The sequence below is a fragment of the Lytechinus pictus genome, chromosome 10 (assembly GCF_037042905.1).
Source record: "Lytechinus pictus isolate F3 Inbred chromosome 10, Lp3.0, whole genome shotgun sequence".
Classification (NCBI taxonomy): Eukaryota; Metazoa; Echinodermata; class Echinoidea; order Temnopleuroida; family Toxopneustidae; genus Lytechinus; species Lytechinus pictus.
This window is the reverse complement of record NC_087254.1, coordinates 3,594,203-3,666,291: the sequence shown is the minus strand read 5'-3', so window position 1 is coordinate 3,666,291 and position 72,089 is coordinate 3,594,203. Positions and strand designations below refer to the sequence as shown.

At 36.8% G+C, this 72,089-nt stretch overlaps 4 protein-coding genes across 4 annotated transcripts in view; all 4 read right to left on the bottom strand.

Annotated features, from left to right (window-relative positions):
• The window catches only part of LOC129269621 (adhesion G-protein coupled receptor G7-like), a 17,882-nt gene extending 8,902 nt beyond the window's left edge, over window positions 1-8,980 (bottom strand). The window contains exons 1-8 of the mRNA XM_064106103.1: window positions 8,864-8,980; window positions 7,735-7,986; window positions 7,121-7,225; window positions 6,176-6,289; window positions 5,360-5,473; window positions 2,792-2,908; window positions 1,450-1,568; window positions 392-538 (exon numbers count right to left, since the gene is read on the bottom strand). Coding sequence (XP_063962173.1) covers window positions 392-538; window positions 1,450-1,568; window positions 2,792-2,908; window positions 5,360-5,473; window positions 6,176-6,289; window positions 7,121-7,225; window positions 7,735-7,986; window positions 8,864-8,969 — 1,074 coding nt within the window. The 5' untranslated portion in view covers window positions 8,970-8,980. The remainder of the gene's footprint in view (window positions 1-391; window positions 539-1,449; window positions 1,569-2,791; window positions 2,909-5,359; window positions 5,474-6,175; window positions 6,290-7,120; window positions 7,226-7,734; window positions 7,987-8,863) is intronic.
• A 10,297-nt stretch (window positions 8,981-19,277) lies between these two features.
• On the bottom strand, window positions 19,278-60,858 carry LOC129269620 (hyalin-like). Its single transcript, XM_064105817.1, has 32 exons — window positions 60,849-60,858; window positions 59,917-60,177; window positions 59,202-59,450; window positions 58,387-58,632; window positions 56,142-56,390; window positions 55,071-55,322; window positions 54,451-54,690; window positions 53,925-54,176; window positions 53,153-53,389; window positions 48,248-48,502; window positions 46,850-47,098; window positions 45,395-45,646; window positions 44,764-45,009; window positions 43,837-44,088; window positions 43,129-43,320; window positions 40,169-40,297; window positions 39,307-39,426; window positions 38,390-38,491; window positions 37,740-37,859; window positions 36,934-37,061; window positions 36,351-36,579; window positions 35,675-35,845; window positions 34,142-34,267; window positions 32,998-33,114; window positions 30,841-30,942; window positions 30,108-30,230; window positions 27,479-27,606; window positions 26,656-26,887; window positions 24,744-24,788; window positions 23,138-23,307; window positions 22,316-22,446; window positions 19,278-21,938 (listed from the first exon to the last, which is right to left on the bottom strand). The coding sequence occupies exons 1-32, from the start codon at window positions 60,856-60,858 to the stop codon at window positions 21,896-21,898; spliced, it is 5,658 nt and encodes a 1,885-aa protein (XP_063961887.1). The 3' UTR covers window positions 19,278-21,895.
• Window positions 60,859-68,136: 7,278 nt separating this feature from the next.
• On the bottom strand, window positions 68,137-69,938 carry LOC135155736 (hyalin-like). Its single transcript, XM_064105810.1, has 3 exons — window positions 69,713-69,938; window positions 68,870-69,115; window positions 68,137-68,441 (listed from the first exon to the last, which is right to left on the bottom strand). The coding sequence occupies exons 1-3, from the start codon at window positions 69,861-69,863 to the stop codon at window positions 68,137-68,139; spliced, it is 702 nt and encodes a 233-aa protein (XP_063961880.1). The 5' UTR covers window positions 69,864-69,938.
• Window positions 69,939-71,464: 1,526 nt separating this feature from the next.
• The window catches only part of LOC135155734 (hyalin-like), a 4,262-nt gene continuing 3,637 nt past the window's right edge, over window positions 71,465-72,089 (bottom strand). Inside the window, exon 6 of the mRNA XM_064105806.1 lies at window positions 71,465-71,733. Coding sequence (XP_063961876.1) covers window positions 71,465-71,733 — 269 coding nt within the window. The remainder of the gene's footprint in view (window positions 71,734-72,089) is intronic.

Here is a 72,089-nt window from a genome sequence, read left to right as displayed (position 1 = left end):
CCTCTACGTTCGTTGGTATGGGTGTATGTGTGTATTTTTTCCGTATCTGAGTGTGTCTATACAATTATGGTGACACAAATCCTGTGAAAATTAGTTCCGGAGACTCCCATTTTATGATATGGTCAGTTCCAGACAGAACATTGCATTTTTATCAATTGTTGCTCCTAGGGTAGTTCCGTATTTAAGACCAAGCTTTAGTTCCAGAGCCCCCTATTTTTGAGTTTGCTGTCAATGTTATAATTCGAGTAGCCCTCCGGGGAACCACGCTTCCCCAATCAAAATATCCCGATACCAACACTGGGTAAATCTTCTGTGCGAAGTAGTAAACCTCTCCACTAGGCAAGGGCTATCACTCTCTGAATATTTTATTCCTCTAAATATGAGCACTCACATTATAGTTACTCGAGTTCCACCAGGCAATACTCTCCATGATGTCAGCAACGAGATTAGCCTCAAGGGCTGTGAAGTCCTCTGAATGCATAGTGATGATGGCCACCCTGTAGGCACTCTCTTCGAGGTTGTCTTCTGTGATTCCTTCCTATTTACCGGTAATGGCAGGAAATGGCATGAGTTAATCATTGTGGCCATTGTCGAGACATTTTCCATTTCATCTTCATGAATAAAATACCCTGAGTCAAATATATGCTATGTTCAGGCATGGAGGGCATGGAGCTATTTGTAATAAATCCATGGCTCAGGACATTATTGCGCTGATCAGTCTTTGCTTAAAGGGGTGATGCAGGCTGAAAATATTTTATCTCAATAAATATAGTAAAATTCACAAAGCAAAATGCTGAAAATTTGAACTAAATCAGATATAAAATAAAGTTATTGAATTTTAAAGATTTGCATTATTCCGGCGAAACAGTTCTAGGAATGTCTTTATGAATATTCATTAGGTGTGCTGATGATGTCATATCCCTACTTGTTCTTTTGTATTTTATTATATGAAATTCGGTTTATTCAACAATTTTCTACCAGGAACTAAATAATTGGATTGACAACTGATTAAGTGCATTATATATTTATTGCCGCAACTTATTTCATCATAATGGAATCACATCATTTACACATGTTTGGAAAAAAATGAAACATGCATGATTTCATGTAATAACATAAGAAAAAGTAAAATGGGGATGTGACATCATCAGCCCACGTAATGAATATTAATGACGATGTGCATATACATGTATACTGTTTTCACAAAATATTGATAAACTTTAAAATTCGATAACTTCTTTATTTGTTATCCGATTTTTATGAAATTTTCAGCATTTTGCTCTGTGAATTTAATTCTATTTAGTCGAAAATGCACGATTCACACTTTTAAGGTAATCAAATTCAACAGTGTGACGACGATTTCACACTGTGTTCCAACTTTCTTTGCAACAGGGATAAACGATGGACTGATTTCAAATCCATGATTGCAACGATATTATGCGCACCTACCTCGAGTATTTCTTCTAAAAGTTCCAGTGCCCCACGGAATCCTCTGCAGTTTACTTCAATGGTCCAGGAGTAGCCGAACACCTCTTCGGTACAATAACCAGTTAGGATAGGCGCTCCAGCTTTAAACGAAGAGAGAGAGAAAAAAATCAATGAAATGTAAAGGCTCTGTCAACCTATACTTTGAAGAATGAATTTCATCAAATGTCATCAGAAAGACCATACGGTGTGATCGAGAAACCCATATATTGTATGCAAATATTTCCACACAACCTTGCTCCCAATTTTCCCTATTATTATTAAAGGACAGGTCCATCTCAACAAAAAGTTGGTTTAAATAAAGAGAAAAATCTAATAAGCAAAAGCACTGAAAAATTAATCAAAATCGAATGTAAAATAAGAAAGTTATGGCATTTTGAAGTTTCGCTTAATTTCACAAAACACATCATGGTCGGTATGCAAATGAAGAGACTGATGACGTCATCCACTCACTATTTTTTTGTGTGTATTTTATTGTATGAAATGTGATATTTTCTAATGTTCTCCTCATTGTCAAGTGAAACGAAGATTAATTCCTCCCTGACAAGTCATTATTGTCGAATCTCTAAAAAAACGAAATATTGTATAAATTCAAACAATAAAAAGAAATGAATATTGAGCGAGGGACATCATCGATGGTCTAATTTGCACGTCACTGAGTTGTGCATACAACCGTTTTGTTAAAAATAAGCGAAACCTTTATCTGTCACAACTTTCTTATTTTACATCCGATTTTGATGAAATTCTCAGCATAGAGCTACTTTTATTTTTTTCTATTTATTCAAATAAACATTTTTCTGGGGTGGATTTGACCTTTAAATAATAAATGCTGATTAAATGATTTATTTGATAACTTGTTAATTTACGTGCACAAACTTCTGTACTTTATGATACATTTCCACTAATCTGACAATGAATTTTATCTATGAATGTAAATATTCTTTATTTACCTAATCTAAATAAAAGTTATAACAATTTTTTTTTGGGGGGGATGTTCTTCTAGATTAGTAACGATTCACTAAGTGTTCATTTACTCCAGAATATGGTGACACTTATTAAATTTTATTTCAACATTGTTCGACGATAAACAGCCTACAGTGTAAAATCCATATTGATTAAATACCTATGAGTATTTTATGTCCATTTCATAAAAAGGATAAATCGGGAAAATAACATAAATATTACATACCATCATGAGAAATCGAAACTAATTTTATCACCGACCATTTTCTAAATCATGTCACTTGTCATTTATTTTATCAAACATGCATTATTCTCATTCCAATTCGTATATATCTTTATTTACCTTGTGTCGTATTAAACGGACATGCAGTACTTGAATTCATTACTGATCCAACAATTGATCTATCCAGAGTAGCCTCTCCGTAGACCGTGTCTTGAGATGTCATATTGCAAAATGCACCTGAATTATCGATAAAATCAACTTTTATTCTTAAACAGTCATCCTCCAGATAAATCACCGAATTACATTTTACTTGAATTAAATTCATCAGAGATCCCCAAATCGTCAGTATTGTGTCGATGATACACTGCGGAGAGGAGAATATAAATGGATATTACATCTTCTTCTTTATCTTTACGCTTTTGGTGATCTTAAAACATGGGTTATTCAAAAAGCGTATTTTATTATAAATTCTTACAAAAACGAATACTTTTCTTCAATGGCTTCGAGACAAAAATAACAATTCACTCGTTTTACCTTTACAATTGTATATTAGCTTCAACATCTTCTTAAACTTTCGGCACCGACGAAATTACCATTAGGCCGAAATTATTTATTTATTTATTTTTAAACTCTCGTCGGTTCCTCGTAAAAACTCAGCGGCACCATCAAGGTTTTACGTAGGATAACTGATGACACTTTATATTCATGTCAGGGCCCTGTCCACGGAGGATTAGTCTACTGTTACTGGGGGTGATGAGCATTGTCACAGCACCCCCAGTAACAATAGATAATCCTCCGTAGCCAAGTTCATGATTCATGTATACTAAAAGATAGCACTTGGGATATGAAATTACAATCCAAAACACAATACATCAAATTGGGATTGAACAAAAAAACATTCTAAGTACAAGTTTTAGTCGACATCCAGACACTGCTCAAATTATTACATAGCTCCTACATTTAAAGCCGTAAGACAACGTCACATCAAGGCAGAAGCAAAGCCAGATTGGTGTATCGCGGTAAGGTAGTGTCAATGAAGTTTTAGCCAGCGTATGTCGACGTACATATTTTAAGCCATTTTGCCATAAAATCATATCCCTTGGTGTCGGGGAAGAAATTTAAAACATCTAATTATACACATTTTTGTACATGTGCTGTAAATATTTCAACCCCGGTAACGATACATGGATGTACCTATGTTAGGGATATTCATTACATCCCAGTCAGGTGGGTGTCATATCTTATACAAGTGGTAGAAATATCAGTCTTTTATTAATTCAGTTTTGCAGATGCCGCACATTGAGGTCTCTTTTATTTTTTTATGCACTCATCTGTATTTGACATTTTTAGGAGTGCTTTCCTAGTTACGATAGGGTATATTAGGAGGTTGATTTTAGTTTATCAGGGAGAACCACCTTAAGCCAAGATAGGCCATAGATCTCCAGTTTAGGAAGGAAAAGTTATGTGAGGAATCCACGTCGGTGACGTGACTACAAGCCCAGCTGCCGGCCGGTTCTCCATCGGCATGATCTCGTCCGTAATCGTCAAAGTCTGATCTGAGGGGCATAGTCATCTGCGGAAGCCAAGGGACTGTCTGCCAAGGGCCAAGTAGAGGAAGCAAAGCTACTGCGGAGGCTAGGGGACCGACCACGAAGGGCCAAGTGGAGCAACGCCAGCTGTGGAGGCCAGGGACTGACTGCCAGAGGCCGAGTGGGGCGTGTCACACTCAGACAGACGATGGTTCTGCCTTATTTTGCCTAAGTTAAGTTATATTTATTTGTGATCATTTCAATATCCGTATATATCATATATGTTCAACCTTTGTGAAACAAACCCAAATCAAAGAAAAGATCGAATAAATGATTTAAACATTAAACTTTCATTGAGCCTTATACAGCTTGTTTATATATCCCTTATTTGGTATCTCGAGTAGCAATAAATATATATTTTTGTTAAAGTCACTTCACGTGACACTTGGTTAGAATTGCCCTTCTTATTTACAACAAACAAAAGGGATAATTATTTATAAATTTCATGCAAAATTGATATAATCTGAAAGAATGTCGATTCCTTCTAGAATGCGAAACGTTTACTCTTGTCAACGGACATGTAGTATCGTCAACATGGTCAAAGGCCACGTAATAGGTTGTTAACGACATTTTGGTCGACTTGATATGCCTGTCGGCTGTGCAGTATTAGAGTTTGTCGCATGAAGCGCCGAAAACAGACAAAATCCCCTTTATGCTCATACACAAAACTTGCTGTCTAATATCATGTGTTATTGCTCTGTCTAATGAAAAATGAACATATAATAATATAATCATAATATTGGATGGCTTTTATTCATGAGGTTCCAGCTACCAGAAATATTCCACTCGTTAGTGCAATTGCCCTCATCTCGATGCGTGCAATATTTCTTAATTCTTTGAATATTTGTATTTGCATTCGCATTTGTATTTCTATTCATTGGTTTTCAGTTCTCATAAAACAAAGTAACATCAACTGCAGTCCATGTCATGAATATCACAAAGCATGTCAGTCAAAAGACAAAAAATGAACTAAATATATAGAACTGGTTTTGTCGAAACTAAGTAAAAAAAATCAGATGGGAAAGACTTGCCCCCCCCCCCCGAAAAAAAGATGTTCGTTTTAATTATGTGTATGTATCTCTAAACTACAAAATCTTACCAATCTCACAATTTTGTCCTGTATAGAACACTGGGCATACGCAATAGTAACCAATTTGTGCATCTAAGCATGATCCAGAATTAAGGCAAGGTAGGCCGAGACACTCGTCTATATCTGGAAAATACAATCGTTATTACTGTAGTTAAATAGTTGCAGGACGTAGATACAATATCCAACATTTCAGGCAAGTACTATTAGACAAAGAACAATTTCAAGAATGGCGCTGAAATAAAAACTGGAAATAAAACAAAACAAAGGCAAAGTTATGCCATGCTTTAAGTTGCTTTCCAAAGTTTCACAAAACAATAATAGGAGCAATATTTAGAGGTGTTATATAAAATGAGGTAGCTGACGTTTCTTTCTTGCCTTATCACATGAAATTCCAAAGTTTTTACAGACTTTCTATTGAATAATATCTTCATTCCATCACAACAGTCTACAATGATCTAATATCAAGCGTTTCATGAGAACACTTATCACAAAATCCACTCTTATATCAGCCTCTTCTGATCATGTTTTTATCTTTATCCTGAATAAATATGTTACAATAAAATAAATACCTGAACCACTCTACAATGTCATGTCTGACAGCACTTCTAACCAAATTATTTTCTACCTAAACATATTTCAAGTGGTATTCATGTTTATGCTTGTAGTGTTAGAGTGTGTGTTCCCATATAACTACATTATAGAAATGAATAAAAACGTATTGGTCAACATGGTTGAATACTTTAACAGTAACATGTCTTTCCTTTAAAAGTTCTTTAGACTTCATCATTCCACCGATTTTATTTTTTTGAAATGAATATGACTTACTGGTGTCACAGTCTACTCCAGTGAAACCTGGTATACATTGACACTGGTAACCTCCAATGGTGTTAATACAGCTGGCGCCATTTTGACAAGGGGGCGAAATGCATTCATTGATATCTGCCAGAGTGAAAGATAAAGTGTGATAAGAAAATAATTTATAGTTTTGAGAAAAAAGGTGTCAATTATTTAGACAATATGAAAGTTCATTCTTGTGCGCGACCCCCCCCCCCCTCCACCCTCAAGCACACACACCCTCCACACACACCCACACGTTCACACACAAATCTCTAGACTGGCCAATTATGAAATAACTCATAATTTAGAGGGGAAAAAGCACTTGCCAGATTTATAAACTTTAATGTTGGTTATTCCCCTAAAAGTGCATTTCACTATTTGATTTTATTACTCGATTTTATTAATGCATGCACCCAAAAGCGTGTGGTGTGGGTTTTATTGGATAAACATACCGATTTTACATTTAATTCTACCGGATGCCCGCTTAAAATAGAATATCTGTTTATTGTTTGTCTCGTTTGCATAACACACCTTTTCAAGTATGAAATTAGCTGACAATTTCAGGATATAATCTTTGTTAGTAGCTTTCTAATATTCAATGACTAAATATGTACTGTATGTACTCATATTGATATTATGATTGAAATAAAAACATTACCTGAAAATTCCATATTTAAATTATAATGGTTAAAAGTGCTTTGAATGACTACTACACTTTTGTATACTATTGTAATGTTTTACAATACTCAGGTATAGTTCGCATTATTGCATGACCCTTTTCCATAAAGACACGCTTTGACTCAGATGGTCTAAGAGGGTTTTTTTTTTCATTTCTCTTTAAACTGATTAGAAGTTCCTATACAGCAGGTAACCCGTTCCACTTGAAAAAAAAACATTAGAAGTATACCAAACTAAAATGATGTGTCGCTTTACCTGTTTCACAGTATGGTCCAGTAAAACCAATCTCACATATACAGAGGAAGAACTCTCCCAAGCACGTCCCATACAGGCACGGATTTTGACCACACCGATCGGGTCCTGCAAAGTATCATATTGATGAAATATAAATGATTTTGTTTCTTTACCTCAACGAAAAAGTGCAGTGGCGTTCGAAGGAAAATCTTTTTAGGGGGCCAGCTATGGCAAATGGGGGGGGGGGGGGTTTTATATGTATAAATATTTTTTTTTAAGCTGCGAGAGAGCAAAATTTCTGATCTTTCAGTTAATACCCCAAAAAAATTGTTAGATTTTGAGATGACGTTCAAAAAGTAACATAATCTTTCACCATTATTTCTGTCCTTTTTTTTTCTCATTTCTCTTTATTTTTCTTGGTTGTGAAACTTTTTGGGGAGAGGCATAGCTCCAAGCCCCCCCCCCCCCCACCTGTACGCCAGTTATGGAATACATATTTTGTTCTTTATATGCGTATGATGTATGCACTTTTACAGATGATAACTTGATAAAGACGTGGAAGGGCGTGAACATTATGACAACATTGCTCCTACATTTCAATTTTGGCAATGTAAATTATACGGTAGAAACCATACCTGTAATTGCAGTGACATTGCCAACGTCTATTTCTTTTTGAGTGATCAATAGTGATCGCACTGTGATGTCATATCGAGATACAGGAGTTAGTCCAGTAAGAATGGTATAAGGGCTGGTTGAGAAAACTTGCCCCTCTGTTTGGTCTGGTCCAGTGTAAACTACCTGATAACTTACGCTACCAGGAAAGGGTGTCCAAGAGACGGATACCGAATAGGCCGTTACCGAATCAACAAGAACTGCATTTGGAATATCTGTAAACATATTGGAAATATACCTTTTTTAGCAGGAGAAGAAAATCATAGTTCACCATAAATTGAGATTTGGCAAGCTTAAACGTGTTTAAACCTATAGGCCCGCTCCTTTCCCTGTTTTAACGGTGATGACAATTATATCATTGATTATTTTCTAGAAAGTCTGTGGTGATTTAGTTGATTATTTAGTCATAGAGATGTGCGTCATAAGTTATCAACCCATTTTACGGATTGTAATCTGTTCCCATCTGTGGGGTAAGTTGAGCCACCAAAACTAAGTACCCCCCTATTCTCCGGACTCTCATGAACACATTCAGTTTCAGTTTTATTTTTTTTCATATCCAACAAACCAGTAGACACAATCCATCATAAATACAGTTATAACAATTGAAATGTAATACAGAAATATGTAACGCAATAAATATATATACATGTATATATGACGAATTTGATATCAAACAAATGAGTACGTCATGCTTCTTCATCACATTCCTTTATCATCAGTAGCTGAAAAATATTTAGTTGTCATTATTTGCCCCCAGGTCTTCATATTTTAGACAAATTTAAAATAATAACTTGACAAAAAAAAACCTTTTATATTTGTGCTATATAGTTAGTTCTCAATACAAAAGATTACACTTTTTTGTTCAGTTTAATTCACAAGTGATACTATTGCATTTCATCACATTTTATTGATGTAGACTTCTTTTATATATATCAGAACATTAATCCGCACTATATTCAAGCGTTTATCCTATTGAAACTCACAATTAGCATAACGTAAATATCGTATTGTAATTGTTTTGTTTTTTTGCTATAGAGACATCATCATAATTAATTTATAAAATGTAATATATATATGTGAATCAAATCTTACCTGTCAGGGCAAACACATTCCGGAAGAGAAATATGGAAATGAGAAGTACCGGTCCATTCATCTTTGAAGATAATCGGAATCTAAGTACTGCCTTGTTAACATACATAACATGCAATACTAGCCAGGACTTGGAGACAAATTTCAGACAAGTGCATAACATTATTCACTTGGAGTAACTGACCTTGGCGGTCAACTATTCTCTACATAAAACACTCACGAATGCCATTGTGTCACACCTCAATAATTATCAAACACGTTTTTTTTTTCTCTCTTTACAACGAAATATGAAATGCAAACAACGTGGAATGAACGTGTGACGTTCCAGAAGTTTTCATTCACAGGTATTTCATCCCTCGAGGTTCTTTTATTGTCAGTTTCAGACGGCCTTGTTATTAAACTGTTGTCTTTTCTTTAAAAAAGAATATGAAATGAAAACTTGTGGTGAATATGTGACATATACGCAGTTTTCTTTCAAAAGAGGGTTTTTCCCCCGATATTCTTTTATCATCGCCAGTTGCAAACGTCCTTGTGATCAAACTCAACCTCCAAACAATCAAACGCAATACGTATTTCAACCAATTAAATGCAGCAATTAGGGACTAGTGTTTGATTGTTTGACTTCCAATTAGACGCGTTTTTGTCTGCAACTAACCCCTACCCAGATATGACCTTCAGTTATTCTTTGGAACAAGTTGTTAAAAAAAACGTCGGCAATGAATTTGTTACAAAGCGTGAAAATAAGTTATAGAATAAATTCATATGGAGTTCATTGCCAAATTAGTTTTAGAGTTTTCTTCTCATGAAGAAGAAGAAGATGTCCTCTATCCCAAATCATTTAATAGGGAGTTTTCACAACCGCTACGTAGACGCTTTCTGGAACGCAGAGAATCTTTTGTCGAAGGCCCTTCGTGACAAGGCGGCCTTTGTCGAAAATCAGTGAATCAAAATAGCAGTGTCGTCCTGAACTCAGAGCAAACGACATATTTGCAAGTTTTCGTCAGCTCCGAATCTTATCTGCTGCCATTTTCGACAAAGCCCTCTAATCTGTTCATTGTGATCTAACGGCCATTTGCAATAGATTTATTATGTTGTAGAATCATTTTTCTCTTCAATTGGGAAAAATCGCTTTTGTCATTCACAAATGGTCTGATTAGCAGCTGCATGTTTGCATTCAAAATGTCAAGCTTTTGCCTTTCTTAGTTGCCGTTACATGTTTTTTTTATAGATGTTTGTAACTTTTCATTTGATTGATTGAAGATATCAATTACTTTTTTATAAGGATTTTCCATTCAAACAAAGAACTATCAGCTATCCGAGAAAAGCGTAAATAAAGGTTTAAAGAGTATTTTATGTAAAACTCTTTAAAAATATACCGAATGGTAACGGTGATTTTTTTTCTACAGTCGAACATACAAGTCGGGTAGATATGATCAAAATTATTGCATGACCGTCAAGTTGGGTATGACTGCGATTTTTTTTGCTGGAAGTTGTAGTATGGGGTGTCTACTTCAAGAATCCGACGGGTGCCACTTGGGCATCCTAGGGCATTTTTTATTGATGTCATAGGCCATGCCATTTTTCACATACCTCTTAAATATAAATTTCATATTTTAAGGAATAAACATGTCATGTTTGGTATCAAACATAAAAAATCAAATGTAAATGTATGGATCACTGGGCATTTAAATATCACATAAGTCAGTTAAAGGGCATTTAAAGTTATAATAGCTCAGATTGCCTTATAAATTGTAATATAATGTGGAACATAATTATCATGGTTTTAATACAAACAAGTTGAATATTATGTGAATTTATTGCCAAAGGTGATGCTGATGGTGTGCATATTAAGAATCCGAAAGGTGCTACTTTGGCATCTTGAGGAATTTTATTTTTGTGACGTCATAAACCACACCAGCTCTCTTACATTCCTCTTAAATATTTAGCTGCATAAACACATCGTGTTTGATATCGAATCAAATCAAATTCAAAATGAAATCCACATATATGAATCACTAGGCAGTTAGAACTTTTCCAGGGCAATTAAAGGTCACTTTAAGGTTATAAAAAGGTCAAACTGGGCCACAAAAGTAATTAATGCTACATATAAGTGGAATATCTCATTTTGTTCCAGACTGATTTCCCCCTCGTTAGTCTCAACTGCGTGTTCCGTTTTCCTTGTATTTAGAATGACACAATGTTATTTACAGACTATACACGATAAGTGGCAAATGCTTACCCTAGAGCATGGTGGCCCCGATTTAAATCCACATGGAACAAGTTCTGATAATTCCTTGGGAGTGGCTAATGTGCTATGAACAGGTACAGGCGTGCCCTCCTGCCTCCTAACTTATACTTCCCATCCATATATGGGAGGTGAGTTGCAGGAGAGTCATTATTATCAGTTGCTCTCCAGATAAAGCTCCTGAGGAAGAGCACCTTTGATAACCATGCTCTTTTGCTGACTTGTCAGTTGGGGGTAGGCTCATCATCTTTAAAGCATCTGTCTTCTTGCTAAATAATGTGAAGTAGTGCTTATTAATTTTAGAGAGACCATTTCATTTGTTATATTAGTTAAGAAAGGTGAATAGTATAGATATTACACCTTTAATTGATCCAGTCCACTTCTTCTGCGTCGGGTTCTATATATTGAGATCTTATTCGAGCATTAAATCTAAAGTGGAAAACTTTCCCTTGCCGAATTGACACAACATGGTATCACAACCTGATAGGGAATTATCTGTGCAAAGATAGCATTTTTCTCCAAACATAAAAAGGCTGGCTTTAATGTCAATTACTTTTCCATCAGTATGCAAAAGACTTGTATACCCCCGTATACCCAAAATGAGAACACTGGTAGAACAGAAATGTCAGTGACGTCAGAGAAAAATTATACATGCTTCTACTGCCACTACATCTTCAGAAGGAATCAGGGACAACTCGGACCACGGGACATCTCGGACCGTGGGCCGAGTTGTCCCACCCGTTTCGTGATTTTTTTTCCACAAACTTGCGTCTATTTTTCCGTCAATTCGAAATTTCTAGTAATGATTTTCTAGAGATATGGTCTGTTGGTAATGTTCTTCACTTTCTATTACTTTTTTTTCGCTGAAATTAAAAAAAAAGTGTAATTTTAGGCGTTTTTCGACAGCTCGCGATTCCCATAGGCGCGCGTGTATTAACTGTTTTGGTGCTCGGCTTTCAGCGAAAAAAAAAGTAATAGAAAGTGAAGAACATTACCAACAGACCATATCTCTAGAAAATCATTACAAGAAATTTCGAATTGACGGAAAAATAGACGCAAATTTGTGGGAAAAAAATATCGAAATGGGTGGGACAACTCGGCCCGCGGTCCGAGATGTCCCGTGGTCCGAGTTGTCCCGACCCCTTCAGAAGATATCTGATAGTACATGGAACAGGACATTGGGTCTACCCGTACTTGTTTATGACACAGTGGTTGTTCCCGAGGAATTAAAATAACTTCCTTGTCGATACAAGTCAGCATCACCCTGTTCTATAACTTTTAAGGATTAATGCAGTTGCTGGTCGGCCGTCGAAAATATATTTCATAGTTCATACTGCAAGTGTGAATCAAAGTAACACGGCTCTGGCAGAGGCATGTAGTGGAGATTGTTGGTGAAGGGGAATTCTATGAGCCTCTGGTCGAAGAGGTATGGTACAAAGTGAAGTTGTAAGAGGAATAAAACAGGACATGGTGTAAAATGTTAAATTGGTGTAGATTATTTGGAATCACATGAAATGATTTGATACAAAATGATATGTTAAACGTTTTGTTTTAAGTCCTGTTCAACTCGCGCGATCATAGACCTTTCATGCGTGTAAATGATCTAAAAGCCACCTTTACATGTGCTTCATTTTTTCTAACCTTTAAATGTACATTCCATTTTCCATAAGTTTTAATTTGATACCAAACATGATATGATTATTTTGTACACTATATAAGACATAATTAAGAGGTTGGCCAATGTGAAAAGGATGGTGTGGTTTATTGGTTTATAACGTCGGAAAATGACGTTACCTAAGGTTGCCAAAGTAGCTTTTGTCAGATTCTTAATCTGCACATCCTCAACAGAACTTTCAGCCAAAAATAGACCTACATAAATAATGCCCAACTTGTTTGTATTCCCAACATGATATATTCCACATTATATGTTGCATTACTTACATTTGTGACCCTATATGTGACCTTTTATGACCTTAAATTACCTTTTAATAGCCCTCGACACATTTTAATATTATGTGGATTTTATTTTGCATTATATTTCATGTGATTTCAAACATGATATGTTTATTCCACTAAATAGAAAAGTCATATTTAAGAGGAATATAACTGAAAGTTGGTGTGGTTTATGACGTCAGAAAAATAAAATTCTTCAAGATGCGAAGGTAGCATCCATCGGATTCTTACTATGCACACTCTCAAACTTAACCTTTTCAAAAAAATGCATATAATACTTGTTTGTATTACTTGGAGCATGTTATGTTCCGCATTATATGTCTTACTTACATTTGTAAGGCATTTGACCTTTTATGACCTTAAATGTCCTTAACTGACATATGCGTAATTTAAATGCCCAGTAATCCATATATTGGCATTTGATTTTTCCATTAGCTTTAATTTGATACCAAACATGACATGTTAATTCCGTAAAATATGAAAATCATATTTAAGAGGTATGTAAAAAAAGTGGGCGTGGCCTATGACGTCAATTATATATGCCCAAGGGTGCACAGGTGGCACTCGCCGGATTCTTTGAGTAGACACCCTATACTACAACTTCCAGCAACAAAATTGCAGTCATACCCAACTTGAGGGTTATGTTGGGTTTCTACTTGACTATACACCATTATGTAAAAAAGGAACGAAAAATGAAATTTTAAAAAGAGACTTCTCATAAAAAAAAAATGTAAATGTATCCTCTAAAAAACGAAATATCACGCTCTTTTTTCAGAAACACTCCACAATAGTACAATTCAAACACCTTCCAACTCACGCACACATATTTTCACGCACCCGCATATAATTGTATACCCTCACAGCCTCCCCCCCCCCACACACACACACACACATTCACTCTTGAAGCTTGACAATCGGGGACCCATTTATCATTAATATCCATTGCTTTCTCCGTCGTTCCTCTCTCACCATGCAGCGTATTTTCGCAATCATCATGCAGACGCTTTCTACAACGCCTTTCTACAATTCCTTTGAAAATGCAAGTCAAATCACATTGGACACTTGAGAGGTTTTTGTCGAAAGTTGGTGGACAGGCGACAGCAGATCTTCCGAAGATTCAGACTAGACGATAACTTGCAAACATGTCGTTTGTCTAGAGCGAAGAAAGACACTGCTGTTTTGATTCACCGATTTCCGACAAAGGCTGTTTTGTAATGAAGGGCTTTTACAAAAGATTCTCTTTGTTATAGAAAGTGTCGAGTTTTGATTGCGAAAATTCCTTTATTCTTTCATTTTAAATCGCAAGTTTCCTAACCTTCATTCAACGTATTTGTCTGAATTCCATCGCTCTTGACGACTTCTCGAAGTTTCACATTCTCGAAATGCGATGACTTTGCGACGTGTATCGCTTTCAGTATAACCTAATAATTTCAATTTTAAGTGCTATTGATGGCCTGAGCTCAGGCTATCTCCCGGAAGGTGCGTAATCAGTGGCGTAACAGGCGGGGGGGCAGGGGGGGCAAGCTGCCCCCCCTGGCGGAGCTCACCGGGAAAATTAAAAAAAACGGGAAAGAGAAAAAAAAGGGGGGAAGAAAGGGAAAGGGAAAGGAAAGAAAAAAGGGGAAAGGGAAAGGAAAAGGGAAAAGAAAACTAAGAAAAAACATAAAAAAGGGAAAACGGAAAGATAACGGGAAAAGGAAGGAAAGAAGAACAAGTGAGAAAGAACAAATCTCCCCGATATACAAATACATTAGCATGATTAGCAAGACAGGGAAATAAATTAAAGATGACAAAAAGGCAAACAAAAGCGGGAAACAAAGGCAGAATGGAATTAGCCAAAATATAAATTGGAAAATAAAGAATAGGGACAAGATAACGTACACTACCGGGCTGCCGAGGATTGAGATAACGAGCGGGAAGAAAAATGGATGGTATATAGCATAATGTCGTATGAAAGTCTATCGTAAACTTGCTAAATCTCCAAAGGCTCTGTCCAAGAGTCAAGACCCCGTGCAGTGGGGGCAGTGGCGTAACTACGGGGGGCATGGGGGGCACGTGCCCCTCCCCCAATCGGCTGGCCCAAAAAAAAACGGGAAAAGGAGAAAAAGAGGGAGGAAGGAAGAGAAACGTAGTGGGGAAAGAATAAATTCCTGTTCATTATAATGTTATATTTTGTTGTATTACATAAGAAGCATTTTTTCATAACTTTATGACACATTATTTGCTCAGGGCCTATGTATTAATTGTTCCTGGTGCTCGCACAGACTGATTAACGAGATATATAATGGTGTTGTACTAAAACCTCCCGTTTTCAAGTCAATATACTGTACACCAAATGTATTTCCTCGCAATTCGAGTTATTACTGTTTTATGTACTAATGACATTTGCTTCTTTTTCATGACTACTTAAAGTGATTGCCCTATTTTAAGGTCTTAATATAAATCATTTCCTGTCCGTGCTAACGTTCGCATTAGTTTATTGGTGAGGTGTCTGCTCTTCATTAATTCATAAAATCAGTCTTTAAAATGTCAATTTTTCTGATCTCAATATCAAAAATTTTCAGCTCGTGCTTCGCGCTCATCATTTGGTTAGTGAAACAGGTACGGTCTTCGTGAATTCCTGCAAACAGGCCTTGAAATGCACCTCTTCAGGTCTGAATTTCCTAAATTTTCAGCTCGCGCTTCGCGCTCGCATTATTTAATTAGTTAGATACATATCCGTTTAATGGCACTGCATGTCCTTAAAATGTCTCTATTAGGTCAGTATACCTGGCAACTGAGCGCGCTCCCTAAGTGACTCGAATTTTTTGCTGGTGCCCCCCAATGCCCTGACTCACGGTACGCCACTGAGTGGGGGCTCTTCACCTGTAACCTTTACTGGGTTCTATAACGGGCCCCTATATGGACCCTTCCTGCATTAAGCTTTACATTAAAGCACTGGCGTACCGGGGGGTGGTCCCACAGCCAAGGGGAAATAAAAGAAAATAAAGGAGGCAGCGAAATGAGATGAATGAAAAAAATATATATGACATGATGTGTGCTATAATGATGTAAAAATCTATCACATTAGAAATAGAATTTCATTTTAACAGGCCATTTCTTTTCTGGCTCGCTTCGCTCGCTGGCGACTTTTTACAAATTTTCCCACATTTGCTATGGCGTGCCCCTCACAATATTTGGATGATTACGATACACAACTGCATTGAATTTATGTTTTTTGTGTGAAAGCTATATAAATATACACGCAATTTGATTAAAATAAGTGGCCATCTGTGAGGTCTAAAATGGCTTTGATATCAAGAGGTTCCGGGGCTCTGCCCTGGACCCCACCCATAAAGCACTGTTATATGGATGAGTTTGGACCATGGCCCCCAAAAGTTCTACAATCAAACGAAAAAATGAGGAAAGAAAGGAAAGTGTATTATATTTTTCTGAATATCACGTTAAAATCTATCTTCATGTTAGATTCTCATGAAAAGGGGATTTGTTTTTTTATCTCGCTCGCTTCGCTCGCTCGGGACCTATATTAAGCTACTTCTTGCCACAAGCGCCATACTCGCCCCCTCGAGCATATAGAGCTTCGCCCTGATACTCACAATCATAACAAATATCTTGTTCACCTTGGCGTACTAAAAAAGAGAGAAAAAAGGAAAGGGAAGAGGGTGAAATATGATATCATCTTTTCAACATTATGTCAAAATCTATCACAAAATTTGATTTTTGCAATAAAAACGTCAACAATTTGCTCGCTCGCTTCGCTCGCTTTTATATATATCTATACATATTTGCCCGATACGCCATATCGCCCCCTCAAAATGTTTCCCTTATGACGCTATTGCCTGTTCCATGATATGACCGGGAAATTTTTGGCTCTTGCCCCCCCCCTGGCCATCGACCCCTGTTACGCCGCTGGGTGCGTTGTTTTTAGCACTACTACTACTTTAGAATCAAATGCGAGACTAAAGAAATACACGCCTCAGATCAATTGAATAAAGGTACAAGTTTCCATTAATTTGGGGGGATGTATTTTCTCACAAAAAAAAAAAAGAACATGATTCGGATGACAAGCTCCCCATGCAACAGCTTTAGGCGTTATTAATGGTAAACGTTTGTTCTTTAATACATAGAAGTATAATAGAACATAATGTGTTTTTAAATACACACAAAATACCATTCTTTTACAGGGTTGTAATTGCAACATTTTCTGCAAAGAGTTGTTGGGGTAAGAAACACCTTACTTTTAAAGGTCAAGTCCACCCCAGAAAATGTGGATTTGAATAGAGAAAAATCAAACTAGCATAATGCTGAAGAAAAAAAAATATGTAACCAAATACTATGGAATAATAGGATGCATATTACAAAATGGAAAATCTTTTTATAAGCCAGAGATAAAGAAACAAAGGTTTTGTTAGAGTGTCACATATGTTGGATGAGTATGGCAGACCATTAAGATGGAAAGATGCAAAAAATAAAGGCTTAACATTTGTTGAATACTTTTTGCTTCTTGACTGTTTTAAGTTTATGCCATCAAAATGGAAAGTATTTTTTCTATCTCAAAACTTTCATCCCATTGTCGACAACATTTCATTGATTCCAACTTTAACTATTGATGACATCACTAGAGAAGTAACGGGTGTACCAAAGTATATTTTTTACACATTTTTTATAAAGGAAAATAACCCATCAATTTCGAATATATTTACACGTTTAAAAGACACTTATGGGTTTCAACAAGAAGAAGTAAGAGAACTCTTAAAACTACCTCTACGTACTACTATAGATACGAGACTTCGAGCTTTACAGTTCAAGATTATTAATAATTTGATTCCTACCAAGGTTTGGTTATTCCGTATTAACAAGGTAACTGATACACTTTGCACATTTTGTAAAGTATCACCAGAAACTCTAGTGCATCTTTTTTATCTTGCCATGTCGTTAACCAATTTTGGAATAATGTTGGTACACTTTTTGCTTCACTAGATCTTCCTGATTTCCTCTCAGAAAGATATGTTCTTTTTGGTATCTGTAAGCCCCAAATTCCCAGAAATATATTTATATTGAACTTTCTGCTCCTGTCAGGTAAACAATATATTTTTAGATGTCGATGTGACGAAACAAAACCTACTCTCCCCCATTTTTGTAACTTTCTTTTATCATTTGAAACTGTTGAACATACCATAGCACAAAGGAAATGCAAATTAGAAAAACATGATGGCAAGTGGGCTATCATTCTGAATACTTTAAAGAGGCGATAAAGCAGAAGGCTGTTTTTGTTATGTTTATTTAATTTTGTTTATAGGCCAAGTGCCTGATTTTCTTTTTGTGTTGTAAACAAACATATATGTTTTCTTATTTTATACTATTTTGTATGTTAGACATGTTATTTTATATGCCAACGACATCTGAACTTTTATATGTGATCCATTATATCATGAATGTTTTGTTATGTAAATTTTGATGAAAAGGATCAATAAAGCATGAATTACAAAAAAAAATAATGCTGGAAATTTCATCAAAATCTGCTGTAACCTTTGAAAAGTTATGACTTTTCAAAGTTTCGCTTATTTTTCACAAAACAGTGATATGCACAGCTCAGTGACATGCAAATGAGACAGTCAATGATGTCCATCACTCACTATTTCTCTTGTTTTTTATTGTTCGAATTTCATTTTTTACAGATTTGACAACAGGGCTAACTTGACTGAACCATATAGTATTAAACAATGGTAACTCCACATGTTCAGGGAAGAATTAATAATTGTTTCACTTGACAATGAGGAGAAAATTAGAATATTTCATATTTCATGCAATGAAATACAAAAGAAAGAGTGGATGACGTCATCAGTCTCCTTATTTGCATACTAACCAGGATGTGCATATAACTATTTTGTGAAATTAAAGAAAGTTTAAAATGTCATAACTTTCTTATTTTACATCCGATTTTGATGAAATTTTCAGTGTTATGCTTGTTGGATTTTTCTCTTTTTATTAAAATAAACTTTTTGCTAGGCTGGACTTGTCCTTTACGTAAAACTGGACTTCCTTATTTGATTCTGAACAAAGTTGATTTAGATAAAAGCATACATTCCAGCCAAACTTAAAGTTCTATAAAACCACTATGATTTTGCCATGTCCCATAACCTGTCTCATAAATATTAAAGAGAATTTTACACACACACACACACAAACAACATAGTTCAATGCACGCACATTCCTGCCATTATGTGGTTGACCTTTATTTTTCAATATTGAATGTCATGAACTTACTTCGAACGTGACATCATTCATGCATGTACATTTGCTTCATTTTGATATTTAGTTCTATGTTGGTAAAGATAATTTACAATTAGCTGTATAATACATTTCATATAAAAGTAAACCGTTGCACTTCCGATGCATATTCTGTCTTGAAATCTGTTTCGATCATTACGAACTGTAGACATTATATGCCTAAATGTGGTACAATCTTATACATTTGTGCGTTTATACAAGAGAATCCATATATTCGAGTTTACTCCGGCGAATCTGCGGGAATGCGAATGTATTTCCTTATAAACAGAGCGTATGTCGGCAGATACGAGCCTGGGAAATTTTCCGTCCGCCAGCTATCCTTTCGAGGTAGAACGTGTATGTAGAATCACAAGAACTTCTCGAATCAGCCAACATGAGCTTTAATTAGATTCTCTGTATAAACATAAAGAAAAGGATCTTGCGCTTGTTGGATGATTCACGGGGTTGTGTGTAAACACACCCCAGAAACACACCCATTTTACATGCGATATAAAATCTGGTACAGACCTGAACTCATCTACAACAGGGCGCAGCGTGCAGACAAAAAGGGTTGTTGCCATGAGGCCGAGGAAAGCATTTGTCTACATGTAAATAATTTATCTTCACCCTAATCTTACAAAGCCTTGCTTTCGATTTTTAACATTCCCCATTGTTGACTTCTACCATATTGAAATGACTGCGGTGCACCGCGGTGTTTTCTAGAGTCTATATGGCGGGTTTTCGCGATTGCAAAAGGGTCGGATTCTAGAATATAGTAAATGCATAGAAAGTGCCCGTCAAATCATAATGAACAGTCTTGAGGCCTTTGTCAAAAATTTGTGAACCGGGACAGCAGATCGTCCTGAGAATCGGAGCTGACACAATATTGCAAATATGCCGTCTGTCCAGGTAAGATTTACGGACGATACTGCGTTCTTTTTCTTTTATTCACGGCGAAGACTGCTTTTTTGTCATGATTGGCTTTTGACAATAGATTCACTCGGTTCCATAATCGTCAGCGTAGTGGTTGCGAATACTCCCAAGTTCAGTTTACACTAAAGACCTGTACTGACCGCACAGAAACGTTGTTAGCGCTAACAGTGCACTAACTCATAAACAAAGGTACGAAACACACGGTCTAAAAGTTGGAACAGTGGTGGATCCATATAGGGGCGCATCCGGGAAGTGCCCCCCCCCCCCCCGTTTTTTAGAGTGACAAGAATATTTTTAGGGGAATCTCTCATGGCATGCGCAAGTGAGGACCTTTTTTTTGCTTGTCAAAGTTTTCCTGGAACAAAACGCTGGTTCATGTTGGTAGTGAAAACGCTTTATTTTTCAAATCAAAGGGGCCCAGCAACAAAATGACCTCGATCTGGTAGTGAAACCTTCGTTTGTTAGGTTTGTTTGTTTTGTTTTTTTGCTTGTAATTTTTTCCTGTACAAAAATGCCCCCCCCCCCCCGGCCCCTTTGGAAAATTATGGATCCGCCCTTGTATTGGATCCTAGGCCTGGTGGGCCCTCCCCGAGACAAAAGTATTCTTACACACATATTGCATCTGCTTTTAAACGCCGTAAGAAACATAATAGTCATATTAAGTTCACATTTATTGTTGCAGGCAAAATAACTTTTCTAACACAGCTTATGAAATCAGTACACATTTCAGTTTCATTCTGACAGAAAAAAAAAATGAAACTTCTTTTGTACATTGTTACACATTTGTCAAAAGTAAATTGAGGTTATCAATCCATAGATGGCCATTATATGATGTAAAATGTTATGTCAAATTTGTTGATTTTACTGATACTACGGAATATCTACAAACAGTGAATATATTTTTTTCCCATGCATAAAATATTTCTTAAATCATACATTTTCTTCCTTTGTTACCAAAATAATCTAGTGTTAGCCCCCCCCCCCCTCCATGTGTTATTTTGATCATTCTGGCGTGATAATTTATGGGGGTTCTCTCTTATTTATCAGGTTTATTGTCTAATTCGATTCTGTTTATTCTAGGCTAGGTTTATTGTTCTTATTTATGATCTGTACTGATCAAATAAATTTGATACTTTGTTCAAATATTTTGACCTCTTCGTACGTTTACTTCTATAAATGAACTTTTTTTTTACCATACGTACATATCTTTATCATGTATAAACCCATACAGCAATGTTTTTATATAACTACTCCTTACATTATTTGCATAATATGTAAACAAGAACGAACAGCAATATATTGTTTTATATCTTCGTAATCCTGAGAAAAATATTTGAAGACAAGTTAAATTTTGTATGAATGAATGTACATAATTTATTTTAATCAGGATTTTAAAATATCGATAAAGACTCGTCCTTAACTGTACCAACACTTGAAGAAAACTGAGTAAAATAATCTTATATGCATTTATAAATAATTAATTTCTTCGATGTCCAGACAGTTGATGAGAATGTGGTCTTGAATGTGTGCTATAAAAATTGGTATTATCATCTCTTCAATAGCCTATTCCCAAATGGCACTACTTGACATGCTTGAGCCATGATGAAGATTTCACGGTCATGGGTGTTCCACGTTTAAGCAGGGTGATAAAAGAAGGGGCCCTTTCTCCTGCGATGCCTGAAAGAGAAAATTCGATATCATTAGTGATGTCAATTTATATTTGATATTTATTCAGTTTCCCGTTCAAAAATACAATCAAAACAACAACACTATTTAAATATCACAAAGTACAAAATGTCATTCGTGATAATAATGTACATAAAAAAAGGCCCTTAGCACATTACATGTATATGTTGTTCAAATCGTCCTTGAGTAAAGAATATTTGCATTTTATGAATGGGAATCTAAATTCTGTGAATATTCGGTGAATAGTTTGTGAATTATTACAAAAAAAGACCTGTTCTGCTTAACCTTTTCAACAGGACAGTCTTGTGTTTCGTTATTTAATTCATATGACGTCTCAAACACGAGGACATGAAGAATATTTCACTTACTTGCGTTTTTCCTTCTGAGGTGTAGGAGGGGTATGTTCTTGAGGAGGGGAGGGTGGGGATGGTGCTTGCTCTACAGGCCCTGGACTTTGAAAGTACACATTAGGGATGGAAGCAGCTAGTCGGTATATCAACTGTTAAGAAATTATTGAAACAATGTACAGAGATAGCATTAGAAGGGTATAATTGTGATTATTTTGCAGACATATTTATGCAAGACGATAAGGCAATAGGGCAATAAGGGATATATACAGAGTACGATTCTTTGTAGCTTAATAGACCAATAATTTTGTACATAATCTGATTACCTCAGTGCCACTGAGCCACAACACCTCTTGATGAAATTTTGTATGGGTATAGGATGCTTGATTAAAGAGTAGACATTGGACGGCCTAATTTACACTTTCAAACGGTTGGGGTGACTTTGTAGAGAGGTCGTGGCTCTGTGGATAAGTCTCCGGACTTTAAACCACAAGGTCCGGGGGTTCAAATCCCGTCGAAGCTCTTGCGTCCTTAGGCAAGGCGTTTAACTACAATTGCCACTCTCCACCCAGGTGTAGTAAATGGGTACCCGGTAGGAAGAAATTCCTTGAATGTTCAAGCGTCCAATCAGGGTAGCCGTGATAAAGCTTGGGCAATCGTATGCAGCGCTTAGAAACATTATATTAAGTGCTGTGATGTTATGAGTGTGGAATTTGTTGTTTATCAACAAAAACACAACTTCAACACTAGACACCGTCTCTTTTCGGCTCATTTGTTGGCTTCAAAAGGGGGTGTCGATAGCGGAACCAAAAGTGCATTAGTATAGTTTTCGTCATTGCTTACGTCATCTGTTCCGTATTCTTCAGACTGGACCGCCCCTTTTCGTCTCAGTTGATTCAGTTGGCGGGTTCGTGTAAACATAAGACAGAAACCGATTGACAGGATGCATATGAGAAGCAGAACACCTCCAATGACACCCACGATCAAACCAATGTTTACCTCTCCGTCAGAAACTGAGAAAAGAAACAATAACTTTTGCTGACTTATTTTGAATGACTGATTGATTGATTGATTTGTTGGTTGATTGATTGAATGAATAAATGATTGATTGATCGATCGATTGATTGAATTAACAAATGATCAAGAATTTATTTCAGGCAACGATAGAATTACAAAAAAGTAAAACAAAATGCAAGACAAACAAATGAAATCAAAATATAAGCACACTTAAAGACCCTGACCGGTTTAAAAACAATCATATATCAAAATAAAGGTAATGATTTATACAATACAAATATACCAAAAATATTACATATATCTCCTTCCAATAGTTAAAAATATTAAATCAAAATCAAAGAAACTGCTCCTCCAAAGTACGCTTCGATTGAGCACCCCCACGTCGCCTGGAAATGATGACGTCACGTTGTGTCAGGAGGGTTGTGATTTCATAGGTTTGTGTACAAAAGCATTGGGTATTTTTTTCCATTTCCATGTTATGAATCCATTTTTTTTTTCGTTTTCAGATGAAAATGGCACTCAAAATTATTCACTGTTCAAATTGTTGTAAACCTACAACTATTCATTACTTTTTTGTGATTTCTTTGTTTGGCTCTTATTGGGCCTAAATTGCTATGTCAGGAAAAGTTGTTATACATAATCTAAATGCAGATAGAATTGAAATCTGCGCCAAATAAGCAGGAAATAAAATATGGCAAAAACTAGTTCAAAACTGTAGATTTCATACATTCAAGCTTTTGGGTAAAAATATATGTGATATCCCTCTGTGATAGAAGTGAAGAGAATGAAATGCGTTATCTGGAAAGCAAACAAATCACCCAATTTTTCTGTGTACAAATCTATGGAATCACGACGCTTCTTACACAACGTGACGTCACGGTCTCGAGGCAGGTGAAAAGTACAATACAGCCTATTTTCTAAGCGGGGTTCGAAGCCCGATAATTGGAATATTCTTAAGCAAAATACTCAGCTGGGAAGCGGTGAAAATGCATGAAGCATACCTTGCTGTATTTAGTAGCTTATAAGCTTTCGATTGGTATATAATTTATCAATTTCATTTTCGGGTCCGGTCTGGATCTTTAATGTCTATTTAACTTAAATCAAATTCTAAGATGCTGGGACCTCGACTTTTTTTACATTCCTCTCTTTTCATGCTATTAGGACAACAAAAAAGAATTTTAAAATATATGGTCATTCAGTCTTTGGTTTATTGAAATGCAACAATAATATTCAAATTTTACCCACATCGTTGAATCTTTACAAAAAAATCTCGACAGGCTTCGTCAGACCACATCCACTCTTTTATCAAGAAAATACATCTAAACATGGATGGAAGTCACACTGTAGCATGACTCTTAGCTCATGGCAAAAACTCTCTGATAAAGAGAGTGCATATCAAGTTTAGAATTATTAAATCAATCGAACACCTTACCGACTCCACCCGTTTGAACTGGCGAAACTGTGGTTGTAACAGCATCTGGCAAGGATATGAAGAATGGTAGTTTAAAAATTGTAGTTTAAAAATTGAAGTTTATCCAATTTCATTAATTTCAATAGATAGAGCTTTAGTGTATTTCACCATGGGACATTAAAAATACAACTGTTAATTCCATAAGCGTATCAAAGCACATGCTTCGAAACTTGCCTTTAATTTGAATGAAATTGTTATGAAACATTTCTCAATTAACCATTTTTTGTTAGTGTTTTAATTCCAGTAAACTAATTGAAATGTTCACAACTGGTACATATACATTATTAAAAAACATCCCAACAAAAAGTTGATTTTAGCACTGTACTGACAATTTCATCAAAATCTGACGGAAAATAACAAAGTTATCACCTTTTAGGTTTCACTTTACTTTAGAAACAGTTATGCACGTCCTGGTTGTTATGCAAATGAGAGGACTGATGACGTCATATAATCACTACTAGTATTTCTTTTGTATTTCCTTTAGATATGGATAGATTTTGCTTTATTGTCGTGTAAAAAAAAGTTTTAATCCTCACTGAACATGTGGCATAATCATTATTTTAGCATTTTGTGGTTCAATCAAGTTGGTCATTATTGTTAAATTTGTAAAAATTGAAATGTTTAATGCAAATAATAAAAAACAGAAAAAATAGTAAGAGACATCATCGGCTCTCTCATTTGCATTTCACGAAGTTGTGCATACATTTGAAAATAAGCTAAAAAGTTTAATTTATCTTAACATTCTTATTTTGCATCCGATTTTGTTAACGTGATGCCTGTTTGAGTTGTTTCTATTGATTCATATCAACATTTTTATAGGGTGGACTTGACCATTAAACCATGTAAAGGCTTCCTTGTAATTGACAGAACGGTCAAATATGTCCATACACGTCTTAAGGGTATTATTTAACTTTGTGAGCAATCGACTTAAAAAAATCTCAAACCAAGATGAAACAAGTACATGTATTAGAACTAAAAAAAAACCTGAAAACAACCATTATTGAGAATGAAAAGCTAAATATACAAGGCAAACACCGATTTTGTAGTAAGGCGTCTTAAAGACACTTAAATAGAACACATAACTGTATGGGATGAAATTAAGATGGTGTTTCCGGTCACTTTATATTTCAATTTTTGAAGCACTAAATAATGATTTTGTGACGCGATTTTTTCTGGGCTTCATTTTTGTGACATATCAAAGACACAGGTGACAAGTGTGACCTTCTAGCTCAGATTTTTAAAAAGTCAAATCAATGTTAGCCAATCACTTTAAGCGATCATAGCAGCCCGAAGAATTTCATAGGTAAAAAAACCCAACGATTAATTAGGTAATTATTCACTTCACCTGGGTCGAGCACAACACCTTGTTTTTCTTCTTAAAATAGTTTTATTTTTAAGTACATTAGGAAAGTGAGGTACATCATATACAATCTGGCTTTTTATTGGAGGGAGACCAGCACGGATATAAGGCAGGGAAACAATATTTCTTTAATCTTTTATTTTGAAAGGTGATAGAATTTGTTCTTTCAAAACTGCACCATATTCAAAAATTGACACCTTCAATCAGTAACTATGGGCCTTCGTGGTGGTATATTTTTTTAGGGTAAATGCCGGATCTCCTTCAACAAACAAAAATGCGTGAATTATACCGTTACAGAGAAACAGAAAGCTGATTACAATATCAAAGAAATTGTATCTTTAATTCACACATACGAAAATGGAAACTTAATGTCCCTTCGCATAATTAGTGTTCAATGATAAAATTTAGTCAAGGAAATAACGTTAACAAAATATCTTTTCCAAATATCACCAATAGCCATGGTAGGTCAACATTTAACTCATATAGGTTCATAAGTGACCTGCATGAACGTACCTCTTGTTGTGACTAAATCGCCCGGTATCTCAAGTCGGAAAGTGCCGTCACTGAGAGTGTTACCATTGTTTCGAAGGTAAGATATGATGGCATCTAAGATTGTGTTTTCATCACCGGTGAAGTCAACACTGACGGGTATCCTACAATCCACGCCCAGACTACCGGGGAAGAAACCCAGGACGCCTACGTTGATGATTCCTTGAACCCCTTGGGCAAGTAAGATCCGAGGAAGCTGTAAAGACAGAAAGATAATGTTAGCAATCAGCATTATCATGGTATCCAAATATATTATCGGTTTGATGATTACAATAATATTGATAATAGAAATTATAATAATAATAATAATAATACTTATGATAATAACAATAACACTAATACAAACTGATTATCAACGATAGTTTACACAATTCATACATTGTTCAGGGGGATGAGATATTGTGTCATCCCCATCACACACACACATATGCGTGCGCACACCCACACTCACACACTCAGCTCCGCAACGAAACAACACATACAAATCTTCACACACCCCCACAAATAGTAAGGCTTCATGTATCGGTCGAACAGTTAATGCGGATGAATGACGCGGATGATAATGATGATAATAATTAAAATGATATGATGATGGATAATCCCAGTGGACAAAAACATGATTCAATCAACCAAATTATTTCAAGGACATAAACGATCAGACTAAGCGGCAATATTCAGTTCATGTAGTATTCATGTTTGTCTGCAATGCTATGTAAGTGTTTAAACGCCGCACTATTGGTAACTGACATACACATCTTTCACAAATGAATGAATAAAACCAGTTTACCAGATTTTGCATAGCCCCAGTTGCATCTTGATATTCCTGGCTTTGCTCATTTGCATATTGATCACCATAGTCTACTGCTAAGATTCCGATTTCTGCAACAATGAATCTGATGAAAAACTCGCGAACTCCTAAAAATAACAAAATAAAATACAAAATGGGTAAGCTTCCTCTAAATTCTATTTCATGTCTAAGTCTCACATTCATATAATATGCGATGTCATTAGACAGAGCGCCTGCCCTGTGAAGGGGGGGGGGCATGGTTTCAATCTAAAAGTGAATATTTTGACATTCTTATTAAAATATTCCAGTTTGTGTTACTCTTTGACATACCGTTCGGAAAATAATACCATATTTCATCATTCTCTTTTTCCTTTTCTTTCCTTTTCTTTTTTTTTTAGTTGCATTTTTTTTTTTTTTTTGGTGGAGGGAGGTGGGTGTCAAGCGCCCCAGTGCTAACCTCCCACCCCCGTCTGTGCGCCACTGCATTCATACTAAATGTGACTTTCTCAATTCCTTCTTATTAGGAACTCGACGTACTACACTGGGAAGGATTATTGTAGGAACACATAATGGAAAACGGCCCCATCTTCAGAGAGTTGCGATTGATATGATCAATTGCAACTATGGAAAGCCAGCAACGTCAACTTCTTAAAGTACATGTTTGCTTTAAATATTTTCTAGAAATGATGTATATTTTCATGACAATTCAGTATGCTTTTCTTTGTTTTCAAATGACATTGAGCAAATTCCCTAAAGAAAAATTATGACGCTGATGGATTTCCATATACTTGAGTTTGATCGGATCAATCGAGGCATAGGGCCCGGTTGGAATGCAGCTGAAGCTGAAGTGGCTATCCAGGATGCATCTTTTGTCAGTACTTGCGAACCCGACGAGAGAGGGCAGTCTGAATGACGATACAATACAGTTTTGGAGGCTTTGAATCAGATTACAAATCTCGGACTTCTTGACTCAATTTTTAATTAAAAAAATAACTTTATTATGCCATTATCTGAATGGATAAAACGTGTAATTCCCTTGTTGAAACTGTCTTGTAAGATCGTAAACTCTTTTCCAGCAGTGGAACCAGATCGTATAACATAAATGATCGTATATTTTATTTCTATGTCACACGATGCACATGAGATATCACATCCTGTAAAGCAAGTACACGCGCATAACACGATTCCGCAGGGGCAGCGAAAAGGTTTACAAAGTGGGTGGGGGGCTAAACCAAAAGTGGGGAGGGGTGGCTGACCATGCACAAAATAACATTCAGATAGTCATTTTAAAGGACAAGTCCACCCCAACACAGAGTTGATTTGAATAAAAAGAGAAAATTCAACAAGCATAACATTGAAAATTTCATCAAATTCGGATGTAAAATAAGAAAGTTATGACATCTTAAACTTTCGCTTAATTTCACAAAACAGTTATATGTACATCCTGGTCAGTATGCAAATGAGGAGACTGATGATGTCATCCACTCACTATTTCTTTTGTATTTTATTATATGAAATATGAAATATTATAATTTTCTCCTCATTGTCAAGTGAAGCAATGATGAATTCCTCCTGAACATGTGGAATTAGCATTGTTTAATACTATATGGTTCAGTCAAGTTGGTCCTTATAGTCAGATCTGTAAAAAAATGAACTATTGTATAATTCAAACAATAAAAAACAAAAGAAATAATGAGTGAGTGACATCATCGACTCTCTCATTTGTATGTCACTGAGTTGTGCATATCACTGTTTTGTGAAAAATATGTAAAACTTTAAAATGCCATAACTTTCTTATTTTACATCCAATTTTGATGAAATTTTCAGCATTATGCTAGCTTAATTTTTCTCTATTTATTAAAATTAACATTTTTCTGGGGTTAACTTGACCTTTACATTTTTTACTCGGTTTTGGACAAAAATGGGGGCTGAAGCCCATCCAGTTCCCATATTCTGCGGCCCCCGAATTGTATTAAACTTGTTAAAATGCCACCGCAGAAAAACATTGATTTGAATAAATAGAGAAAATCATACAAGCATATTACTGAAAATTTGATCAAAATCGGATGAAAAATATGATTTTGTTTACATTTTAAAGTTTCGCTTATTTTTCACAAAACATTTATATGCACAACTGAGTGCCATGCAAATGAGAGAGTCGAAGATGTCCATCACTCACTATTTCTTTTGTTTTTTATTGTTTGAATTATAAAATATTTTAAATGTTTGAATTATAAAATATTTTAATTTTGTATAAAATATTTTAATTTTTACCAATTTGACATCACAGACCAACTTTAATAGCTGAACCATAAAATGTTATAAGATTGGTAATGTCACATGTTCAGGGAGGAATAAAACTTTGTTTCTTAGGACAATGAGGAGAAAATTAGAATATTTCATATTTAATACAATAAAATACAAAAGAAATAGTGCGTGAGCGATGCCATCGGCCCCCTCATTTGCATACCGACCAGGATAACTGTTTTGTGAAATTAAGCGAAACTTTAAAATGTCATCACCTTCTTATCTTACATCCGATTTTGATGAAAATTTCAGTGTGTGCTTGTTGGATTTTTCTATTTTTATTCAGATCAACTTGTTATTTTTATTAGTTCATATGACGTACTTGTTACACATTGCCTTGTCCAGAAGCTCCGGTCTCTGTCTTGTCTGCATTCACATGTATAGCTACCGCTGGATGTCTGCATGCATATCTCACGCTGGAGGTCACATGAAGAGGAACATTGATCTGAGAAAATGAAGTCAAAATAAAAAAAAAATACGTTTAATTACAAATCATTCGTTAGTACCCGCGTATTGGGGAGTTACCAGAAAGTTGAGAAGAAATGGAATGAAACTCAAATACGAATTCACAACAAACACTTGAGGTTGACTTTTGGTTTTCAAATGATATGTCTTGCAACGTCTCATCAGACTTTAGCAGAATTAAGTCTTTGCACACTGAGCTATTTCTGGGAGAATAATACTGACATTTTTTTAAATATATATTTTCCAAAATCTAGATTTTGATTTTGCACGATTGGTACTGGTTATTATTGTATAGACATTATCCAAGACTTATAGCCATTAATTAGCTTCTCTAATACAAGATTACAGGAAAACTAATTATCATGATTGTTAATTTTACAATAATTGTAAAAATAATAAATATTGATACATTAACGTGGCATTGGTTAATGTCAGAAATTAACAGTATTGGATGATGTATGTTGTACCATGTACACGTGCAACCAAACCGATTTAACAAAATTTAATCAAGGAATAGCAGAGTTAAAGGACCACTGAAAAAAAAAGATTATTAAAAATTGAGCGAAAATTGGAAATATATAGATGCTTACTTGTACATATACCAAGGGATGCTTCGGTTCCTTCTGGGCATGTACACAGACCGTTAGAACATACCTGAGATATATGGCAGTTACCATTTCCACAGCGAAGATCTAGAAAGAGATTTATTACAAGTTCAGGCTCATTTATTTCATTCACCATAAAAACGTGATTATATAAACAAGAGAATTATAAAAAAAAACAATTAAAGGTAAGAAGACAATGAATACAACTATATAACAAACAGTTTTATGGGGACGCCAACAAAAGCTAGAAGCCTAATAAACAGTAAATGAAATTTAAGTTGTATTGATCGTAATCACAAGTTTAAGGTCTTATACTCATTTGGCATCTGGGGGTGGGGTGGGGCTCGTTAATAACATAATTTTCTAATGTTTGATAATAATAATAATGACCTGTATCAATAAATATTTTTACAGGTGAAGACAGTGCTTGGAAAACCCTGTTTGAATATTGTTTGAAAATTGGATCGGCGGGGATTTGCCTCTTTGTTTGACTTTTAATTGCAAAAAGAATGATATGTATCGTATTTGTAAGAAAAAGCATTTGCCCATACTTTATGTTGACATGTTCTGTTCATGGGCTCATTTAAAGTATATTGATATGTTTAAAGTAACGAATATTGAAAACGAAATTATTTGGTACAATAGTAACATAAAGTATAAAAAAGATGTATTATATTATTTCACTGACAAATGAAACGAGGTATCTGATTGGTTAAGAGCAAATTATTACAAATGAAACGTGCTTTCTGATTGGCTAATAGCAATATTTTTACTGACAAATGATACAAGCTATCTGATTGGCTAAGAGCAAATTGTTTCACTGACAAATGATACGAACTATCTGATTGGCTAAGAGCAAATTGTTTAACTGACAAATGATACGAACTATCTGATTGGCTAAGAGCAAATTATTTCAGTGAAATATATATAACTGGATAAAGAACAATATCTTGAAAGTTAAACAAATCGTATCAGGTGGTGAATGGAAGAAGATTGATTCAATATGCACTATTTTTAAAGAAAGATAATTACTTTCTACCTTTGAATTGTTGAAAACAAAAAATGCGTTCCCGAAGTTCTGGCTTGACAAATTACGTAATAGTGCACGAAATGTAAATAGCATGTCATCGAAATCCAGCACTATTGAAATATCAACAGGTGACTTTATAGAAATCAATGGCATGAAAGCCATACATTATTATTATTTGATGATTGAAAAGGAGAAAAGAGACCTCCCTTGTATTCATTTATGGAACGATTTATTTGGCTTGCCTCCTGAATTTAATTGGAAACGATTATTAGAATTTAAACTTGATTTTATAAACGACAACAGGATTAAACAATTTGATTTTAAATTAATTCATAGAATACTACCAAGTAAAGACAACCTTTGCAAATGGAAAATTAAAAATGATATTTTATGTAATATTTGTAAAGTTTCAGAAACTAGTATTCATATTCTTTTTACTTGTCAAGTGGTAACAGTTTTTTGGAAAATTGTTTCTAAATTAATAAATGCTTTGTTCGATGTAAAGATTGTTTTGAACGAAAAAAATATCTTGATAGGTCATGAAATAGTAAAAACAGAAATGAACGTGGTTAACCTTATTATAAATTTTTCACAATTTGTAATTTATAGGAATTATATTAGTAAATGTTTTGGAAACGACAAGCAAATGACTCATGCTTTTTATTTCATGAAAGATCTAAAGGTAGAAATTCGAAATTATTTTAAAAGAAAATGTAATCAGAAGAGACTTGATTTAAAACAGGTCTCAAAGGTTCTTTCAATCCTTTAGTTCCTGTTTTGTTATTTTATCTATGTATATTTTTGTATGTGATTTGTAAAAACGATTGTAAATATATGAACAAATAGAGTCCCTCTTATGAGGATTAAAGAGGAAAAAAATAATGACCTGTATTCCATTCAAATCACAAAATGTGTGGCCATTACTACACATAATAATCTATGCCTGTTCGTTAATTCAATCGTATGTTATCATTATCATGACAAAATTGATGAATTCCTGATGGAAATCTAAGTCCTGATGAGGGATTTGAACCCTCGGCCAACTAATCCAAAGGTTGTAGTTGTAGTTAGAACCACTGAAATCATTACAAAGATAATGATGTTTCTCTTACCTATTTCACAAGCAGCCCCGGCAAAAGAAGATGAACAGGTACAAACAGGTTCTAGGGTACTAACTGAACAGGTACCTGAATTCCGGCATGATGTGCTCGAACATTGCGCAACTTGCACTGTATGAAATATTAATACTAATTATAATAATAGCCATCTATCTAGAAACATATATTCCGAGGCGCATTGTTATTTTTATTATTATTATTACCCCGGCTTTAGTTCGAGCTGCCTTTCAGCGCTCGTGCATTCAAGGAATTAATCCTGCCGGGTACCCATTCACCTCACCTGGGTCGAGCGCAGCACAGTGTGGATAAATTTATAGCTGAAGGAATACACACACGCCAAGGCTAGAATTCGAACCCAAGACCCTCTGTATGGAAGGCAAGAGTCAGAACCACTTTACCACGATATAATATAATAATAAAAAACATTAGATTTTAGTTTCCCACGTCATTTCTTATGAAATAATATGACCATAAATAGGAATAAGCACATATTTTTTTTTAACAATGTGAGGTCAGTATAATTATATTTTAGAGGGTAAGGAGGATAAACTTTCAACTCGTTTTCTCCAAGTATTCATGGTTTTCAATCATGATTCCCATTGCAATTATATATGTAGCTCATTCCGAATTAGAAATAATGTTTTGATAATTTCATTGTTTGGATTCAACTATTGGAATCATTGTGTGTTCAATATGAAAACTGTAATGTAAAAAAGAGTGATATAACATACGTTTACGCAAACACTTACGACAACAATTAACGGATTAACAGTAGATGGAGTCAGCTTCAGACTCTTTCAAAACGCTTATTTGATTATGAAATCAGCATTTATAAATATCTTTAGTCTTAATATTGGGTTTTACTCTTCAAAACTTTTTGCTCAGCACTCTCTATTTTAGGCATGCCCATACAATGGCATACGGGTTTACTGGTGGACTATTGGGAAACTATCTCCAAATTTCCATGCATTTTTAGAAATAGAAAATCACTTAAAATGTCCGTTTGCAATCAATCTTTGTTGATAAAGTGGGATTTCAGTCGGTAGAGCAGGGTTTTTTTATTCGGATACTTGACAAGTTTCATGGTTATATTTTAAAACATTAAATACACTGACAAAATTTGATTGTAATCTCATACCCTGACAGACACCATTGGCAGCCATTTCATATCCATTGTCACAAACACACATGAATGAACCGACGGTGTTCAGACAGAAGCTGTTCTCGTCACTACAGGTTGTGCTTGTAAGACACTCATTGATATCTGCAAGAAAAAAAAAACACTACTCATTTCGGACATTTAAAACCGATACGATAGCATCTAATCAAACAGCCAATTTGAGTAACAAAAAAGATCGCATTCAAAATGTTTTATGAAAATAAATTGAGAACATGCAGTATGGGGTACAAAGGGGAACCTAATATAGACGCCAAATTGGTTTAAATGTTGTAATTCTAGCAAACATGTCACTCACAAATTGCAAGGTAATCACTTATGTTTTTTTTAATCATGCCATGCTGGAAATAATATTGTGTCACACAGTACGTTTCACAGTGTGTCCACAGCGTGGAATCAACATCACATCATTACAATGCTTTAAGGGATGCTCCCGCCTGGAAATATTTATACCTAGAGTGACAATGACAAGGAAAAATGCTGAAAATTTCATCAAAATCGTGCTCTTTCAAGTATTTTGATTTTGAAAATGAAAAAGTCCTATTTCAGAACCTACTTATGTAAAGCACAGGCCCATGATTATTATAACACTGCTACAGTAACATATAACTTTACAAAAACCTACGAATGATTTCATACCACTTATTGCGATGTGTCAAAAGTCGTTCGTTCGGTGTTTGTAAAGGTATTCATGGTATTTGTGACCGCAGCATAAATTTATAACGATGACCATTTGAAAACCCCCGAACCACCTGGTGCATTATATACGGTTGAAATAGTTCCAAGGAAAAATAAAGCATGTGCACAAAATGTGCTACTATTAAAAATTCCGGTGAAGAGGAAAACCTATCAAGATCTGCGCGTTGTTGTTGTGGTTGTTTGTGATGAATTTTTCGTCATCAGTATGTGTTATTAACCAAGGAAGCTCATTTATGTCATCATTATCCATTTTCATTTTATTTGGTTTAATTCCATTTCCAACCGTAACAATATAATATTTATTCTGTACATCTTAAAATCAGGAATAAAAAATATAGCAAATTATACTGTGTGGTCAAGATGATCGTACAAACAGGTTGGGAATCAAGGAGGCTGCTTTAAAAAAAAGCAGAACTTGTAAGCATCCTATTAAAACGATTCTTATGAATAGTATAGACCAAAAAGAGAACAGGGCCCCGTTGTACAAAGAGTTGTGATTGATCCGATCAATCGTAACTCTATGGAAATCCATCAGTGTCATAATTTTTTCTACAGGAAATTTGCAAAATGTCCTTTGTAATCAAACGAGAACACTCCAAATTGTCAAGAAGTCAATGAATTTATGGATATGGATTCATATCTAGAATATTATTTGAATAAACATGCATTTCATATGTTGACTTTGCTGGCTTTCCATAGTTACGATTGATTGGATCAATCGTAACTCTTTGAACAATGGGGCCCTGAAGTATTTTTCGTTGTCAAGTCCCCGACTAAGAAACAACTTAGGCCTACCGGTTGCAACAAGAACACAGTGCCGTCCTGGAAGGACGGTGGGATATAGATCCACAAACCCTTGGAGACATTGACAGGTGTATCCAACTCCCGATACGTCATTGATGCAGGTGCTATTACTCGAACAGTCGTTGGTGGCGACATCGGCACATTCATTGGTAATTGTGATTTCTGGAGACAGATTGAACAGTAAATGACGGCATAATTTTGGGATCCCCGACTATCAATCATTTTATTTGGGGTGGTGTTTGAATTAGATTTTCTTAATGAATACAGTCGGGAACGCTTTGACGAACGTAATTCGATTCAGATTCAGAGTATAGGGATCCCAAACGGTGAGGTAATACAGAAAGAAGAGGGGGAAAAGATAGCACACAGAGAGGTGAAAGAGAAAACTATTGTGCCATTTTAACCTGTTCTCTCATATCAATTGTATGCTGTAGTTTCGACTTCATTCATCTAATCTATAGCAATACCATGCAACCTAAATACGATCAATGCTACCACGTTGATACAAGTTGCAATTAATATCAACTGAAAATAAGACTTATTTCACGTGGCTCATTATCTCATCAAAATCCCTTTCGCATTCCCAAACCAGACCACATCCTGAAACTAAAAGTGTGGGTGTACATATGTGTGTGTGTTTTTTTTAGGGGGGGGGTATATTTCTTACCCTGTGCCTGTACTTGAGGCTGTATTTCAAGTTGGTGTGTTCCATCGCTTACGGTATTGTCATTGCTGTTGAGGTAGGCAGTAATGGCGTCGCTGATGGTAGAGGCATCGCCCACGAAATCGGCACCGACAGGAATACTGACCTCAGTCATCAAACTACCTTGGAAGAAACGGACTACCCCGACGTTGATGATACCCCGAACTCCTTGCGAGACTAATATTCGTGGCAACTTAAAGAAAACAAAGAGCTAGGAATGTGAATGAATTTCATCAGGGAGCGTCTCATGTATGGACGTTTGTCGGACGTTTCATCTGACAATGTCAATTCACCGACAGTTATTATATTAACAGTCAGTGCTTTTCAGCCAATCAGAACCAAGGAAAGGACAACAGAAGCACAACAATTTATTTCAGCAGTTTATCTGTCTTTTGATTATTTAATGTTGTTTATCCCAAATTTTCTAATCAAATATAGTTTTATCTTAAGAAGATAAGTATAGGGACATGTATCTCGTCGATTCTAAACTATATACAGTACGATGAAACGATTTCAGACTGAAATTAATCTGCAAAATTTGACTCACAAGATTTTGTACCGCAGAAGCTGCCGTCATGTATTCCTCGCTTTGTGGGTTTGTATAATTATCGTTGAAGTCCACGAGCTGTAACCCGATTCGATTTATTGCAAAACTAATGATGAATATTTGCAGTCCTGGGAAAAAATCATTGAAGGCATCGATAGGTGAGTTGACAGCACATTTAGCAATGTCATTAGAAAATAAAGACAAATCTAAATCTAAATTACCATAACAGTAATTGACATTTTTTCACCGTACATACTGCGGTGTTTTGATAACTGATAAGTCGTTTACTTATAAGTAGGCCTAACTTTTCACTAGCAATTTCTACTTAAATTGTTCATCATAAATAAAAACTTTCAATTTCACATCTTCAACGCAATGTTCATGCCAGTAAACCAAATCAACATATTAAAACAAAATAAGCAGTAGAAACGATTTCAAACGCGTGTATTCTTCGACCAAAAAAAATCAGCATTTTGTTGGTTTGATATTTCTCTATTTATTCAAATCAACATTTTTGTGGGGTGGACTTGACCTTTAAACACTACATATTATACATGCTTTGGTGAGGTTGGGTGAGTATGTGTGTGTGCGCCTATTTGTATTGTATTAGTGTATTCGTGCAGCTACATTAAGTTCTTCTTGTCATGTTTTTCTTGCACTATGTCGCCATTTTTTTCGTCTCATTTTAGTTTACAATTTCATTATGTCATCATATCTTAAATTACGATTTGTATATATGTTTCATAGTTTTATAATTAAAGTCCATAGATTGAACTTCAATTAGAACTTGTAGGAGCCTAACTTACTTTCAATGCATGCATTCGTCCAGAAGCTACGATCCCTGTTCGGTCGGCATAAACACGTTAAACCACTCAATGTCTGAACACATCTTTCTGTAAACTGGTTACATGAGACCGAACATTCATCTGTTTAAATATATAAAAAAAAGTGACATCAACATACTTTCTCATACTATTGCATATTGATATACATCAAATAAATAAAAGAAAACTTTAACTTTTACCGGACTTTAAATAATATTCGTCAGAAGTTTAACGTAGCGTACATATCTAGACGGTGTAGACAGCGCTCGACATTTCAAATTCTAGGCCTGTCCAACATCACTCTAAACAGCAATGCATGCCAAAACATTTTTGGTAGACCAAGGTTGTTGCGTAAAAGTGACATGTATGGATTAATTTCTGATCAGATCATTTGCGTTAAGAATATCATCATGATCATACTTATTCTTACTACTACTACTTCTACTGCTTCTACTTCTAATACTACTACTACTGCTACTAGTACTATTATATTTATAACTAATATCATTGCGATAGCTTTGATTATCATAACTATTATGACTATTATTGTTATCATTTTTATTATCATTATATTTATTGTTATTATTTTCATCATTATTATCATCATTATTACATTCTCATTGATATTATACCTTGACATTGGTCCTGGACCAGGCGAGTTTCTTCAGGGCATATACATTGTCCATTTAGGCATACCTGCGAAGAATGACAGGTGGTTGCCCCACACGTCAAATCTGCAGGAGGAAAAGGACAAAATAAAATATAAAATACAACTTGAAAAATGTTATAAATCTAAACCATCTTATCATTGAAGTAGCAACAAGCCTCTGTTTTCCCCCATTTTTTGTTATTTTGCTTTCTCTTTTTCTTTGTCTTACCTTTTGTCACCATTTCTTTCTTCAGTTACGTATTCAAGCATTTTATACATCACGTATGAGTTCCTCTTATATTTTGCTCTTATCAGTATTCGGACATTCTTCATAACAATACTAAATCAATAGAGCTCATGAAACAATTTGTTATTTTAATGATTGCTTCAGAAAGAAACCAGATAATATATCATTTCAAAATGATAAATACAGCAAAGTAGATGTGCTGGAAAATGCTTAAATTCAGACCATGAAGGATGGCGTGGATAGTATTGTGAGATAAGGGCCCTGTTCAAGATGAACAATGCATTCTATTGTAAAATCAGACGTTACTGAAAGTATATGATGAACCTTGTACAAAAAGTTACAATTGATTGAAAATATTTAGAGCGTCTCTTTGTGGTACTACCTCAAGGCAGGATAGATGCCGAGGGTGGAGATGGACGTGTCATCAAGGTGTCAAAGACAAACAGTCATTGTGCAAACGTGTAAAAAGGGGAAACGCCTTAAGGTGAAAACGCTGATGGCAATTCATGATGAAGATCCCTAACCAGAGCAACTGTGAATGCCAGTACTATTTCAGTGACAGACCTTTTGGTTATTTGTAATGTATGCTAATGAACGTAGAGGGCGTCACTGCAAAGTAGTGACGCCCTCTACGATCGTTTCGTGATGCATACCTATCTGGCACAGAGGGCCAGTTGATGTATCACCACACTGGCAGACTGGGCCGTTGGTACCTTCCATGCAGGTACCAGAATTCTGACAAGAAATGGTGGAGCAGCTTTCATCCTGAATTCCTGAAGAATGACATTGCAATTTGGAAAGAATATAAATTATGGTTTGCTTCTTGACATTATTATGTAGTGATTAACATGCTGTGTCAATATGAAGAAGGATCTTTATGGTCCATCTCTACTGGAAAGAACGCAACGTCCCACAGTGTGTGCCACAGTTTGTTCACAGTGTGGGGCACAACGTGAAATGACCTTCACACTGTTAAATTTGAGCATTTCAACATTGTGAATCACATATTCAAAAGGTTGACCATGTGGACACGCTGTGTACAGTCAAACTCTCAAGGTGTCCACAGTGTGAAAATATCATCACACTGTTGAATGTGAGAATTTTGAAAGTGTGAATGATATGTTCACATAGTCCACTGTGTGATCACACTGCTGTGATCACACTATGTGACACTGTGCTCTTTCCAGCAAATTTGGATTTGTTACAAATCTAACCATGGATCTTGTCAAGTTTCCGAATGTGCATGGTTTAAATTAATCAATACTTTGATGTTCTAATAAACATTTCCCTGTTTGGTATGACTGGTATGTCATTAAGCCTAACGAAGATATTTTGGCGAGTAACAACCAATACCATCAGTATTTCAATGTATCTTTAATCTGTCAATTATATCGAAATCGATGATACAACACAAGATCTTCTTTCTGGGATAAAGCTGATCCATGGAAATGTAGCTAACTTTGAAGTTTATACTTGTTCTATAGCTATAGGAAAGAGGAAATACAATAAACTTACTCTGACAGCTTCCGTCCATAGAACTCTGATAACCATCGCTACATTGGCACGTAAACGATCCTATGGTGTTTAAACAGAAACTGTTCGGATCGACACAAGGTGTGTTACTGGCACTGCACTCATTTGTATCTGTGGGAAAGTGTTGAGGTTGATTTAGACAAGAAATCAGCCGTGAACATGTTCTTTTTTCTATAGTCTTGCGCGGGAAATTATAATGACAGCGAACAAGAAAATGCCACAAAACTATTTTTTTCTTCTTAACTTCAATTCTAAGTAACAGTATGATCCATAACGCGGATAAACGAAGGGAATCGCATCTGTAACACTTTGCAATGTGATATCCAATTGTGAATTACACTAATAATTGTAATAATTATTGCGATCATATCAATGCTTTATTTCAATAACATTGGTGGACACGAGAAAAGAGATCAAGTCATTATTCACAAAAACCTTTTCACAGACTAAGGCTCAAAGAACACGCTAAGTCACTCTGTACGTTCTTTAACCGTGGTAGTATACTTGGACCACATATTGTGTCGAATATTTCGGAATCGGAATGATTACACACCTTTATGTGGCTTTATATTATATATATACTCTTTTGTCCATCATCAAATACATTTTTTTTTTAACCAGAAGCGTACCTGAGGGCAACAGATTCCACAAACAAAATTGCGATGAACTTTGTCTTTCCGCCTTTTTTGAGGGGGAGATGGGAGCTTGTAAACAAAAGTTTTATGCAGAAAAATATGTTTCAGCAAGTGGTGGTGGCATGATGTCTTTTTTGTTTTTATTCATAACTTTTATTGTTTTGCCTTATGTCAGAAAAAAGTTTACCCTTCATAAATATTTATCCAGGTACGGCACTGATTCATTCCACCTTGTAATTTCTCTTGTACAGTGCAACCAACAAAAACGGAGACCCGTTTTCAGAGATAGATTTCATAATTGTTTATAATGTTTTAACTGTAAATTTGATACTCATGGCAACGATGGAATCTCATCTCTAATATGAAACCAGCAGCTTATCAAATCGTTCACGTATGGCAGATTATAAACTATGAATATTGAGGCATATCGGAAACGATTTGCGCAGAATCTCATGTGCAAATCTGAATCCACTCTCATTTCATGGATCAGTGAGAGAATCTTGACAAAGAATAAAAAACGCTAATGAGCCAATCGTCGAATAAGCATAGTCGTCATATCGCGAACCAATCATGTTCAATTTTTCTGCGCAGCCTGGTTTTGACATTAAAATTTAAAACTCGTCTTGCTCAGTAATGCGTGAAGTGTGTTTCTTTTTATTACTGTAGGTATCTCAAAAAAAAGAAGAATAATTAAATAATATGATTATGTAAATCAGATATCATATTTCATTTGCCTTTGAAAAAAGACATGGGAATCCCGTTTTCATTTTTTCGGGGACGCACTGCATTTGAAACAACTACAAGAGCAAAAACGATGTTGGTGAATATTGTACGTAGAAGACCGCAATAGGGGAATGTGGGGTAAGTTGTGACACATTTTGCTTTTTGCAAGCTAGAATTGATATGATTAATAATCTTGTAGAAATACATGTAAGTACCTTGCCTTAAAATTTAATTCTTCTGAAATAATTTTCTACCCCCACACTGTAAGTCATCGTCACCCTTGAAAAAAGAGATGTCAAATGGCTCAACTTGCCCCATCTGTGGGGTAAGTTGTACCACCTTCTGGGGTAAGTTGAGCCACAAAAACTATGTAAAAATGTATGGGGGAGAAACAGCATGTCATTTTTTTTTATTTAAAGTCTTATCACTTGCTAATTCTCTATAAATACTAACATCCTCTAAAAGGAAAAGAACAGTCATGTAAATTTGCTCCTTTCTGCCTGCATATCGATGACTTTTTAAGATTTGTTCGTTTTGTATACATTATTATTTCACACCCTTTTTTACTTTTTTGGCTAAAATTTGTATTTTTCCCTCTAAAAAGTACTTATTGTTTCAAAGTTGAAAACAATGTGATGGGGTTAGGACTGGGTTATGCAATGGGTCATCAATACATGACACCACCACCACCACCACAATGTCTGACTCATTTATTATTGGCCGGGGGCTGGTGGCTCAACTTACCCCTACACTCTACATGTATGCTCAACTCGTATACATTCGTAATTCCGAAGCTTCGTTATTCCGAAGGTTCGGATATTCCGAAGGTTCGTTAATCCGAAAGCGAAATAAGGTTCGTTGTTCCGAAGGTTCGACGATCCGAAAACGAAATAAGGTTCGATGTTCCGAAGGTTCGTTAATCCGAAAGCGAAATAAGGTTCGTTGTTCCGAAGGTTCGACGATCCGAAAACGAAATAAGGTTCGATGTTCCGAAGGTTCGTTAATCCGAAAGCGAAATAAGGTTCGTTGTTCCGAAGGTTCGTTTATCCGAAAACGAAATGAGGTTCGTTGTTCATTTCGTTTTCGGACTAACGAACCTTCGGAATTATGAGCCTCATTTCGTTTTCGGGTTAACGAACCTTCGGAATTACGAACCTCATTTCGTTTTCGGACTAACGAACCTTCGGAATAACGACTCTCATTTCCTTTTCGGATTAACGAACCTTCGGAATTACGCCACAAATGTTCGGATTAACAAACATCGAGGTATAGGCAATTTACGTGTTTCGGAATTACGAACCTTCGGAATAAAGAACCTTCGGAATTACGAACCTTCGGAATTACGAAGTGTAACCTGCTCAACTTACCCCGCCTTCTTCTATTGAGACTACTCGGGTGATGAATATATGGTTGTTAGTTCAACATCTATGGATGATATTATCACACCCTTGATGGTTATTTTTACACCCTTTAGTGTTATGTTTAATCTATAGGGTGTAATTCCAACACGTCAGGATCTCTCCCTCTAGGGACGCCAACTGGTTTTAGTTTTAACACCCAGTATTTTTGGTGTATACTATATACCTTGGCATGTTGGGAAAGTCCCGACTAGTCTGCCGTCCATTCCACATGATAGAGTCGCATCCCCTACGATGCTGTATCCAGAATTACATTGGTAATTACACTGGGCGTTGACTGTAATCTCCACCGGTTGGCTACACTGGTCTCCAACACTGTTCAGGTTTGTAGAGACAGCAGGAGTCACGCAGCGTACATCTAAAATACAGATTGGGACGCGGGTGTCATTATAGGTGAGTGATTCATAGTCTTACAAAATACAGTTAGTATGTGGTGATGCGATACAGTTATGTATCTCATTTTAATAAAATAAAAAAGAAAGGGCGTAATGACATCGTTTATATCTTTGAAATAGTTAAATTATAACTATTTTGGTAGACCAAGGTTGTTGCGTAAAAGTGACATGTATGGATTAATTTCTGATCAGATCATTTGCGTTAAGAATATCATCATGATCATACATCGAGGCTGATGTCTCTTCAACTCAAACTTCTTACAAGACCACAGGGTGAAAATGAGATTAAACATGAATAACTGTTGACCCCTGGAGAGAATTTCATCAACATTGGTTATCCGACATTAAAGTTTTTGATCTGACAATTTTCTTTGATTTTCGATTAATGAGAAGCATAGTTTCTATAAAGGAAACTATTAAGTAAACCACCTGACAATTTGTTTCCTGAAACGCATTCAGGTAATACGCTTGTTACTTGCCTGAGAGCAAAATGACTGTAACGACAAGTGAACACTGATTCGTGTTTCCTGCAGCATCAATCGCAGTGTAGGTGACTTCGGTATCACCAGCAGAAAACATGGAGCCTGGTTCGTGCGTAGAAGTTAAAGAGGAAACATCCGAGTTGTCCGTCTGAGTTGGTGGGGTCCATGTCACACTGACAGAGGTGGATCCAGGGAGCAGAGTTGCTGACGCACTGGCCGGACAACCTGTGATGGCTGGAGCTGTCACGTCTGGTCATAACAAAAAATATGAATGTGCCAAAATTTATTTGCTGACATCATCATAAGTTTCCTCTTCAGGGAAACTTATTTTCGGGTCGTAAATATCCGTTAGGTAGCCTATATTAAGGCAATACTGTAGGTCTACGACCCGAATTAGATTCATCGTACGTTCAAAAGCTGATGGAAGTTTGTATAGAACCAAGGAGTAAAATTCTGTTTTGAGTCAGCAAATTTCCACCAGGACTCATTTGCTGTTCTACATTTACTCTCTTCTTGAATCCTACATACGTTGCTGAGCGAAAACTCTCTAATTTATTAATTCAGAGTGTCACTGAGCCAACCAGAACTTTCTGGTGCCCCTGACAATTGAATCAGCTAACGTTTATTGGTTACGTTAGAGTGGTTCAGTCTTTTTAAATTTCAAAGAGTTGCATCGTTAGTTAAACTGTGTTCATCTGAGTTTTGATCTGAAGAGAGTACCCGTACCATTTTTTATAGTCTCACCACTATTCGTCCTTGAAAAATGATAAGTTGATTTTCAGGAAAACAGTCACAGTTAGATAATCAGTCAAGTCTGAACAAGTTTATTTCATTTTTTATCATGGATTAAATAAAGTTGTGATACTCTAAAGCAATATATCACATTGATATTAGTTAGGGTTAGAAAGAATTTGTAGGATTTACCTTTTACTTGAACATTAAATGAGCAAGTAGCTATAGCTCCCCCGTCATCCTCTGCTGTGTAGGTTACTGTCACAATGCCAAACCGGAAGTCACTACCAGGACTTACGTTTGAAGTCAGTGTTGGCGTTCCTGTGTCGTCCGTAGCAGTCGGCTCAGTCCAGGATACAGCCACACTGCTTGAATCTGACAACACGCCAAGTCTACGCGAAGGGCAATTCAAGATTACCGGAGGTGGATTTACGACTCCTAATTGAAAAAAAAATTAGATGAAAAATAAAATTCTTCAATTATTATCAAAAGATACCCCTAAAAAGCCCATAAGATTCCAGGTGTTTTATTTTCTATTAAAAGCATGTATAACTGATACCACTTTCTTTTCTAAAGAATCCATTGTCGTTGATAGCTGTATAACACCAACACTGTATTTTTCATTCTTAAAATAAGGTACATGTAATTGGATTGCACTCTCACTGCTAGTGGAATATTTTTCGTTTTGATAATCTTTAAGGGAAACTTCTTGTAAATTCTAATACAAAATGTCAGAACTTTGATTTCTACGTCTGTGATTGTATCTCAATGACTTACGAGTAAATGGCAAATATTATTTCAGTGTAATCGGAGGGGGTAATACCTGGTGACGTCACGGTGACAGTAAATCGACACTCGTCTGAATTACCGGCAACGTCTACAGCTGTGTAGAGAACCTCAGTGGTGCCTTCGCGAAATAACGAGCCTGGTATATGAGTCGACCTCAAAGTTGACATTCCAGAATTGTCTGTGTGAGTCGGCGGTGTCCAGAATACTGGAACATCGGAAGAGCTTACCAGTGGAAGAACCCCATTAGCACTTGAAGGGCAATCCATGATGAAAGGGGTGGTCTGATCTGTAGAAAGAATGACAACGAAGGAATTCAAAAGACTGTCCAAAGTAAAAAAATCTAAGCATGATATTAAAGGGAATTTACATTTAAAAGGGCGGGAACGTTCCCGAGTACGATAAATACCTTTGTAGTATTTAGTCGAGCACGCACATAAGGCGATGTGTAAAATGCGGATTGTCCGCACACTAGGACAACGGAGGTATTTCGGAGGTATTTATTGACATTCTTTTCTCTGAAAAATGGCATGGAAATTCAGGAGACGATGATAGGTATCGCTACCACATGCATGGAAGGTGAACCGATTTGGTTCATTAGTTTTGTTTCATGGAATCATATTGTTAAGCGTTCTGGAACCTTTGAGAACGTTCCAGTCCTTGAACGCATAAAGTTCCTACCGACTGGTCTTTGGACCAGAAGACCATGATAGTTGTCATTGATGCACAGGTCTCGCTTCTTTTACTTGATCATATGCACATACATTGTCCCCACTGCTTCCACCACGGACAGCTGATGATATAGACTTTTGGGTGCAATATATTCAATATTCAAGATTCAATGTAATTTTTAGGAAACGGGCCCACAATATTGCGAATGGAGAATTGATCCTGTGCATATAGAACGCACCCCATGCGTAACGATGACAAGATAGATAACAACTCGTATTCACCAAGTGTAGCCAATCATGCTTCATCGGTTCATTGGGTCCTAGTTATTCTTCCAGAGGGCCCTGTATTACATTACCCACTTCCATTGTAACATGTCAATAGATTGGTTAGATGTCCCACGATCTCATTTTTGTCTTCTATGTAACTCAACATGACACAGTGACGACTACCCCATTGTTTGTATTATTAATGAAAGGTACGGCATCGCGTTTGCTATAGAGTCCCAAAGCGATGACGTCAGTTGCCATGGTCTCATGCCGCGGCTTGGTTCTAAACAAATGAACCTGCCAAATGAAAGCCTGTGTTTCTCATAGGAGAAAATGGGTGCTATCGGAATTTGATCGCTTGCAACCTATTTTTCAGAAGAGCCAAAGTCACACAATTGTGTACAGACGATCGTCAGCTGCGACTCTGTTAAGAACCAGCCCGCCATGACACCATGTCAACTGACGTCACACTTCGATGCTCTGTATCCATATGTTTTATAAGATTAGCTGATTGGTTGTATCGATGCCATGTGCGAAAGAAAATGTATTCTCACCCCGCACTTGGACAGTAAAGGAACAGGTATCTTCAACTCCCTGGGAGTCTATAGCAGTGTACGTCACCAGAGTCGAGCCATATCCGAACATACTGCCTGGCTGTATATCCGACGTCACAATTGGGGTGCTCGCGTCATCGTCTGCAGTAGGTGGAGTCCAAGACACGGCTACCTCAGACGAAGTGACTGGCAAGTTTATGCTCATATCAGATGGGCAGTTCATCAGTACAGGTCCTGCATTGATTTCCCCTGTTCACAAAAAGAGAGGACTCCTGCATAATTCACCAATTATTGAAGAACAATTTTGATTATATTTTTGAATCATATTTTCTACAAATAAAAAAAATAAATAAATAATAATAACCACATTTCTAATGCGCATATATCCACCTCGAAGAATGCCCAAAATGAATTGAATTCACCTTTACATGTGTTTCTTTTGTATACCTTATTTGTTTACTTTAATCAATAATCAGTCGTGCCTTAAGTGCTTGTATAAAATCACACACAAACGTTCAAAACAATTTTTATGTGAACATTTGTCACTACATGTATCTCTCTTTGCATTGTTTGATATAATGTTACAGAATTTGTTTCACGCCGTTTTGTTCTTCAGCGTTTGTTACCTTTATTTGACCTTGTCTTCTATTCATTCTTACGTACTTTGAGTGAGATACATGTATGCAATATACGAACCTTAACATTCACTCCCGGGGGGGGGGGGGCGCTTCCATTCACGAGTGGATACCATGCGCGACCATGGGGTCTCGAAAAGCACCCTAAACACGTATTTTCCATACACTGAAAATTCACCCCTTAACAAGTATTGGTGTGTATAACCCTACCCTTAACAAGTATTGGAAACCAAACGATACTCTCGGCAAGTATTCCCTGAAATGAACCCCTAAACAAGTACAACCATATTTTATTGTTATGTCATGGGTCCTAATTCAGTCGTTGGTTTTACCTTTACACATCATTTGGTTAAGTACGACCCCACCTTCCACACCTCGCGCAAATCGGACTCTAAACACGTAGTGTTGGGGCAAAAAGGATATCCTTTATAAAACATTTTAATTTTGTTTTATCATCCCCACAAATATGACCCTAAGTACGTAACTTTCCTAGCGAAATAGATACCTTTTTTCATTATTTTTGTGTTTTTGACACCCTTATCACGTTACGTACGTAACGTGCCCTATCTTGAAAAGGACATCCTTTTTACGTGTTTTTTTTTTTGGGTCGCGCATGGTATCCACTCGTCAATATAAGTGCCCCCCCCCCCCCCGGGCATTCACTCAGCGTTATGTTAAGACTAAAATAGTAAAAGTATAAATATATTTTCTTGTTTCCTATTTGAACAATTCATTCTAGGGCATCAGGAATGATCAGACATACCTGTCGACATAGTCACGTTTACAAGGAAACGGCACGAGGAAACAGAGTTGCCGGCCATATCTCTGGAGGTATATACCACAGGAAACGACCCGACGGGAAAGATATCGCCAGGATCCCTGTCCGATGACAAGCTTACCAGTCCAGAGTTATCTTCGGTCTTGGGTGAAATCCAGTAGACACTTATATTGGTACTGCCTTGAGGAACCACCCCGATGGCGCTGTCAGGACACCCCGTGATTGTCGGTGGGACCATGTCTTGGGGGAAAAAATTGTTGGAGAGCATTGTGACATGAAGCAGTAGTTGAAAGAACAATAATATAAAACTAATATTAAAACGAAGATTTAATACAATTAACTTTACTTTGTCATTGTCTTTAATACTGATCACCAAAACCTTGTTTTGATTGATGGCTGATCACTACTTCCATGGTGATGTTCATATTAAATGGTAAAGTTACAATAAATGTAAGTCGGTATTTTTTCAGAATGTGCCCTCAAGCTCTAGTTTCATTCACAGGCTATTCCTGACAATAATAGAGATTGTCGATAATTTTCATCTACCTATGCTAAGAACTCGTTTGCTCAAAATAATTTCATTTACACCGGCCCAAAACTTTGGAATTCCCTCCATAAAGATATGCAACAAACAAGCCCCCTCCATCCACTCCTTTAAGAGAAAACTAAAAATATTTTTGTTACTGTCTTATTAAAGTGATTAGTTAGTTTGTATATTTGTAGTGTCATCTGAGCACGCTATTAAGTCACACTCTCTTTGATCCACGTTTGCACTCTCCTTCTTGTCCCCCCCCCCCCTTCTCATTCTCACCCTTTCTCTCTACACATCCATCCGCGTGTGTGTGTCTCTATCTCTGTCTGTCCGTTTCTCCCTCCTTACCTTTGCCCTCTCAGTCTCTTCCTCTCTCGCTCTCCCTTATTCCTTCTCTCTCCCAGGGGCATCGATCCATTTTTCAGATGGGGGGGGGGGCAAAATCATGAATCAACTTTCCAAAGGTGCTCGATCACACAAAACAAACTCACAAACACATATATGTCTATATATATATATATATATATATATATATATATATATATATATAGGACTCATGAGATAGAGACACATATCTCACCAACAAATTAATGCGAGCGCGAGCTGAAATGTTTTAGTATTCTGACCTGGAAACATGATAAAAGTGCCTGTTTAGGACTGTTTGTAGTAACTCATGAGGAGGATACATATCTCACTACACAAATAATGCGAGTGCCGAGAGCGCGCTGAAATTTGTTTTATATTCTGAGCTGAAAGCTTGATATTCTAAGCATTTTTTTTTGCTACCTATGATTAAGATGGGTATCTAAAAAAAGAATAGATGCGAGCGCAAAGCGCGAGCTGAAAATGTTTATATTTCGGTCTGAAAAAAAATTTCATTTAATGGACGTTTTTAACAATAAAAAAAAATATATATATATCCAACAAAAGATTATTGCAAATCGAAGCGGGAGTTCTTTTGAGGTTTAGAACTCAAAACGGCACATTCTATTTACCTATATTTTTTCATGAAAAGTATGGGTTTTTGCTACAGAAATGATGCGAGCACGAAGCGCGAGCTGAAAATGTTTATATTCCAATCTGAAAAGCGGACATTTTGAGCACGATTTTAAATAAAGAACGAGTTGTGTATCTCTATCTCGCCTGCTGATTTCTGTGTAACATTACAATCTTATTCTATTTTTTGTACATGCAGAATTATTGGTGGGGGCAAAACGATATGTTTGCCCCCCCCAGGATGTACGCCTCTGCTCTCTCCCTCTATTCTTTGTCTATGTCTTTGTCTTCTCTTGCTTATTTTTATTCCTTTTATTTAATAAAGCAATATTGACTGGCCTCGGGGCGATACGACATATATCGCCCAAACTAGATTTATATCGCCCGAGTCGTAGACGAGGGTGATATCAATTTAGTGAGGGCGATATATGTCCTTTCGCCCCCAGGCCAGTCAATATTGTTATTATTAACCAAATCAGACATCTAGTGTTAAGAGCAAAAATCGTTAAAATTTATATATTTTAAATTTTTAGAATGAGAATCTAGTTTCTCATGTTGAGCAGACTGGGCCTCTGGACTTTACCATTGTGACGTAATTGAAATGACGCGTCCCTGGCCTAGAGACGCAGTATCCAGCGTTGTCTCAACTTGATTACCATTATGACGTATATCACTGCGCGGTTCAAGGGCGCGTACAAAAACGCGTAGAATACCTGGGGTGGTATTCTGAGATCCATTTTATCTCAGATAAAATAAAATATTTTATCTCCGTTAAAATCAGTGAGATAAAATACCCTTAAAATCTCTCCGAATTGGTATTCTGAGAACAATTTTATCTCCATTTTATCTCTGTAAGACACACCTATTTTTTAATCAATATCCAATTAGAAACGCGCTTTTATAGCTCTCTCATATCACTCAACCAATGGAAATCCATTCCGCTAGGAGGTGTGGCGAAGGAGTGAGATTGCGTCAATTTATTGACTTCAATACGCTTGCACTATACGCCTGCGCGTCTTTACAGAGATTTCTTTTTAACAAAAATGGCAATACTCTCATCTTTTTTTCGATGTCTATATCGCATCTTTTCAAGCATCATTTCAAAGACAATATTAGTCAAGAAAAGTCTTATGAAATACTTCCTGATTGTACAGGAATAACTTTAAGGTGATGTTCTCAATGAATATATCATTGTTCTTAATTTTCATGCCAACATTTGGAGTTAATTCACCTAGAAATATTGACGAAATCAACGTCGTGGAGATAAAATAGCCCTTACCCTCTTTTAAGTTTATTTTATTTTTATCTTCAAAGTAACTTGGGCGCAAGCACATCACCCGCGTTGCAATGGCCAGATACGCGATGGGTATGTCTACGCAGCCACTGCTCTGTTGCGTATCATCATAGATACGCAAGATAAAATATTTACTCAAGATAAAATTTTAAATTTTATCTGAGAGATAAAATGTCATCTCAGAATACCAATTTCATTTTAAGAGATAAAATAAAATATTTTAAAGATAAAATGACCTCAGAATACCGCCCCTGGATGTCAGCGTTGCCTTTTATTGCACGCTACATTTCCACGCATTTTCTCATTGACTTTCCTGAGCGGGCAATAAATTGGGCCCGTGGATAAACAATTGGAATTTTATTGACCGGCCATTTGATCCCAGTCTTACGCAGGCAACAATGTTTCAAAGTTGCCCTGCTCAGATGTCTGATACGGTTAATAATTATATAATATTGACTGGCCTTGAGGGGAACATCAAATATATTGCCAGCAAAAGAATCATATTGGCCCGAGTCTTTAGACGAGGGCAATATGGGTCATTTAAGGGCAATATATTTGATGTTCCCCGAAAGAAGAGCCAGTCAATATTTTTATTATCATCCAAATCAGATATCTAGAGCAAAAATCATGATAATGGGGATATTTCTTTTAAAAATAGAGTTCTATTGTGTCATGTTAATATCGGTCTAGGCTCTACACTTTACCATTATGACGTACTTGCAAGCGCTCGGATCCAGTGTTGTCTTTATTATGACATATATTGTTGAAATTTTGCGTCGTCTCTGCATGCAAAGTAAATATGCGCATTGAGACCGAGGAAAATACAAACAATATACCTACCCTTCCCGATATTCAGAGAATGTAGGACAATACGGTTTTGTAAATGACCTGGGGGCGTTTCATGAAAGGACTTGTCGGACGTTTTATCCGACAAGTCCCATTTTATCCGACAGTTACCATAGTAGCAGTACCTCTCAGCCAATCAACATCAGAGAAAGATGTCAGATCTGACAACTTGTCGGATGAAAATGTTGATGAAACGCTCCCCAGCTCAGATGTCTGATACGGGTGATAATATAACTTATTGTATTCTCTATACACAACTGAATGAGTGCCAAATTCTTCATTGTTTGATTTATATTTTCTTAGGGGATCAAGGCTCTACAAGCTACAAGCAATGCTTTTTAGTGGATTCCCTCATTTCCATACGAGATTTTGTTAAAACTACTTTACAAATGTTTTGTTATTTGAAGTTTATATGCAATCATTATAAAAAAATATTGTAATCATATCTGATTTGTATTTGTATTTTTTATATATAAGATGTATGTTTGATTTGTATTTGTTTTATAATGTTAATGATGGAAATGAAAAAATTACAACTTGAAAATTGTTACATCGAAAGGAAGCATATGAAGAATGAAAGGGTTCTCAGTCAAAAACATAATTTTGTTTTATCATTAAATAATAGTACACATGTACGGTTGTTGTAAACATGTTCGCTTCATGATTTTTCTGTAAATTGAATTGCTTTCCTGTTTGATTTTGAATAAAATCTTTCTATGAAAGAAAAAAAGCATATGAAGAATAATCTTACGGCTATTAAAAGGTAGGAATTGTTTGCTACGATCTCCAACGTTGTCTCCATAATCATTAGTTTCATTACTATTATGAATACACCTCACCTCACCCATCGCCATCAATTCACTTTTTTCCTGTCATATTGATATCATCATGAATTTAGCTATCAATTCCAGCACCTATACGGAGGTTAGCACTACTCCTTTCATCTCACAACATTTGTCAAAGAAATTCTTCCATTAAATCCTCCATCAAATCCAACATCAAAGTCCCTAGACAAAATCATCAACATTGACCTCATTTCGCTTCTGTGGCGTACGGTGCATTCAACGTGGCAATTCTTGGAGACATCTCCTTGATATCACTAAACAAAAAAAAAAACGTTATGTAAATGGCTTGCCATGCGCCCGCGTCTCTGAAAGCCTCGAACTTTGATGAGCAAAACTGTCTACGTTTACGAGTTATATGTCCAGAACATTTATAATACCTGTGATTTGAACTACAAAGGAACATGTATCCACGAGTACACCCGAGTCTCGAGCCTCGTAGGTGACTGTTGTTTGGCCAAACCCAAACATGTCCCCTGACTGATGGTCAGAACTGACCGCTGCCGTGCCATTGACCATGGGAACATCCCAGGCGACTGCCACCTGAGGTGAGGTTGATGGTAATGTTCCGGTCACATTAGACGGACAACTGGTGAACATCGAAGTAGGTGTGCCGCCTGCCAACAGAAATTTAAAATGCTCTTCAGTCAGTACGCTTTACTTTCTTTATTTAATTAGTGATTCTTTGTCACGAAATTAAATGTTGCATTATTATATAAAAAAACCAAGATCTGACCAATAACCAAATAAAACCCCTACAGTGCAACACCCCACTAATAATGATAATAATAGTGATAGTAATAACAATAATAATAATGATAATAATGATAATAATAACAGTATTGATAACCAAAAAAAATATGATAATAGTGATGTGTATATGAAAATAGGTACTAGCCACTATCAGTATAACATAGTCAGTGACAATTGTTTATAAAGACACGAATTTATCCAGAAAGAATTATTCTTTATCAGGTAGTTCTTGTAATTCTTAACAACGTTTTCGTTCAACATAATTTATGAAACCGTTTTTCCAGTTAAGGTCTTGGGGTTTGTTTTCTTGACTGAATTCATTGTAAATCTCCTATACATTCATGTTTTCATTTTTAAAATCCATATAGACGGGTTTTCATGGAATGTGTATCTACAAACCTGGTGCTTGGGTGACAACAACCTGGAATATGCAGTCAGCAGAATTCCCTGCTTCGTCAGTTACAGTGTAAATTACTTCAAAAGTCCCTACAGAGAACACGTCGTTCGGAAGTCTTGTAGACGTCAACGTCACTGATCCAGAGTTGTCTGCTGCCGTTGGGGGCACCCAAGGGATAGACACATTGATACTCCCTTGCGGAATCTCTCCAGTAACCTGAGGTGGACATCCACTTATCATCGGGTCAGTGGCATCTATCAAAAACAGATTGAAGAGAAATGTAAAATTTTCATCTTTCTCTAAAGCATGTTTGAAAACCAGTGGGGTTTTTGTTAATTTTGAAATTTTGTTTCCTGTTTTTTTCTTGGTTTTTTTTCCTCTTACCACTTAAGTTTTGAGGGGTGTATACTGGTTCGCATTTACGCAAATATTTTCTCTCATTTCAGTTCAGTGCATAGATAAAGAGAAGTGGTAATAGTTTTATGTATCATGAATTATGGTAATATAAATTCATTCCATGCACAGTACCTGTTACATCTACTATGAAAGAACAACTTGATGTGAAACTATCCGAATCTATAGCCGTGTACGTGACGCGAGTTTCACCATAGCGGAAGGGATCATTTGGTTGGGCGTCAGATGTCAGTGATGTCTGTCCATTGCCACCTGCTACAGAAGGTGGTGTCCAGGACACTGCTACCTGACTTGAGGACATTGGTAAGGTGGCATTCACTCCAAGTGGACAATCCACAAGACGAATAGGATCATCTGATTAAAGAGAACAAGAAGAAGTTGGCTTCCATGATCATCAAGCTTTTTACTAACTTACTCACATGACAAAGGCAAGTAATAAGAATCAGAAGTGTGTTACTTTTTATATTCCAGGGATTGATTGACCATCTACCTCGTTTCCCTTTGGGAAACCATCAGATAAATCACCCACATGCATATGTATCTCACTTAAAGTGCTGAAGGATGATCTCGGACATTGGTAATTAACCAATTTCTTTTTAAACTGGAACCTAGGGAATATGTATGTAATTTTCCTTCCATCCCGGGATTGCATTGAAATTATAAAGAGAGGCAAATTAAGCCGTGATTATGAAAAAAGTGATCAGAATTATAAAACGGTTCCTCATAATAAATACCTGGATATGCTCTAACAACGATTGTGAAATTACACGATACGTTGTTGCCAGCTGCATCGGTAGCCGTGTACTCAACAATAGTAGATCCAATAGGGAAGCTGTCTCCTGGAGTAGAGTTTGAGCTGACGGTCACCATGCCAGAATTATCAGTGGCTGTCGGCGGACTCCAGAATGCACGAGCCGATGTCTCCCCTTCTTGGGCTACAGGACTTTCTACTACTGGACAGTCAGCTAGCACTGGATTAGTGTTATCTATAAAAAATCAACATTGCCTGATAATTCTTTAGCTTGTTCTATCTGATTTCTTCAACTCAAATACCAAACGAATTCCCATTCCGTACAACGTGACATAATCATGATGCTATTATTTATTATTATAACGTGACATGAAAGACTTCAACAATATGGTACCAACTAAAACCTGCATTTCCTTTAACAAGAAAAGGTAGCTGAGTGAGCTCAGTGAGCTGACATGTTTGTGTTCATTTTCATTTCCTTGTTGGTGTTCTCTACCGATGTTCACACGTTGCTTATTGGACGGAGGGTACCTTTGCAAATGTTTCTGCTTTTAAAAAATGAACCATTACAACTATAAAGTAAACTCAATCAATTAAATTGACCAGGTTAAAGTAAAATTACATTTAATATTCTAGGATCTTCTCAATCTATCCTCTATGCACGAATTGATCTCTTTTGTGCGTCATTAGACACGTTGAAAAATAAATATTTTATGCAACATACTCTATATGATCGCTAGAGGGTATTCATTTGTCTCGCAATCTACTATGGTCAACAAGGAAATTCGTGATCACTCTCGCAAAAAGTGTTCACTGGCTTTCTAGGAAATTCGTGATCACTCTCGCAAAAAGTGTTCACTAGCTTGCGAGAGTGATCACGAATTTCCTAGAAAGCCAGTGAACACTTTTTGCGAGAGTGATCACGAATTTCCTTGTTGACCATAGTAGATTGCGAGACAAATGAATACCCTCTAGCGATTATTTCAATCCGCAATAATGAACCTATTTAGTATACTCTATATGATTGATATATCTTTGATGAATTACATCCTACCTCCAACCATTACAGTGAAAGTGCATGTATCCGTAAGGTTCTCGGAGTCTGTTGCAGTGTAGGTGACTGCTGTTGATCCGAACTCGAATGCACTTCCTGGTTGGTGCGTCGAAGACACCTGCGAGATATCATTGTCGTCCGTAGCATTGGGTGGGGTCCATGATGCATTCACAGTGGGCGAGGCAGCAGGCAGAGCTACTACCAAGTTCATCGGACAATCGGACAGAACTGGCGGCTGATTGCTAGGATCTTGCGATAAACAAGTATGATATTGAGTAATTCATTTCATTTGATTAAAAGACGCAGTTCGTATGTCACCCTAGCCTCCATCCCAAAATAAAACAAGTGGAATGCCTCTGGCCGTCTCACCTGCATCACGCGATTCAATATAGCAGCAGTGCTGATTTTGAAAACTACTATAACTCGCACAAGATGTTCAGTGATAATTGGTTACTCTTATTTCCACGTTTTATGAACTAGACCAATACACTTATAGAGATATGATGGCAATTCAACAAATACCCCCAACGTGGCCAAAGTTCTTTGACCTTACATGACCTTTGACCTTGATCATGTGACCTGAAACTCGCACAGGATGTTCAGTGATACTTGATTACTATTATGTCCAAGTTTTATGAACTAGACCAACACACTTTCAAATTTATGGCTGTAATTCAACAAATACCCCAATTTGGCCAAAGTTCATTGACCCTAAATGACATTTGACCTTGATCATGTGACCTGAAACTTGCACAGGATGTTCAGTAATACTTGATTACTATTATGTCCAAGTTTCATGAATCAGATCCATAAACTTTCAAAGTTATGATGGTAATTCAACAGATACCCCCAATTCGGCCAAAGTTCATTGACCCTAAATGACCTTTGACCTTGGTCATGTGATGTGAAACTCATGCAGGATGTTCAGTGATACTTGATTAACCTTATGTATAAGTTTCATGAACTAGGTCCATATATTTTCTAAGTTATGATGACATTTCAAAAACTTAACCTTAGGTTAAGATTTTGATGTTGATTCCCCCAACATGGTCTAAGTTCATTGACCCTAAATGACCTTTGACCTTGGTCATGTGACATGAAACTCAGGCAGGATGTTCAGTAATACTTGATTAACCTTATGGCCAAGTTTCATGAGCTAGGTCCATATACTTTCTAAGTTATGCTGTCATTTCAAAAACTTGACCTCAGGTTAAGATTTGGTGTTGACGCCGCCGCCGCCGTCGCCGCCGCCGTCGCCGTCGGAAAAGCGGCGCCTATAGTCTCACTCTGCTATGCAGGTGAGACAAAAAATCACAATTTTTTGTAGATATATAGCTTGGTCTTCAAAAAATAGAATCGAGAAAATTAATCCACCTGAACGAGTAATCATAGCACCAGCCCGAGTTTTCAAATAAGCGCGCAATTTCTGATCCGGCAAATTATCCCGATCTGAAAATTCTCGAGATTATATGTAATGGAGACGCAATTATCGCGCTAGTTCGCTGGATTAATCTCGAGATTGCAATCCCAAGTCAACTTGGGATTATTTCCAAAATAGTGCCTTATTTTACGAATTATATGCTAATTCGCAGGTGCAGGTGCACTTGGGACTATTTATTCACGGCGTCAGACCATAATGCATCGATGCCTTGCTCGAGCAGGAATCGCTCTTCTTGCGATGGTGGAGATAGGGTTTCTTGAACCTCGAGATTAATCGCGAAGAGGACCGATCGGGCTAAAATATCGAGATTGAGCAAACTCGGGATGGTGCAGCACCACCTTTTACACCACTTGTTTCCGGACTGCTTGGAAATTTAAGCGAGATTGTCTGCAAATGTTATATTTTTACCCTTACGCCCTAAAAATGAAGTGGTAATTAAGTGGTTAAAGAGCTTGTTTATTGTCTACACTTCGGAGTGATTTATTTTCTAGATCAAATTTGCATCAATATATCAACCCTCCGAAGTGCAGTCACAATAAAAGGTTCGTAAGTGCTAAATTAGCACTTCATTTCTTTAGAGTGTACCCTGTTTTATCATTTGAAGCTATCACTCAAATTATCCTTCCTTGAATCAAGTACTTATGTGATATGACGACTCATTTGGATCTGTTTTTCAAACTCTATACGAATCTCTAACTTAATTTCGGGCTAACTAACTACATTTTAATCCATTTAGGGCATCAAAGGGGTTGGATTAGAATTGAGACTAAAAATACGGACTCGTTTGTTTTGAGTGCTTCCTACCTGGGGTTACCGATACGTTGAAGATGCATGCCATGGTATTCCCTGCTGCGTCCACAGCGGTGTAGGTAACTGGTGTGTCTCCGAGAGGAAATGCTGCACCAGGGCTGTGTGTTGACATCAAAGTGACGAATCCTGAATTGTCTCCTTCCGTTGGCACAGTCCACAACACCTCAACCAAACTGTCACCTGGTATTAACAGGGCAGGTACTTTTCCTGGGCAATTGTTGATAACCGGAAGTGTTGTATCTTCACAAAGATGGAAAGACATAATATATCATAATTATATATGATTCCAAAAATGTATGGTCATATTCTTCTATCAATGTATATTTCAAATCAATAAAATCTTCAATTGGTTTAGGGTAGAATAATTTGCAAATTATGCAATAATTATGCAAATTATCTCAAAACATATCAAGGGGTTGTTCAGATAACCACGGATGTGAGAAGAAAATAATGTTTATAGCAGCACTGTTTACAATGTTGAACATACATGTAGTTACAAGAAGGCCTATCGATTCTGATTCAAACTAGAAAATGGCTTGCTACATACGCCTTTCGAGGGTAAATGGCTGCTCTTTTTTTTAATGCTAACCTTGGGAAAGCAAGATGATTGTATGAACATGAAAAGAAGCTTATGTTCACGTTAAGAAGCGTTGATTGTACATTTACTCTTGCCTAACCTAAACACAATATTTCCACTATTTTCTGCCAGGTTTTTCCCATGCAGCCACCATTGTTTTTCGTTCTTAAACGTGGCATTTTCATGCTGACTGAATTAAGCAAATAATTTTGGCTTTTATTTGTACATGTACCTGTCACATTGACAGTGAACGAGCAATTGGCAGTGAGAGCCTCAGTATCCACAGCTGTGTATGTAACATATGTTAGCCCATATTCAAACAAACTGCCTTGTTGATGAGTTGAAGACACTGTTGGCGTCCCATCATCATCTGTTGCAGTTGGTGGTGTCCACGTCACAGACACGAACGATGATGTATCTGGCAGTACGGCGGTTGTGTCATTTGGGCAGTTGCTCAAGACGGGTGGTTCATTTGCGTTTTCTTGGAGGTTGATTTATAGGGAAGATAGAAGAATCTTTACATGATTAAAATATTCACCAATTAGTTTCATATTTTTCATATTAGTAGCCCACTCGAGTCGATATCATTCACCGTGAAGACGGTTAATAAATTGTTACGGTGATAAATTCATAGTAATAAATCGACGTACTGTAATCAGAATATGTAAGAAATATAAGTCAAATCCTTTGAATCTTTCCGCATACATGGAATAGACAGACCTTTTTTATTTTAAAACCATGGCCTGCTCTCAGATTGTCCTTTGTTTTAGGCCCATTCTGTTTACCACCAATTTCGTGAGCCAAAAGCCCTGAACAGTCACAGATCCCAAAGGGCCCAGATATTTTAGACTCACATTTTTTGCCAGATATTCCAATGCTTCATCGATGTTTTCGTTAAACAAATATTTGGAGCAATTCGAAAAATGTGATCAATCGTCACATCCTACCTGTGGCAGTAGTCACACTACCAACATTATTTCGTGTTGTCCCAATGACAGCAACAATAGAGAAGGTGTACAGCGTCTGAGGTTGTAGATTCTGAACAAAGGCCATAGACTGACCCGCCGAGATAGACGTGTTAAGTTCTGCAGTCGTCGTATCCTGACTTATGAATGAAATTTCGTAAGACGTTGCCGTTCCCACTACGTTCCATGTCAGTTGAACTGAGTCGGAAGTGACCATGGTTGCAGAAATTCCATCAAGAAGATCTGAAATGATTGGGGGATATGAATTGGTACTGTACTCCATGAAGGAGTTGTTTTGCCTTAGGAATATTGACCCAGAACTACCAACTGAAAAGACATTATATCAAGAAGCCTATGCATTGTACTCTATGTTAACATTTCTTCTACCGCATTCCTATTTTCATGAACTCTAAGCTATCATGATTTGTCTTCGGCGCACATAGGGTATATTAATCTGGACAGGTTTGAAAATGTAAGTTCTACACGTCTCAGAAAGATATTTACTATCTTAACACCATTGTTTGAAGGTGTACGTCGTACAAAACGAGTTCAGATATTTCCTGATGTGGTTGCTAAAGTTCTATTTATAATAATAACAATAATAATAACGGTATATTTACCCAGGGTAGCCACTCTAGTTCCGAGAACTGTTCTCCCAGCGGGCCCTGCTATTATTTAAGAATAATCTATATCGGTATCTTATCCCTCCCAATTTCGTCGGGATACAATGGAAGAATCCCAAATGAAGAGGATCAACAATTATAATTGTTTTAGGTACTCAAAACATCAGTTACTCGAATTATGTGCTCATAATGCCCTTTAAGATATTTCCGTTCTTTCTTTACTCTGGTGGATTCGATTCCTCGATTGGAATAGTGACAAATGGCTAATGGCTACATGACCCCGTCATGTACCTTCATTCATTTTGGATAGGTATATTCTATTGACATATGTCCTACTGACTTCATCTATACATACTTGTCCTTCGGGTATCTGAAGAAACAACTGCATCATCTGATACGACAATCATTGTGTATATTGTGTCGGGGCGAAGATTTGAAAAAACCGATGATGTGGTGCCAGGATCTACTGTCCTTTCAAGTTCCTCCAGTCCGTCATCACTGAACAGTTGAATGCGTGTCATGTCTGTAGGAGGAGTACCGGACACCTCCATTTCCTGTGCAGTTACAGCCCGAAATACCATACCAGCTTGTGTGCCTTCGCGGTAGGATAGATACGAGCATGGATGTGTTTAAGATGATACAGAAATATCTTGCAATTTAGGCGCATAGAGAGATGTATATTTAATCATTCATTATTGATACGGACGTAAACTATAAATCATGTATGTTATATGACAAGAAAATGGAAAAACAACTCCTCGCAAGCATTTGCTTTTCCAAATAGCATGGATATTAAGGACACCTTAGGTTTCTTCTTCTTGAAATGACTCTCATTTCCTTATGTTATTCTACCTGCTACAAACAGTTCCCATTCATTTTTGTTTCATTACGAATACAATCTCCTGGGAATAACTCTATTACATTTGTACATGTACCTTGCGACACCAATGAGTTTTATGTGTCTCATTAAATAAAATTGTGTATATCATTTTCTACAACTGAAAATAATATTCCTGAACACTTTAGTTGTTTAGTATGAATAGAAGCTGTGTTATAACTGGGATTACCTTGGGGAACTCTCAAAACATCTGAAGGAGTACTCAGCGTCGGTCCGATGCTGGTGAAGAATTCAAAGGCATAGAATGATCCTGGCATTAGTCCTCCCATGCCATGGCTCTGTCTTGGTGGTAGAAGGTTTACTTCGTCGGTTGAAGAGATGGAACTGTTGTACCTCAAGATGTAGTCGATGAAGACGTTGTCGGGAAGGGCAGGAGGGTCCCACCGGAAGAAGTATGAGGAGTCACTGAGTTCATACACGGTAAAATTGACTGCAGTCTTTGGTCCTGAAGAGATACGATGTGTTTATGTCATCAGAGCCCCGTCTTACAACGAGTTGAGATTAATCCGATCAATCGCAACTATGGAAAGCCAGCAACGTCAACACAAAAATTCCATGTTTGTTGAAAATATTTTATAGAAATGATGTATATTCAATATATTCACTGTTTTCTTGACAGTTCAGTATGCTTCTTTTTGTTTTCAAAGGACATATAGCAAATTTCGTAAAAAAATTATGACATTGATGGATTTCCAAATACTTGAGATTGATCGGATCAATCGTCAATCTTTGTCAGACAGGGCCCAGATATACCAGGAAAACCGTAGACATTTTCATTTGACTTTTGTATCTTAATAGACCAGTTCGTAGTTACTTATGGACAATTTTGGTCAAATGACCTTTCATTTCTTTCATTATGATAGGCAGATTTCAAAGCAAGATATTACGTAAGCTTGCCTTACATAGCAGGATGAAGAAAATGAATAGACCAGGTGACTAGAATAGCACACCAATGAACACTTTATGAAGGTATTTGTTGCATTGAGCATGTTGCACAATGTACTTGGCAAACTGTGAAATGCCAGTCGTTCGTGGACGCATTGTTATTTTTGTGGATGTAAATGAAAACCACAATTCAAAAGAATACATGAATAATCAAGACATCAAAGTTGGCGCTTATCTCATTAGATTTTAAACCACCAAGTCACTTTAGTACAAATAATCTTCCTCTGATCATGCGTAGAATCTTTTGATCATGCGCAGAAAGGAACTACGAACTGGCTAATTGACTTCGGTCATTTTTATTCCTGGTCTGTGTCGGTGAGTGCATTCTGCTATGGCTGACAAAACGGTTTAAATATGAAGCATTATATTCTATAGATGTTAATGGAAGTCTAGACTAGCCTACCATTCTATTCATGCTAACGTTACTACTACTACTACTACTACTACTACTAATGATCCTACAACTAATAGTGCTTCTACTACTAACACTTATTTGTGTTTTTATTTACTGTCTTCAACATCATACACATCGGTCAGGAGCGGCGTCGGGGGGGGGGGAATGACCGCCCAAAATTTTGCAAGTAGTGAAACTCAATAATATACCTAACACCATACTGAAAATATAATATCTACTTTAGACCGTATTTACCCTTCTCTAAAATACCTTGGCACCATACCTGATATCGAACTGAGCATTAAGAGAACGTTAAAACCTGCAACCTGCTTACGATTTTTAAAATCATTTCCTATTTTTATTTTATGTTTGTGTATGTGTGTCTTTTAAATGAGTATAATTCCTACGCTTATAGAAAAATGTACTGCGGAATGAAATTATCATCAAATAAAAAGTCATAAAACCATATTTTCCCTCTGTCTCTTTCTTACTTGTTACAACGCTCAAAGCGGCAAAGAAAACCATTGCCACATTAGAGCTGATAACAGCATCAATATCTATTGTGTACTGCGTCCCTGGTGTAAGCTGCTCAAACCGTTGAGTGATCAGGGTCATTGATGGTGCAAAGCTTCGTCTCTCAACCACTGCACCGTCGGTATCTGCTAGTGAAATGGTGTAGGCGATGATGTCCATGCTGATGTCGTTGGTCCACGTCAGTTCGAAGAAATCATTACCAAGATCGCTCACGGTGACGGTTGAGTTTTCTACGGAAAGGTTGAATAGAAAGGAAGTATCAATACCAATTTCGTAACTTATTCCTGTACGAACTTGATTTGCTTTCTTCTTCTTAGTCTGGCGTTTTTTAAGATAAGGAACGGTCTTGGTTTGAGGAGATGTATTTCAACAGCTAAAGATACTGTGACAATTCGAACTTACTATGATCACCAAACACTTAATGAAACGATATCATGTGACAACAAGAGGTCTTCAAAAATATCCATCATGGGCCCGAGTAAAATGTCTCAAATTTTCAGCGCAGTTACATTTTACAACCAAGAATGTAAATTGTGTATCCTGTTGAACATTACAGAGTATCATCATAGCAAGCCCGAATTTTCAGCTATTGAACTCAGACTGATTTTATGATAACATACATGTAGATGACTTTGTAAGGTCCATTTATGTAACAGAAGTAACCTAATCATTTTAGTCACTTTGAAACGATACTCTTTTGGAAATTAAAAGTGTTTAAAGCTCAGTACTACAAGAACTCATTAGAGGTTAGGTAATTTCTGATTGGGCTACAATGCCTGAAAGAGTCTAATACAGCGTCTTATGGAAATGGACACGACCATTTGACATGGACTTCAATCTAAAACCGTATTCTACCTACCGCCGTCAACGACGACAGCAAAAGAGCACATATCGCTGTTTCCTGTAGGATCCTGGAAGGTAGCCGTTACAACGGTTGTGCCGACGGTGAAGTTACTCCCAGGATCTGAAGAAATGCTAACAAGACTTGCCATGCCCGAGTTGTCGGTGGCTACAGGAGGAGTAAAATCCACTGCTGCGTAGCTACTACCGGGTTGTGCAGTGCCGGTAACGTTTTCGGGACAAATGGCCTCTGGTGGTAAATTGTCGGCTGAAATTGGTATAAATTGGATAATAAAAGGAAACATCCAGAACCGTACATCACTGCTACAGAGAATACAGTGTCACACTGTATACACAGTGTGTCCACAAAGTGTTATTTTTATAGATAATGTGAGTTTGTGAATGCAAATGTTACAATGCTCTAATCTATCACTGGGAATAAAATTTCACAGCGTGGACATCTCGACATTGTGAGCATTTTAGATCGCAGTGTGTTCACATATAAATGTACTAGGTGAAAATGCAATTGACTACATTTATCAGTGTGAAGGCGATGTCACATTGTGTTCCACACTGTGGACATAGTTTGTGTGACACACTTTGGGACACTCTCTTCTAACCTTGTGTTCCAGTAGAGACCGGGTATAGATGAAGTGATGTCCCTTATTTTGTCCTTCACTTGGGAGACAAAATGGAGAATGCTCAGCGCAGTTAGTATCGAACTAAGTTAAAATACCAATGTTAAATAGTGAAAACTGCACTTGATATAAAGCACATCTTGGACATGCTGCATTTTAATACAATATAGTAAAAATGCAAACAAGTTTTTCATAAAGCTTTCCGTAAGTTATTTACACACAACTTTAATAGCAAGCGACTAATGGCCTTGTAACTTGTGCGCAACTTTCGCAGTTTCATAAAAACGTCCCCAAGAACAAGTATATGTAAATATCGTCTCCACCGCATATGGAATTGGCATTCTTAATTTTATAATTTTCAATTTTCATTGGATTTCTCCTTTTCTCACCTTCCGTGATGTTGACATAAAAGAAGCATGAAGCCTGGTTTCCAGCCATGTCTGTAAAGAGGAATATCACTGACGTAGAGCCCACCGGAAACAGAGACCCTGAGACGGGACTGTGCGTCACGAGTGTGGCTGATCCCGAGTTGTCGGTAGCATTCACGAGGTCAAAGGTCACCCTCTTCCCGGGGACACCAGGCTCGACCGTGTCCACTATGTCATCGTGGCAGGAGGGCACTGGCGGGGTTTCATCAACTATATCAAAGAAAACGAGAAAGTAGTTTCAACAAGAAATCAGTGGCCATGATGACTGTTGAGGACGAGATACCGGAATCATTTTAGACCAGAACCTCTATGCATAAAGGTTGCAATTAAAGTAACTTTGCCACCCAATAGTAACTGCCATGGTAATAGTGGTCAGTCAGCATCAAGGAATTCATGGAAGTTACAGTTGGATGGCAAAGTTACTATAATATTAAATTTTATGCAATGGGGACCTGGATACCGATCTTTAGGATATCATGAACATGGTAGTGACTTCAAACCCATTGGATGCCTTGCGAGAAGAATATGTTTGCCCTATGATACTTCTAATTACTCTTATGTGTGAAATCTTTCTTAAACTCAATACCAAAATATGGCACTTATTCAGTTTTAAAAATCTGAAATTCTTCCATATTTTATTTCTGACACAAAAATGATGTAATGCCTTGTTCATTGAAATTTTAATGGGAAATGAATGTATGTTTTATTTATTTAAATACGGGATAAAAAAAACCTGCTTTCAGCTGCAAAGCTGCAAGGCCGTACATAAAAGTTGAAGAACATAAATCAATAAATTATAAATCATGAACAAAATAATAAATACAAGCATTTGAACAGACATAAATTACATGATAAAAATAAAGATTTGAGATAATCGCATCGATTGTTGAATATTGCCTAAATTATATTAGTTTCGACCTGTAAGTTACAGTAAATTTTGTCACTGTTCCTTAGTCAAAACGCTTGGTAAAGTAGTCACATAAGCAATTTCGATAGAATTTTTAGTTTTGAAATTGATATATTATACTTGAATAATAACATTCCATTGTGTCAGATTTAACTCTCTGAACAAGAATGCGAAAAGACAATTCATTTTTTAAAGGTACCGCATGTGCGATACTGAAAATTTAAGGAAATAACCGTTTACATCACATACCTTCATTGATTGTGACTAGAAAACTGCAATTGTTGAAATTTCCACTGCCATCGCCGAAAACAAACGTCACAACCGTTTGACCAATGGGGAAGTTTTCACCGGAGTCATGTGACCTATTGAGCAGACTAACAGTGCCTGATGTATCTATAGCTGTGGCGTTGTCAAAGGTAACTTGAAATGGACCTGGTTGACCCAATTCGACAGTTTGCTCAATGTTTGTCGGACAGGTTACTACAGGTGGCGTGTTGTCAGCTGAAAAGAACACCAATGATAACATTTAAATTTTAACCATTTCCACAAAATATTTTGTTGGTTTAAACATTCGTTATTCATTTCAAAGAGAATCCACTTTCATTTTAACTAATACACTGCAGCACTTTGAATGCTTCTCGGATGTCCACACACAACCATACCATGCAGACTGCTAGTGACATAGTTCTCCTGATATTAAAATTGCTTCCGACATCTAGAGCAATGATCCTGATTGCAACATGCACTTGTCATATTGAATATTCATCACATCATTTCCAACCCGAAGATAAGGAGATTCAAAGGAGTTACAACAAAAATATTGACCAAACTAAGATTGAATAATACATAGGTCGGAGACAGGTAAAGTGAGGTTGCTGCATGGTCATTTCTCATGTCCACCAGAAATGCGAATTATTGTCATTTCGTCTGATTAGATATGTCCCCCACCGTTAGCCAATAAGGAAAGTGGTATGATGTATTTGGCTTATAATAAATTATAATTCGTTTCTGTTAAGCAGCTATCAAATTAAGTAGTCTAAATACATCATACGGTAATCTACTTATTCCTGTGACAGCTAGGCATGGTATATAGAGAAGGGGGTAACCAGTACTCACCAGTGTCACATACAGGTCCATCAAATCCGGGATCGCAGATGCATTCGAAACTGTTGACCCTATCAATGCAGACTCCATTCATGCATGGGGAACTCAGACACTGGTCCGTATCTGCAAGACAGATTCAAATTCATTTAATGTATTCACTAGGGCTTTCTGTCTAATCACATTAAAAAACGAGGCCTCTACAAATATCACCAAAATACTGCACAAAGTGGATGTTTATAAAAATGGAGGGAATGAAAATCCATATTTTATTGTTCGAAATAGAAATACTCCGACCATTAATTTTGCCCATTGCAACTGGTCATGGGCCCGGCACCCACTGTGCAGCGCCAGATCGACGTTGTTATCCTTTAAATCGTTGATCGTTGGTCTGACGTGACCGCGGCTTGAACTCCCGACCTCCTTGTTGTGAGACGGACGTTCTTCCAACTGAGCCAACACACTAGTATTCTTGAGGGGAACGTGTGCGCACGCACGCATGTGGGTGTGTATTATTATTGCAACATTCTTCAGGATTTGCTCAATAATATCATCATTTTAAGATTTCTTATCAGAATGAAAATTTTAATAAAGCTTTTCGAACAATATTTTCGAAAAAAAAATGTTTATTATATATACGTTGATAGCCAAGAAGGTGTGACATTATATATTCCCTTACTTTTCTTCAATATTTGATATCTCATTTTCATTGATCTGCGAATACTTCGAATTCTACACTGCTTGTGACAATTATCAGATACCTTATTCCAAACCATCAAATACTGCAGTGGCGCGAGGGGCGGATCTAACCAGTATAGAACAATGCTATTTCAAAGCAGGCCTTCCAAGTATTGCGTGTAATTCACAGACATACGACTACGTATAAACGAAAAGTTAGCACCCGCGGAAAGCTTTGGGGCTAATTCCGGCCCGGCTAGACCCACCCTCGCTATACTCACCCACAGTGATTGGTAGATCACAGGAGCCATTATTGCCAGAAGAATCTTGGAAGGTGAAAGTCACGGTTGACAATCCGAATGGAAATACACCTCCGGACTGGGCAGATTGAGAAACAAATATCACGACGCCGGACAGGTCAGTGGCTGTAGCATTGTCGAAGGTGACCACTGCTGGTTGGGTACTCTCCACTATTTCCGTGACGCTAGGTGGACATGTGACCGTTGGTCCTGTTGTGTCAACTGTATAAAGGGAAATGGACGATTAAATGTATACTTTTAGACCTGAGTGGGAATCTGTTCAGATCATATTTCAGTTAGTTTCATTATCATTACTTGATTGGTTTTATTTTATCACAATCCTAACTAAACTGCATAAACGACTTTAATCAAATTAAAAAAAAACATTACGTTTACTTCTCAGGGGCCGCGGAACGGTTTTCAAAGTGGGGGGGGGGGGCTGACCATGCTAAAAATCACAATCATATGGTAATTTTTACGTTTTTGTACACGGTTTTGGAAAATACCAAAGTAAATTACATTGAATTGAAAATCATATAAATTCCTGCACCAATGCAACGTTCCAATATCACGGTTATGAATGCCTTCCAAATGAATGAGTTTGAAAAAAATATACATATATAATATATCCGAGTATCATTTTAGCGTACCTATATTGAAATCAATGCTAAACGAACAATTGCCCTGATTTCCACTCTCATCGATGGCTGTGAATGTTACAACAGTAGTGGAACCTACAGGAAACGGTCCTGGGGGAGTGTGACTTGATGATAGGGTGGTTATTGCCAAGTCAACGACAATAGCGTCAAGAAAAGGAATCTCATATTCTGTTGGTCCTAACTCAATGGTCATGTTGACGTCTGCAGGACACACAAGGAACGGATTGGTCGAGTCAACTGCGGTTGAAAAACAAAAGGAAACATGCAATTATTCAAAATAAAACTATCGTTTCAAAATTTTATCTAGATTGTGTAGGCCTAGATTGTGTGCTGTTGCAACTGGCCATGGAGGATTATTCTATTGTTACTGGGGGTGATGAGCATTGTCACAGCACCCCCAGTAACAATAGATAATCCTTCGTTGCCAGGTCCTTGTCGAGTAATGCTTGATTTACAAATATGTTCAAATCTTAAGCGGTCAGGAAGGTCTTCCAAAAAAGACAATGAGCTTTGTAGCTAGAAAGATCGCCATATCATCTGACGACCAGAGTTAAAATATTGGCCCCCATTTCCAGGATCCCTCACAACCGAGTATCTACTACTGCAGCGACTATCCTTTAAATATTAAAGCAATAATGTTCTCTTAAGTGTCGGGTAAGCCACCCTTCTCAAAACTGCCGCTAAAGCAGATCATTTTAAATCGCAATGATTAAAAAGAGATAATCAACATAAAAGAGTGATCATAATCTCGAGATGATAATTGGGACATATTTTTATTCATTCTAACTCATTTTCTATGAATAATGTAGAGGATCAATGCTATTCAACAAGTACCTGTATTTACTGTGACGTTGAGTGAGCAGGAGCCTTCATTCCCACTCTCATCTCTGCCATCAAAGGTAACAGTGGTTGTTTCACCTACTGGGAACATCCAGGGAGATGTATGGCTCGATGATGTAATCATTGCAGTGTTGGACGCGTCCATGATAGTCGGGTTGTCGAAAGGAATGCTTAAAGTCGACAATCCCAGCTCCACCTCTTCTATGATGTTGGTTGGACAGAACAGCAACGGGTCAGTCCTATCAACTGTTGACCAAAAGAAAAGAAAAAGTTGCTTAATCCATGCACCTATTAGATTTGGACATTCAACGCTATCATTTCTTTCATCGAACGAGATCCGCCGCCTAGTGATCATGTGCATCTTAATGAGAACATACAGGTGTTTTGACAATAGCGACTACCAAGACGTGTCTGATTATTTACAAAGGCACAGCTTTCCTGGTTTTGGTTTTGTTGGCTGATGCCACTTTAGAAAATGCTTTTCAATCAACATGCTTTAGATTTGAAGCAGCAAAGTTAAGATGCAGACGATTTCGTGACATAAAATATGTTATTATTTGATACGCACACAACGGCCTAAATAATATTGAGAGATAAACGCTCTCTACACGATATGACCCATGTATCTCTGGAATAGTAGGAGGAAAATTTGAAAAATGGGATTATAAATGACTGATAATCAATCAAAATATTGCTTCTATGTTAAAATATGCATACATTTTCCTAAATAAATCACACGGAACTAAGATTACCAATGGTAAACCAGAACTGCAAATCGATTTTGACCCATCTTCTGCGCATAGAATTTGTGCAATAACAATGTCTAAACATGGAATGCTTCTTTCAACTCATGGCCGACTTGACGGCGGAACACGGTAGGATGAAAGTAGACAAATATAAAGAGAACGTTATTCAGAGCACAATGACGGACACATGTTAGTGAATTCTTTAACTCCTTAATGAGTGCCCATCTCTTATAATCAAAGTGACTTTCTATGTTGTTGTTTTATCAGGCCTACTACGCAATGAATGGTATTATTACATTTACCATGAACAGCATGTCTAGGTTTGTGGGAAGAGAAAAATAGCAGTAGTAGGCCTATGCTATTATCCACAAGAATGATTGCATACTTCATACATACAGATCCTTTAAGAGAAATAACATTCTAAGCCCACTAACGTAGGCATATTGGTTTGTTCGTTTGTTTTCTTTTAACTCTAACACCAGGTGAAAGGGGAATTATTTCCTGAAACACATTATTAGTAACTGGGGAACTTGTTTGACAGCAGTTATATTCCTATTTGTACATTAACCATCTGACAACATTCAAGAGAATTATTTTCAGTTAGGTGCCAATTCCGTGCAGATTCTTATTATATGGATAGGGTCACATCTGTTATTTTGCAGTGGTTAAACAGCTTGAAGTTATACAAAAAAAATTGCTTCTCTATAAACACATAAGACAGCCCAAAAGAGTCAAATTTACGACGCAAGAATGATTTTAATACGTTTTACTGTACTTTAGGTCCGAAGACGAAAGAATTGCAATTGCACACAACTATAAGATTATAAGCAACTTGATTTTTAACCAATCAAAAACTATTACGGAATTGCGCTCGATATTTTGAGTTGTGATCAAACGCAACTGTGCAACAAGCATCAGATCAGGCACAGTTTAATCGGGCGAACCTTCGAATGTAACATTTGCTCGACCCTGACAACCCTTTGAGCCAAACGTTCATGACTCAGGAGGTAGTCGTACCTTCCATAATGAAGATGGCGAGGGAGCACGATGCGTGGTTTCCACTCTCATCAGCAGCGGTGAAGTTGACCAGAGTGACCGCTCCAGCAGGAAAGAAGGTACCCGAGTTGTGACTTCGTGACACTATCATTGCCGTGTTGGACGCATCGGAAATGACAGGATCGTCAAAGGACACATTCACTGGACCCAGACCGACTTCTGTCTCCTGGATGATGGTTTCAGGACATGTTAGCATTGGTGGAGTAGTATCCTCTGCAATTACATAAGGAAAATACAAATATTAAAGGAAAATAGTCATTAAAGAGGCAGATTCCTAAGGAATATTGCTGATCAGGGGCCGTAACATAACGGTTTGTGTTAAATTAGAAATCTGAAACCACTTTGATGGGTTCACGGTCAGTAATGTGAACCAAGTACGCATCCAACGACGATCTTGATAGGTCATTGGCATTAAGCGACTGATTGTAAACCTTCATGTAACGCAACTCTGATCGGTAGCTGTATGTAAATGTTTGTTCGATCGCTACCATTTATTCACGTCTTAAAAAGGAAGGGGAAGGAGAAGCATTTACTTTTTTGCGCTAATCATTTATTTCTATTGGCAGAAA

Coding starts and splice junctions, on each gene's coding strand:
- LOC129269620 (XM_064105817.1), bottom strand. Junction 58,633..59,201: donor GTTCACTGTCAATGTGACAG/GTACATGTACAA, acceptor ATCTTTGTGAAG/ATACAACACTTCCGGTTATC. Junction 33,115..34,141: donor TGCCAATGGTGTCTGTCAGG/GTATGAGATTAC, acceptor TATTTCATACAG/TGCAAGTTGCGCAATGTTCG.
- LOC135155736 (XM_064105810.1), bottom strand. CDS start 69,863: ATGGACGCGTCCAACACTGCAATGATTACATCATCGAGCCATACATCT. Junction 69,116..69,712: donor CAACGTCACAGTAAATACAG/GTACTTGTTGAA, acceptor TTTCAACCGCAG/TTGACTCGACCAATCCGTTC. Junction 68,442..68,869: donor TAGCATTGATTTCAATATAG/GTACGCTAAAAT, acceptor CCCTTTATACAG/TTGACACAACAGGACCAACG.